General features: G+C 35.6%; 2 protein-coding genes and 2 pseudogenes across 2 annotated transcripts; all 4 read right to left on the bottom strand.

The window, feature by feature from the left end:
* Positions 1 to 9,308: 9,308 nt before the first annotated feature.
* On the bottom strand, positions 9,309 to 10,208 carry LOC135275308 (taste receptor type 2 member 50-like). Its single transcript, XM_064376778.1, has one exon. The coding sequence runs from the start codon at positions 10,206 to 10,208 to the stop codon at positions 9,309 to 9,311; it is 900 nt and encodes a 299-aa protein (XP_064232848.1).
* A 9,234-nt stretch (positions 10,209 to 19,442) lies between these two features.
* Positions 19,443 to 40,486, bottom strand: LOC110568071 (taste receptor type 2 member 20-like; annotated as a pseudogene).
* Positions 40,487 to 43,708: 3,222 nt separating this feature from the next.
* On the bottom strand, positions 43,709 to 44,143 carry LOC135275307 (profilin-1-like; annotated as a pseudogene).
* A 24,677-nt stretch (positions 44,144 to 68,820) lies between these two features.
* On the bottom strand, positions 68,821 to 70,287 carry LOC135275434 (taste receptor type 2 member 46-like). The gene has a single exon (XM_064377670.1). It carries the CDS (start codon positions 69,779 to 69,781, stop codon positions 68,849 to 68,851), a length of 933 nt encoding a protein of 310 aa, XP_064233740.1. The 5' UTR covers positions 69,782 to 70,287; the 3' UTR covers positions 68,821 to 68,848.
* Positions 70,288 to 72,089: the final 1,802 nt, after the last annotated feature.

The raw sequence follows: 72,089 nt of genomic DNA, 5'->3' as shown, positions 1-72,089 counted from the left end.
TAAATGTTGTGTGCACCTGATTTCTGAACCTGCAGTAACATTCTTTTTACTTTTAAATACTGTGACCAATGTCAAATAAGAAAGCAGCAGCTAATGCTAATGGATGAGTTTGTTTTTGTCTTTATGGAAAACATTCTTATTTTCAAAATAGCTTAAATTAACTCCTTCATTCAGTGTCCATTCTGGTGATGGGCTTGAATTATTCATAATGAAGTTGAAGTCAAACCTAAATGTTCATTTGCCAGCATGCAAATAAAGACATATTCTCTTTCAATGTTTTGCAATGTTTTCCTTGTTTAACCTATACATAATTTGTGTTCAGCAATTTCAGTTGTTAGATAGGTAAATTTTACCACCCAGTCCATAGTTCATACAGTAAATGTCTAAATTCTTTAAGATAACTTGGTTGTAACTAGGATCATCACCATAATTGCTTTACTATTTACGCTAGATTTAAACAGACAGAATCCAAACTTATAAATCAAAATCATCTTTTTCTAGGAACCAGAAGACCAATACACCTTAAAATCTGGTTGCTGCTAACCAATACTTTTGTACGAATTTATTGTTACTATGCTCATAAATAAATACACACATGTTAAAATTCACTTTGGGTGGCTAGAAAAATATTAAATATTAGGAAAAGTTATAAATTGTAACTCAAACCTTTTGGAAGGCCAAAAGTTTTCATTGGAACAGGCTGAAGGTAGCCACCTCATTTATATTAGCATAAGAAAGAAAGAGAAACAATAAAAGGCTTTCCCAGTTTAAGTCTGTTTATCCCACATTCCTTTTCTCTACTCTTAACTATTTACTCATGTAAATTTGGTGCTGGATGGTCCTCTCAGGGGGAAATCAAAGGGGAACTACTGGTTAATAGTGTTTAGGTCCCAAATCTAAAGGTTTTATCATTTGTAAAACCACTCTTTTAACCATGTTAATTATCCACAAGTGTGTTAACTAGAAACCTCTGTTGTAATATTTAATATTTTGCCAGCCACCCCAAGTGAATTTTAACACACACACACATACACAGATAGAGAGAGAGAGAGAGAGAGAGAGAGATAAAGACAGAGAGAGAAAGAGAGAGAAAGACAGAGAGAGAGAGAAAGAGAGAGAGAGAGAGAGAGAGATCCACTCTCACACCCCTAAGGGATAGAAGGAATTATTTTCTTATGCTTTCCAAAGTGGGATATGGGTTTCCTGGAGGGCATCCACATAAAACTAGTCCTATTTTCCACTGAGGGTTTTAGAACCCCACCAAAAAAAAAAAAAAGTATCAAACATCAAATATCTCTCTCATGCTTAAGAATTTGGTAAACTTCCTCTCAAGTCTAATTAATGTTTAAGTATTTATTATTTAATTAAATTGTTCAACAATTTTGTACATATTCCTGACTACCACACCCTTTGACATAATAATCTTGCAGTATCCTCCCACCACAAGCAGAGTGATTACCTATACCCTGGACTCATGGCTCACTCATAAACTTTCTCTGATGAACAGAAAATTAGGAGACTTCACACAGATATTAGAGATGGCTTCCACATTGGAGCTTCCTGCTCTTTTCCACTGACCATGAGATTATCACCTGGCTAGTATACTGTTCCCAGAATGAGAATGAAAAACTCATGAAGTCAGTTTGCCTTTGCCTGATCCAGCCTGGATTGGCCAAACTCTAGATGCAGAACTTGGCCCATCTCAAGTCACCAGAGCCATCCACCAAACTCAGCTTAGAAAAACTGAATACAAAGATATACGAGATAAAAATATCTAATGTAGTTTTGTAGGGATTTCTTTAGTAGAAAAATCTAACTGACATAGGTACTATGCTAAAGCAAGAGTGTGGGGAAATATGTTCGCCCATGTTTTGTCAGGAATTCAGGATGTATTATGATAATTAATTCATCTTTAGTTGATATATATTTGGGGGTTTTCTTTTTTAAACAGTTATGAATAATTCCAGTATGACCATTTTTTCACATATTATTTGATTCATTACCTTGGGATATATATCTAGGAAGAGAATTAGAGGTTCATCAAATATGACTTTCAAATTCTCTTCACAGACATCGAAAATTTTGAATATAACTTCACTGAATTTTCTTTTCTATACCTTTATTTAGAGTCTATATATAGCTATTTCTATATATCTTATTAATTATATATTTAACCCAATAAGACACCATCATTTTATACAGTCAAAATTTATTTAGCACTATATATATATATATATATATATATATATATATACCACTTCTATTATTTTTTATTCCTTCATGCATGTTCAGCTTTATATTTTTAGTAATTTTCCTTTTATCTAAAAAATATTCTTTTGAATTTCTATTTATTAAAGTCTGCTATGGTTTCGAAGCACACAGAAGACATGATTGCCTTAAATTTTAGCCTCGATTTTGTCTGTTATAAATCAGATTGTCATTTAGACCTTTATTCCTTTATTCATAATCTTTTTCCTGTACCTGCTTTGTAGATTTTCTATTGGTCTTTGATATCTTGTGACATATGTATCTTAATTGGTTTTAGTTATCTTGTTGGAGGTTTAATGGCTTTTAAAAATATATGGATGCTCAAAATAGACAAAGTTATCCTGAGCAAAAAGAACAAAACTGGAGGAATCATATTACCTGGCTTCAAATTATACTACAAAGCTATAGTAACCAAAACTGAATGGTACTGGCATAAAAAACAGAAACATAGAGCAGTGAAACAAAATAGAGACCCAACAAACAAATCCACACCTATAGTGAACTCATTTTTGACAAAGGTGCCAGGAATATACACTAGGGAAAGGACAGTCTGTTCACAAAATGGTGCTGGGAAAACAGGGTATCCACATGTAGAGAAAAGAAACTAGATGTCTATTTATCAACATATACAAAAATCAAATCAAGGAGGCCTCAATGATTCAGTGATGTTTGAGGAGTGGTGGTGTTTAGTGTTGATTTCTGAGAAAGAGCATTTCAAGAAGAAGGGATACAAGTATGAAGCCCCTGAGGCAATTCTTGGACTAGCATGGGATGAGCCAGGCATTTTAGAACAGACAGGTAAGCAAAATCAGATCACTCAAATGATTATAGGACTTTATGAGGCTTTTGGTCTTACTCTGAATGAGATGAGAAGTCACTGAAAAATCTGGAGCAGAAGAACCGCATGATCAAATTTGCATTTCAACAGGTTCTCTCTGGCTGCTACCTTGAGAATACATAGGGATACATGGAGAACTGGAAAAAATAATTAGGAGTTGATGGCAATTATCCTGGCAAGATAATGCAGTAGTTTAAACAAGTGTGGCAGAAGTGATGACAAGGGATTAGATTCTTTGTTTTTGAAGATAGAGTCTATAAAATTTGCTGAGATGAGATGTGAAAAGAGAGAAAGTATTGACTCCATGTTTTTTATCTAAGCATCTGAAAGTCTGAAGTGTTCATTAACAGAAAGAAAGATTGTAGGAAAAACAGATTTGGGGATGGAAAGGAAGATGAGTAATTTGGTTTGGACAAGTTAGTTCAAGTTCTTGTTAGACATTTAAATGAAGATGTCAAGTAGGCTATTTTAGAAAGGATTCTGGAGACCAGGGTTGGGTTCTGAGCTAAAGGATTAAATGTTGGCATCATCAGCATGCAGAAAGTAAGGCCATGACCAGATGAACTTACCTAAAAAGTAAGACTAAAAAGAGAAAGAAAAACATAAATTTAGACACTTATTTCACACCCTACACAAAAATTAACTCATAATTAATTGATCATAGAGCAAAAACTTAAGAACTATGAATACTGAGATACTGAGACACCAACTATACCAAATGCAAGAAACCAAAATGGGTTAATTAACCATTATTCTATCTATGTATTTCTTTACTTAGATCATTATGTCTATAATGATGATCACCTGCCTATCAATTTCTATATTGCCATTTTAAATGAAACTAAATTAAATACTGAGTCACTATCACTCTGAATAGGCAGAAACTCAACTGAAAACATTATTGATCCTCCCACCTTCTCTCTAGATTTTTGGTCATGTTATTTTTAAATATAACTGACATTTGAAGAAAAAAGGTTTACATAATTAGATATATGTAAACAGATGTACATAAATTATATATATGAACACATATGAATAATCAGCCTTATTTGTCTCTATTGAACCATTTGGCTACATTATCAGTAAGGAGACTACATAAGATCACCAGCAAAATCAGCATGATTGTTTAAAGATTGAAGATTTGAGACCTTGGACAGTGTGATATTTTCAGTTTAGAGACAAGAGGAAGAACTAACAAAGGAGACTGAGAAGTGGTGCCCAGTGGACAAGGATAAAATCAGGAGAGGGCAGCATCCAGGAATGCAAATGAACTATGGTCAATGCTGCTGATAGAGCATGCTACATGAAGACTAACCACTGGCAACACACACTCACCGGTGATCTTACGAATGTCAGGTTTAATGAAATGGTGACAACAGCCTTAGTGAAATGGTTTGATAGGCCAATAGTTGAAGAGGCTTCATACTTTGCTAAATAATTATAAACCAAGAGGGGGAAAAGAGTTGAATAAAGCTGATTCCTGAGGTCAGCTTTTGTTGTTGAAAATTAAATACCCTCAGTCAGTTCTATGGACTGAGCCAATTCAGAAAAGCAGAGTTCAATGCCTGAAGGGAATCTTAAGACTTTTTAATGAAAGAAATTGAAAATTCACTGCAAGAATTCTCAGGCTGTATCATATGTTGCTTTCTCAAAGACCTGTAGCTATTCCCCAGATATCAGTCCTCAGAGAAAAAGACACACATCCATAATATTTGAGACTTTTAAGTTTGGAGCCTGAAATAGTATTAATATCTGGGTACCCAAAAAGACACAGTGGTTCATGGGATAAAATAGGATGTTTTTACTTTACTTTTAGGTTGTTTTTGTTTTTTGTTTGTTTGTTTGAGTCAGAGTCTCGCTCTGTCACCCAGGCTGGAGTAGTTCAGTTATGTGATCTCTGCTCACTGCAACTTCCGCCTCCCGGGTACAGTGATTCTCATGCCTCAGCCTCCCGAGTAGCTGAAATTACAGATGCACAACACCACATCCGGCTAATTTTTGTATTTTTAATAGAGGCAGGTTTCACCATGTTGGCCAGGCTGATTTCAAACTCCTTACCTCAAGTGATCCGACCACCTTGGCCTCCCAAAGTTCTGGGATTACAGGCATGAGCCAGTGCACAGCCCTTTTTGGGGTTTTGTTTATTGTTTTTGTTTGTTTCTTTTTAAAGACAAGATCTTACTTAGCTGCTCAGGCTAAAGTGCAATGACACTGTCATAGCTCACTGCAAACTTGAATTCCTGTGCTAAAGCAATCCTCCTGCCTGAGCCTTCTGGGTAGCTGTAACTACAGGCACACACTACCACAAACAGCTAATTTGAGCCATCTCAACAGAACTGGAGTATGAGTTTTTGAAGGTCAGATGATACATAGAGCTTTGGCTCATGTCCACTCCAAAGGGGGATCTAATGGGTTTATCGTTATCTCTTCCTGAAAGTGATTGAAATCAAAAGGTTCAACCACTGGCAGGACTCTCACCCTGCTTCCTGGCCTGTATAACAAGGGACATTATTGTAAGCAGGACCAAGGGGAGGCTTCTGAAACTCTACTCTCCTGGCAATAACATGAATAAAACATAACTGTGTTCTCTAGGAAACAGAATTGGTCACTGTCACAACAAAAAATTCAAAAGTTACAGGGGATGGTGGTCCATTTTTTATCTTTATTCAGTTAACCTAACTGGCCCCTGTCAAAAGCAGATGGATTACAGGATGAATGCACATTAGCATAAACCTTAAGTCACACTTGCACATTTGCTCTAGGATGTGATATCTCACTGAGCAGAATGTGGTTTCTAGCACTTTGTACATGGCTTTTGATTTGTTGCTTTTTAATCTGCACCCATCGTGGGGGAAAATCAAAACAATTTGCTTTGGTGTGGTAAAAACAAGAACACTGCTTCATTGTTTTGTGTCAGGGCTATGTCACTTCTACTTTCAGTTTAATTGACATTTTGCAAAACATCATGTTAATTCAACATATTAATAATATTACATAAATTGGTACCCATAAGCAGGAAGTGGCAAGTTCCTTAAGTATAGTAAAACACTGTAACATTGAACAGAAGTAAAATACTGGAAGAAGAGAGAGAAACCTCAGCAGATTCAAAGACCTATAACATAGATGAGGTTTTCAGGGGTCCAATGCTTTTAGTTCTTTGGTCAAAACGTCCTTTTTAAAGTAAATGTCATGTTGCCCTCTATATATATCCTATCACTAAAAGGGAAACACAGTGTTTTGGGGACCTACGGGGGTTTTGGAGTCAACATATTCCACATTTGAGGATATTTCTCCGACTTACTCAAGGAGTTTGCAAAGGCTACTTGTCTCAAGTGGAACCCAGAACAAAAAAGGAGTCTACAGCAGATACAGGGTCTGACCCAAGCTGATAGTGCCAGATGATGCAGTAGAATTCAAAGCTGCTACAGGCATGCATAGCAGACAGTATAGGAATCTCTGCATGTCTCTCACAAGCCCATCCTTCTGTCTGAAAAACAAAACAGCAAGTGCAGAAGACTAATCCAAGCATAAAGCCCCTCTAGGCATAAGCACTTCTAAGCACAAGACCCTGTGCAACTGTGAAAGTCAAATGCCCACAAAGCCAGCTATGATTCAAGGGCATAAGCAAATCTGAGTGGCTCAAAGGGTGGGCGGTATTGCACACAAACATGTGCTTCCTCAGATTATTTTAACTGTCTTCTCTAATCTTGGTCAGCATCTTACTTGATGCACATCATCCTTCCATTTGGGACTCGAATGAACCAAACTGTGGGACTGAGCTCTGACTTTCATAACCACCACCAAGGGACTGGATGATGCAAAGTAAAACAGTAGAGATGGTAGTTCTGCCTCAGGTAAACCCTGGCCATTGGGAAATCAACGACAGAAGACTGCTGAGCAGATACATTCTCCCTCCCCTCTTTCTTCCATGGACTAATGCTGGCTCTGTTTCCCCTTGTAGCCCTTCTGGAAAAGTACTGGAAGCAAATGCATCTGATGACCACCATGCTGTCTCTCTCACCTCACTGTGAAGTGGTCATCAGCAGGGTCATATCACACATCACAACACATGGTTTCACATCCGCTCTTGCCTCAATTTCCACATGTCTCAGCCGTTGCTACCCTGGGCTTACCTTCCAAATAAATGTCATCACTTCAATATTAGACATTAGCTCTAGTTCTAGACTCCTAAGGCTATGATGTTCATTGGTTGTATAATTATTATTTATGCATTTTTCTGTGGATTTATAATATGGTAATTTAGATATGCATTTAGAAAGGGTATTAAAATATTATATAAAAATCACATTTTAATAAGGTAGTTGGTAACTAACTCAGTTTTTTAATGAAATGCCATTTTTGTTTACATAATAACCAGCTAGAAATATCACAATAGAATATATTACTCACAATTGAAAAATTATATGCAAATATATAAAAATCTTTTATATTTATATACTTTTAAAAATGTATCACAATAGGTACCATCTGATTGATGTTCCATCTTATCTTCACATCACACATCTAATATGGCTTCATCAGGGCTATATTACAGTGGTATTTCCCTTAGACAATCATAGAATAGCCACACTTTTACTCTGAGAAATGCTTCTTCTTAGATAATGCTGTAATCTTAGGTTAAAACTAGAAAAGAAAAATTCATGCTACTTTAGATTTTGTGATGAAGTTTCATTTTCATTGGTTTACCACTCCCATATAGTTAGTTGACTCCTATTCACCAATTTATTTGTTCATCAAAATATTTTTGAATATCTATTTTATGTGGTGTCTTTTAGGTCCTGGGAGCCAACAGTAAGCAAGATCTGTAGGATCTCTGCTTTTATGGTGCTTACATTGTACCAGAAAGATATACGACAAACAATGAAATAACTAAGTCAGATGTAGAGATGATTTATCCCAAGGTTTAGATAACATTGTAAAAATTTCATAACCCCAAGAATTTGTAATATAGTCTGTAGAATTTATTTGTTTAATGATGGTATACATTTTCTTCCTATAAAAGAACTTGCTAATACTGTTGTCAACACAATTTCTGTCATTGGATATTTGCAGCTGGATTATAATAAAACATATATTTAAGATGTTTTCTATCATTAATATATAGATTTCATAGATGCCATTTTAACATTTGCAAAAAAATTAAATCAAATAATTTTTATGATTTCTATACTATTTTTACATAGAGTATTTTTTTAAGGTAGGGAAGATTCAAGTTCTTTTATGTGAAGTTTAAAACTAATTTCAAGAATGGAAGACAGAGGAGATAATTGGAAATTCAGGGGCTCTGAGATGGTTTAGAAAAGAAACCCCTGAAATATTCAACATCAGATTTCAACTTCAAAAAAGGTTTTAACTCAGAAACTTTAATAAATGACTTTTCTAACTCTATGTTGAGACTTATGACAGCACTGAAGAGGTCATCATCGCATTTCTTCCTTCATCCCTGTTATAGAAATGACTTTTTTCTCAACTGCTCACATACTTGTGTTAAATTTAATATTCCTCAGTATTGTTTATGGTAGACAAATACAAAATGTATTCTAAATATATTTGTCACTCTTCAGTATTATTCTGTCCGTCTTTTTAAATAATAATTGTTGGCTTAAACGAAACATAAAATTAGACTTCATGATGGAATAAAAACTACCCCAAAGATAAAACCTTATTATTGACTTAGAATTGAGTGTCCTTATTATCAAAAAGATTACATGTTTAAGCACACTGAGGTACATATGTGTGGTACAAATTATAGTGGAAAAGAGCAATGATTTTCTGAGATAAGGTGTCACTTCTTAACAATTATGAAGATAATTTTTTTTCAAGTAAAACATGATGTGAAATGTATATGTGAAATACACATGGCTTCATGGTTTTGAGAAATTTCTTACTATATTTTTCATAATTTGGCAGCTTGTGAAAATATGATTAAGATTGTATTATTGTCAATGTCTTTTAAGTGTTTCATATACCCATACACACACATATATAGATGCTTTTTCTAGACTAACAATGTAAAAGACTTTTCTAGGTATGCTTTCAGAAATTACTCAAACACATACACTACAGAAAATCCAGTAGAAAGTATAAAATGTTCCAGAAACCATCAGTTTGTTTTCTCCCAGAAGACACACATGATGTCCTACTTGTGAATCTAGAGAGTTTAGAGTTTTAGGTCTTTCACTCAGCATCTAATCTGACATAAAATGAAAAGAAATATGTCTTTTAGCTTCTTGCTTCTCCAAATTAGGATGAATGAGTCAAATGAAAGATATATGTTTCCAACAACGTGGCAAACCATGACAACTGGTGCATTCTCCAGCCTCTTAGGACTCCAAAATGAAATGATTAGGAATAGAAAGAAAATGGCCCATAACAAGAGGAAGGAGATCACAGTTTGCAAAGCCTTTATGTGGACCTTGATGCTGGGATCTTGAGATCCTTTGCCATGGAGCTGCATCCTCTTGAGATGTTTACACAGAGAACAGATGAGCATCAGAAAAGATATCAGGGACAGAGCAAAGGGTATGAAGATACATAGGGTGGTTACAGTCATATATGAAAGATGTATTACATTCCTCAATTTGATCTTCCCAGTCATGTTTCCTTCATATTCTTCCGTCCACATACTCTCATCCATGTTTACCAAAAGAAGATGACAAACCAAAAATAACAAAGGCCCCAAAAGTATCACCAGAATGACACTGTTAAGTCTCCTTTTCAGGTGAAGAAAAATAAGGTTGGAGAAACTGGCAATCTTGAGCAAATAAAATATGCTGAGGCTAGTAGCAAGCCAGATGCTGAAATGGTTGGTTACTGCCCAGGCATTATAAGAAGCAATTCTTAATTCCACAGTATAAAAAGCTGGAATCAACACTTTTAAATACCAGTCCAGTGATAAAACCCAGAGCAAACCAACTCTAGAGACTGCCAGAGCAGTGAGAATTTTGTCAGCTGAGGAAATCTTTTTCTTCTTGACCCAGTCAACCAAATTTACCAGTGCTATAAAGCCATTGGCAAAATTTCCAAGAACAAATAAAATCAATATTAAAATTGAAAAAAGTATGGGTAGAAAAATTATCATGTCTGAACCAATAAAAAGAAAAAATGTAAGTTTAATATCACTGGTTGTGATTTCTTTAATACCCTGACCTTAAATTTTATGTGCACCTGATTTCTGAATGTGCAGTAACATTCTTTTTACTTTTAAATACTGTGACCAATGTCAAACAAGAAAGTACCAGCTTATGCTAATGGATGAGTTTGATGTCATCTTTATGGAAAACATTCTTATTTTCAAAACAGCTCAAATTAACTCATCCATTCAATGTCTGTTCTGATGATAGACTTGAATTATTCATAATGAAGTTGAAGTGAAACCTAAATGTTCATTTGCTGGCATGCAAATAAAGACATATTCTCTTTCAATGTTTTGCAAAGTTTTCCTTGTCTAACCTATACATAATTTGTGTTCAGCAACTTCAGTTGTTAGATAGGAAAATTTTACCACCCAGTCCATAGTTCATAGAGTAAATGTCTTAAGTTCTTTAAGATAACTTAGTGATAACTAGGATCATCATCATAATGGCTTTACTATTTATGCTAGATTTAAACAGACAGAATCCAAACTTACAAATCAAAATCATCCTAGGTTTTTTGGGACCCATAAGAAAACCAATATACTTTATAATCTGATTGCTGCTTTGTATGAATTTATTGTTACCATGCTCATAAATAAATACACACACACAAGCACACACACAGATAGAGAGAGAGAAAGAAACACACACCCACTCTCACACCCCTAAGGGATGGGAGGAATTATATTCTTATACTTTCCAAAATGGGAAATAAGTTTCTTGGAGGTCATCCACATACAATTAGTGCTATTTTCCTACTGAGGGTTTTCAGACCCTAAGAAAATGTATCAAACATCAAACATACCTCTCATGCTTAAGCATTTGGTAAACTTACTCTCAGTTCTACTTACTGTTTAAGTATTTATTATTTAATTAAATTGTTCAACAATTTTGTAAATATTTCTGGGTACCTCCATGGAAAAGAGCAATGACTTTCTGAGATAAGATGTCAGTTCTTAACAATTATTAATAAAGATAATAAATTTTCAAGTGAAATATGATAATGTGAAATACATATGGCTTCATGGTTTTGATGAATTTCCTACTATATTTTCTATAATTTGGCTTTTTTCTTTTCGCCCCAAATTCCTAACAAAATATGGGTGAACATATTTCCCCACACTCTTGCTTTAGCATAGTACTTATGTCAGTTAGGTTTTTCTACTAAAGAAATCCCTACAAAATTATGTCAGATATTTTTTAATCTCATATATCTTTGGATGCAGTTTTTCTAAACTGAGTTTGGTGGATGGCTCTGGTGACTTGAGATGGGCCAAGTTCTGCATCTTGGAGCGAGTTAGAGTTTGGCCAGTTTAGGCTGGATCAGGCAGAGGCAAACTGACTCCACTAGTTTTCATTCTCATTCTGGGAACAGTGTACTAGCCAGGTGATAATCTCATAGTCAATGGAAAAGAGCAAGAAACTCCAATGTAGAAAGAATCTCAAATCTCTGTGTGAAGTCTACCAATTTTCTGTTCATCACAGAAAGTTACGTGAGGGAGCTCTGAGTCCAGGGGATAGGTAACCATCCGGCTTGTGGTGGGAAGATACTGCAAAATTATATGTCATATATAGGCATAGTCCTGTATGTTCCTGTTCATGGCTCCTTGGACTCAATTTTATGTTTCTGAAATTTAGTTACATAGCTGTATGTTTATGTGATTCATTTCTTTTCACTTCTCTATATTATTCCATTGTATAAATGTATTGTAAGCTGAGCGCAGTGGCTTACCCCTGTAATCCCAGCACTTTGGGAGGTCGAGGCAGTGGATCACCTGAGGTCAGGAGTTCAAGACCAGCCTGGACAACTTGGTGAAACCCTGTCTCTACTAAAAAAAAAAAAAAAAAAAAAAATTAGTGGGGTATGGTGGCGGGCACCTATAATCTCAGCTACTTGGGAGGCTGTATGGCAGAACAATTGCTTAAACCTGGGATGCACAGGTTGCAACGAGCCGAGATCGTGCCCCTGCATTCCAACCATGGTGAAAGAGCAGGACTCCTTCTCAAAAAAAAACAATGTGTTGTAATGATTCATTCATCCTTAGTTGATATATATTTGGGGGGTTTCCTTTTTGAACGGTTATGAATAATTCAAGCATGACCATTCTTTCACATATCATTTGATTCATATCCTTTGGATATATACCTAGGAAGAGAATTACAGGGGCATAAAATATGTCTTTAAAATTTTCAGAGACAGAAAAGTCCACATATAAATTAAATAATTTTTCTTTTTTATACCTTTACTTACAGTCTATATATAGCTATTTCTATATATCTTATTAATTTCATACTTAAACCAATAAGACGTCATTATTTTGTACAGTCAAAATTTATTTAGAATTATGTACATGTTTACCATTTCCATTATTTTTTATTCCTTCATACATGTTCAGCTTTATATTTTTAGTAATTTTCATTTTATCTAAAAAATATTCTTTTGAATTTCTGTTTATTAAAGCTCACTATGGTTTTGAAACACACTGAAGAGATTATTCCATTTAATTCAAGCTTTGATTTTGTCTGCTGAAAATCATATTGTCATTTAAACATGCTCCTTCATACATAATCTTTTTCCTCTACCTACTTTGAAGATTTTCTATTGGTCTTTGATATCCTGTGCCATTTCAATCTTAATTGTTTTAGTAATTTTGTTTGAGGTTTAATGGCTTCTAAAAATATATGGATGGCTCAGAATAGCCAAGGTTATTCTGAGCAAAAAGAACAAAACTGGAGGAATCACATTATCTGACCTCAAATTACACTACAGAGTTGTAGTAACCAAAACAGCATGATACTGACATATAAACAGACACATACAACAGTGAAATGTGATAGAGAACCAAGAAACAAATTCACACTTAGAGTAAATCATTTTTGGCAAAGGTGCCAAGAACATATACTGGGGAAAAGACAATGTCTTCACTAAATGATGCTGGGAAAACTGAATATCCATATGGAAAAAAATGAAACTAGAGGCTAATTTATGACCATATACAAAATCAAATAAAGGAAGCCTCAATGATTCAGTGGTGTTTGAGGAGTGGTAGTGTTTACAGTTGATTTCTGAGAAAGAGCATTACAAGAAGAAGGGACATGAGTATGAAGTTCCCAAGGCAATGTTTGGCATGTACAAGAAATTCTACAAAGGTCAGTGTTGCTAGTATGGGATGAGCCAGGTATTTTAGAACAGACAGACAAATAATAAAAGATCATTAAAATAATTCTACGACTTGGTAAGGATTTTGGCCTTACTCTGAAGGAGATGAGAAGCCACTGAAATATCTGGAGCAGAAAAACCTCATGATCAAATTTGCATTTCAACAGGCTCTCTCTGGTTCCTACCTTGAGAATACATCAGGGGAATGTGCAAAACTAGAAAAAATAATTAGGAGTTGATGGCAGTTATACTGGCAAGATAATGCAGAAGTTTAAACAAGTGTGGCAGAAATGATGACAAGGGATTACATTCTTTGTTTTTGAAGATAGAGTCTATAAAATTTGCTGAGATGAGATGTGAAAAGAGAGAAAATATTGACTCCATGTTTTTCGTCTAAGCATCTGAAAGTCTAAAGTGTTAATTAACAGAAGGAAAGATTGTAGGAAAAGCAGATTTGGGGATGGAAAGGAAAATGAGTAATTTGGTTTGGACAAGTTAGTTCAAGTTCTTGTTAGACATTCAAATGAAGATGTCAGGTAGGCTATTATAGAAAGGATTCTGGAGACCAGGGTTGGGTTCTGAGCTAAAGGATTAAATGTTGGCATCATCAGCATGCATAAAGTAAGGCCATGACCAGATGAACTTACCTAAAAAGTAAGACTAAAATGAGAAAGAAAAACATAAATTTAGACCCCTATTTCATACCATACACAAAAATTAACTAATAATTAATTTGTCATAGAGCAAAAACTTAAGAACAATGATTACAGAGATACTGACACACTAACTGTACCAAATGCAAGAAACCAAAATGGGTTAATCAACCATTATTCTATCTATATATTTCTTACTTAGATCATTATGTCTATATTGATAATCCCCTGCCTATTGATCTATCAATTTCTACATTGCTATTTTAAATAAAACTAAATTAGATACTGAGTCACTATCACTCTGAATAGACAGAAAGTCAAGTGAAAATATTATTGATCCTCCCACCTTCTCTCTAGATTTTTGGTCATGTTATTATTAAATGTAAGTAACATTTGAAGAAAAAAAGGTTTACATAATTAGATATATATAAACAGATGTACATAAAAATAATATATATGAACACATATGAATAATCAGCCTTATTTCTCTCTGTTGAACTATTTGGCTACATTATCAGTAAGGAAACTTCATGAAATCACCAAAAAAAAAAAAAAGCACGATTGATTTTTTTTTTTTTTTTTTTTTTGAGATCCTGGACAGTGTTTTATTTTCAGTTTAAAGACAAGAGGAAGAACTAGGAAAGGAGACTGCAAGTGGTGCCCAGTGAACAAGGATAAAACCAGGAGAGAGCAGCATCCTGAAATGCAAATGAACTACATTCAATGCTGCTGATAAAGCATGCAACATGAAGACTAACCACTGGCAACACACACTCACTGGTGATCTATCTTACAAATGTCAGATTCAATGAAGTGGTGACACCACCCTTGCGGCCCTTCTGGAAAGTACTGGGAGCCAAGTGCATGCATCTGATGACCACCATGCTGTCTCTCTCACATCACTGTGAAGTCGTCATCAGCAGAATCATATCACACATCACAACACATAGTTTCACATCTGCTCTTGCCTCAGTTTCCACGTGTCCTGGCCATTGTTGCCCTGGACTTACCTTCCAAATAAATGTCATCACTTAGATATCAGACATTGGCTCTAGTTCTAGGTTCCTAAAACTATGATGTTCATTAGTTGTATAAAAATTACTTATGCATTTTTTTGTTTATAATATGACAATTTAAATATTCATTTACAAAGGGAATTAAAATATTATATAAAAATCACATTTTAGTAAGGTAGTTGGTAACTCAGTTTTTAAATGAAATGTCATTTTGTTTATATAGTAACCAGCTAGAAATATCAAAAAACAATATTTCACTCACAATTGAAAAATTATATGCAAATATACAAAAATCTTTTATATTTGTATGCTTTTTAAAATGTGTCACAGATGAGATACCATCTCGGCCTTTCTAAACTATCTGCCAGAGGAGAGAGATCCAAGATGGCTGACCACTAGCAGCTCGGGCTTGTAGTTCCCAGTGAAAGTGCAGAGAACGAGAGGACGCCACACTTTCAGATGAATATTTGTTGCTCACGGATCAGGAGATTCCCAGCAGAGGAGCCCCACAGGTTGCCAGGGCGACTTTTGTGGCCGGCGCGGTGGTTTTGCTGGTGCCTTAGCGCGCCAGTTTTTGGTGCAGAGTCCGGAGATTCCCGGGCAGAAAAGCACCATCGATCTTAACACCGCTATTTTGGCCGGCGCAGTGGACTGCTCAGATTTTGGCGCTGGGAATCAACAAGTTGGACGTCTGCTCAGAGACCTAGTTAGAAAGTCGGTAATTATAAAGACAACAGACGGATAAATATATAATGAAGGGAAGAAATCAGCGTAAAAAGGCAGAGAATACTCAAAATCAGAATGCCTCTCCCTCTACAGGGGATCGCAATTCCTCATCAGTAACGGAACAAGGCTTAATAGATTACGAGTGTGTTCCAATAACAGAAGCAGGTTTCAAAACGTGGGTGATAAGAAACTTCTGTGAATTAAAAGAACTTGTTCTAACCCAATGCAAAGAAACTAAGAACCTTGAAAAAAGGTTTGATGAAATGTTAATGAGAATGGACAATTTAGAGAGGAATATAAGTGAATTGATGGAGCTGAAAAACACAACACGAGAACTTCGTGAAGCATGCACAAGTTTAAACAGTCAAATTGATCAAGTAGAAGAAAGGATATCAGAAGTCGAGAACCAGCTCAGTGAAATGAAAGGAGAAGACAAGATTGGAGAAAAAAGGATGAAAAGGAATGAGCAAAGTCTCCAGGAAATATGGGACTATGTGAAAAGACCTAATTTACATTTGATAGGTGTACCTGAATGTGATGAAGAGAATGAATCCAAGTTGGAAAACACTCTTCAGGATATCATTCAGGAAAACTTTCCCAACCTGGCAAGGCAGGGTAATATTCAACTCCAGGTAATACAGAGAACACCACAAAGATATTCTTCAAGAAGACTGACCCCAAGGCACATAATTGCCAGATTTATTAGGGTTGAAATGAAGGAGAAAATACTAAGGGCAGCCAGAGAGAAAGGTCAGGTTACCCATAAAGGGAAACCTATCAGACTTACAGCAGATCTCTCAGCAGAAACCCTACAAGCCAGAAAAGAGTGGGGACCAATATTTAACGTCCTTAAAGAAAAGAACTTTCAACCCAGAATTTCCTATCCAGCCAAACTAAGCTTTATAATCGAAGGAAAAATTAAATCCTTTGCAAACAAACAAGTACTTAGAGACTTCATCACCACCAGGCCTGCTTTACAAGAGCTTCTGAAAGAAGCACTATACATATAAAGGAACAACCAATATCAGCCTTTCCAAAAATATATCAAAAAGAAAAGAACATTAACACAACAAAAAATTTACACTAACTAATGGGCAAAACAGCCAGCTAGCATCAAATGCCAGTATTAAAATTATATATATTCTAATCGGATAAAAAGTCAAAACCCATTGGTATGCTGCATCCAGACCCATCTCACATGCAACGATACACAAAGACTCAAAACAAAGAGAAGGAAGAAGATTTATCAACCAATCAGAGAGTAAAAATAAACAAATAAATAAAAAGCAGGAGATGCAACTCTCGCCTCTGATAAAGTAGACTTTAAAGCAACAAAGAGCATAAGAGGCAAAGAAGGACATTACATAATGGCAAAAGGATCAATGTAACAAGAAGAGCTAACGATTTTATAGATCAACGAGACAGAAAATTAACAAGGACATCCAGGACCTGAACTCAGACCCAGAACAAGTAAACTTAATAAACATTTATAGAACTCTCCACTTCAAATACACAAAACATACATTACCACCTCACACCTATTCCATAAGTGACTACATAATTGGAAGTAAATCACTCCTCAGTAATCGCATAGCATTTCATAGGTTTAAATGAAATATTGGTTGGCTGCTCATTTGTTATTTTCTTCCCTTATTCCTTCCTGTTTACATCAAGTATAATTATTGGTATAAAAGAGGTTTTCAATACCCATTACTAAAATGCATTCAAGCCTGGGCAAGAAAGCAATACTCCCATTCTCTCTCTCTCTTTCTCTTCCTTTTTCCTCCTCTTCTTTATTCTTTTTCTTTCTTTCTTTCTTAAAAAAAAAATGTATCACAATAGGTACCATATGATTGATGTTCCACCTTATCTTCCCATCACACATCTAATATGGCTTCCTCAGGGCTATATTACAGTGGTATTTCCCTTACGATCATAGAATAGCCACACTTTTGCTCTCCTAGAATTGCATCTTCTTAGATAATCCTGTAACCTCAAGTTGAAACCAGAAAAGAAAAATTCATGTAACTTTATATTTTGTGATGAAGTTTCATTTTCATTAGTTTACCACTCCAGTATAGTTAGCTTACTTCTCTATTTGCCAATTTATTTGTTCATCAAAATATTTTTGAATACCTATTTTATGTGGTGTCTTTTAGGTCCTGGGAGCCAACAGTAAGCAAGATCTGTAGGATCTCTGCTTTTATGGTGCTTACATTGTACCAGGAAAGATATACGATAAACAATGAAATAACTAAGTCAGATGTAGAGATGTTTTATCTCAAGCTTTAGATAACATTATTAAAATTTCATAACCCCAAGAATTAATATAGTCTGTAGAATTTAGTTGTTTAATGATGTTATACATTTTTTTCCTATAATAGAACTTGCTGTTACTGAGTATATCAACGCACTTTCTCTCATTGCATTATTTGCAACTAGATTATAATAAAACATATATTGAAGACATTTTCTATCATTAATACCTAGATTTCATAGATGCCATTTTAACATTTGCAAAAAGTTAAATTCAAATGATTTTCATAATTTCTATACTATTTTTACATAGAGTATTTTTTTTAAAGTAGGGAAGATCCAAGTTCTTTTATGTGAAGTTTAAAAAGAATTTCAAGTGTGGATGATAGGGAAGATAATTGGCAATTCAGGGACCCTGAGGTGGTTTAGAAAAGAAAACCCTGAAATATTTGACATTAGATCTCAACTTCAAAAAAGGTTTTCTTTAATTCAAAAACTGGAAGAAATAACTTTTCTAAATGCATGTTGAGACTTATGACAGCACTGAAGTGGTCATCATCATGTTTCTTCCTTCATCCCTTTAATAAAAATGACTGTTTTCTCAACTGTTCACATAGTTGTGTTAAATCTGATATTCCTCAGTACTGTTTGTGGTAGAGATACACAAAATATGTTCTAAATATATTTGTCACTATTCTGTGAATCTTTTTCTAACAATAATTATGTTGGCTTTAAACTAAACATAAAATTAGGATTCATGATGAAATAAAAACTACACCAAAGATAAAACTTCATTATTGATTTAGAATTGAGTGCCCTGACTGTCAAAAAACTTAGATATTCAAGCACACTGTGGTACATATGTGTGGTACAAATTACAGTGGAAAAGAGCAACGATTTTCTGAGATAAGGTGTCAGTTCTTAACAATTATAAATAAAGAAATTTTCAAGTGAAATATGAAAATATGAAATGTATATGTGAAATACACATGGCTTCCTGGTTTTGAGGAATTTCCTACTATATTTTTTATAATTTGGCAGCTTGTGAATATATGATTAAGATTATGTTATTGTCAATGTCATTTAAATGTCTCATATAAACACACACACACACATACAATACATTTTTAGACTAACTTTAGGTAAAAGACTTTTCTAGGTATGCTTTCAGAAATTACTCAAATACATTCACTACAGAAAATCCAGTAGAAAGTATAAAATGTTTCCGACACTATCAGTTTGTTTTCTCCTAGAAGACACAAATGATATCCCACTTGTGAATCTAGAGAGTTGAGAGTTTTAGGTCTTTCACTCAGCATCTAATCTGACAAAAATCAAAAGAAAGGTGTGTTTTAACTTCTTGCACCTTCAAATTAGAATGAATGAATCAAATGAAGGATATATGTTTCCAACAGCCTGGCAAACCATGACAACTGGTTTATTCTCCAGCTTCATAGGACTCCAAACTGAAATGATTAGGAATAGAAAGGAAATGACCCATAACAGTAGGAAGGAGATCACAGTTTGCAGAGCTTTTATGTGGACCTTGATGCTGGGATCTTGAGATCCTTTGTCATGGAGCTGCATCTTCTTGAGATGTTTACACAGAGAACAGATTAGCAGCAGAAAAGATATCAGGGTCAGAGTGAAGGGTATCACGTTTGCAAGCGTGGCTACATTCAAGTTGGAAAGGCGCATTACATTACTCAATTTGATCTTCCAAGTTACATTTCCTTCATATTCTTTTGTCCACACATTCATATCCATGTTTTTCATCACAAGATGACAAATCAAAAATAACAAAGCTCCCAACACTATCACCAGAACTACACCTTTAGCCTTCCTTTTTAAGTGATAAAAAATAAGTCTGGAGAAATTGGCAATCTTGAGCAAATAAAATATGCTGAGGCTAGCAGCAAGCCAGAGGCTGAAATGGTTGGTTACTGCCCAGGCATTAGAAATAAAAATTCTTACTTTTAAACTAGATGAAGTTGAATTATTAAATTCTGTGAACGATGTCAACAGGAAAGTACCAGCTTAAACCAATGGACGAGTTCAATGCTGCCTTTATGGAAAATATGGTTAGTCCCAAAACAGCTCAAAGTAATCCTTATTCATAGAGCCTCTGTTCTTGCTATAAGCTGAAATTTTTCATACTGATGTTGAAGAGAAAGCTGAATTTTCATTGGCTAGCATGCAAATAAAGACATATCTTCTTTCATTGCTTTGCAATGAAAAGCAAAGAGTAACTAATGGAGTCACATCACCCCTGCCTGATCCAGCCTTAAATAGGCCAAACTCTAACTAGATCCAAGATGCAAAACTTGGACCATCTCAAATCACCAGAGCCAGCCACCAAACCATAGCTTAAGAAAACAGAATCCAAAAACGTGAGATATAAATATCTAACATGGTTTTGGAGAAGTTTCTTTTGCAGAAAAACTGATATAGGTACTCTGCTAAACCAAGAGTGAGAGAAATATGTGTGTCCTTGTTGTGTCAGAAATTCAGGAACCAAAGGAAAAACAGATTAGAAATATCAAAGTTTTTGTAATATGAGGTGAATATTTAAGACTAGAAGAAAACTTTTGGAAAGATCTGGGGGCTATAGGTAACAGTATCTCAAATTTCTACATTTCACAACTAAAATAAGAATCCACTTTAACTCTCTTGAGTTGTATAAGAATGTATGTAAATGGTGGATTTTTACCCTAGGTATATAATGAGCAGAGAAATTAATAATTTTTACATAACAGTTCTCCTAATTTGTATTTTTTTAAATAAAATTATAATGCACACTTAGAAATGGGCCAAAACAAAAATAGGAAAGAGCAATGTATCACAAACACTTGTGTAACCATCATGCAAGGTAAGACATGGAACACTACCAACAGTCTAGGTCCTCTTCCATTCCACTTTCCAAGCCCCTAAACCTTTCTTCACATCTCCTGAGATAAATAATATTGGTAATTTATGATGATCATTTTCTTGATTTTTCTTTATACTTTACCAACTAGGTTTGCAACCCTAAACTCCATAGCTTAGTGTATCCTGCTTTGAATTGTGTATAGGTGCAATTCTGTTTGTTCTTCTTGTTCATGGCTTCTTGCACTTGACATCATGTTTCTGAAATTTAGTTGTATAATTGCATGTACATGTGATTCATTTTTTTCACCTATGTTGTTCTGCTGTATGAATTTGGTGCAATCATTCATATAATTCCATCATCCTTAGTTAATATATATTCAGCGAGTCTATTTCTGAGCTATTACGAATAACTCTGCTATAAGCATTATTTCATATATCATTTGATGCAATTCCTATTGTAGGGTCGTTAAATAAGATGTTAAAATTCTCACAGACATAGAAAAGTGCAAAAAACAATTTAACTAAATGTATTCCTGTCACATTTACCTCCGGTCTCTTTTGTACTATTTGCATATATCTTATCAATTATATGTTTAACTCAATAAGATGCTATTATTTTATTCAGTCAGCATTCATTTATAATTATGCACATATTTATAATTTCTGTTAATTTTTATTTCTTCTTGCATGTTTAACCTTGTATTTTCAATAATTTTTACTCTATCTGACAAATATCATTTGGATTTTTGTTTAAGAAGGTCCACTATTTTTTTGAAACACACTGAAAACATGAGTTCTTTAAATTCTACCTTCCATTTTTCTGTTGAAAATCAGGTTGTTATTTAGAAAGTTGTTCCTTTTAAAATAACCTGTCTTTTCCTCTGGCTACTTTTCAGATTTTCTATTGGTCTTTGATATCCTGTGTCATTTTATGTTAATTTGTTTTTAGTTATCTTGTCTAACCTTTGATTGTTACTAAAAATATATGAATTGATACAGTTTATCACTTTTGGAAAAATCTCCATAACATTGCTTCTGCCCTATCTTATCCCTTTTTATCTTCCAGAAATCCAGAAGTATGTCAGATGCTCTGACTGTAGCATCAATGCCTCTTATCCTCTTAGCCTTGTATTTTCCATCTTGTGGTCTCATTAGGCTTCATTCTTTGTAGTTGTCTTCCAATTCACTAGTTCCCTCTTCTCCTTTATCTAACTGGTTGTTAACTCTGTCTATTGGATTCTCAATATTGTTTATTCATTTTTTCCTCTTATTGTTTTAGTAGTAGAAACAATCTTTTATTCTTCTTCTATAAATCACTTTCTATGGAGAAACAGAACAAAGTACTCTTACCACCAAGTTTTTAAAGAAAATGGGGTTCTTTGGTTGGTTGGTTGGTTGGTGTTTTTTGTTTTGTTTTTTTGTAGTATGCATGACATAAAAATGGTAAAAATTTTCTTCTTTTCCCAAGACTTTGGTCACAAAATAGAATAAAAGCTTGCTCTACACATTCTCCTGCAAGTTAGAAGAACCTGGAAATTGATGTGATGTGAGTGGCTTTTTTTTGGATAGCAGTTTGTCTGTTAATGAATCTTTGCCACACACTCTCCCCACAGAGAAATTCCGTGAGCTGTGCTGAATCTCAAAATGCCATTCCAATAAATAAATTATAGCACCTCAGTCCTAGCTAAACCATTCTATTTCATAAATTAATTTTTACTCTTTTATTAGCAGAAATAGGGCTCTGTGCCTTCAAACTTCTTCATTATCAGGTGAGATATAGAGGATGTGAGGGCTTACTTCTATTTTATTTATTTAGTAATGAAATTCTCACTTTAGGTGTGCCAGCAACCTGTGAAGGCTGATGACCTGGGGCAGGATGGGAGAATGCCAGAGGATAGATGGGCAAAGGACTGGACCCTCATTGCCTTCTCCCATCCTCCTCAAAGCTTCAGCACAATTCTGAAGCAAAGCATGCTTGTGGGAGAACCCAGAGTTGCCTAAGATTTAATTCATGCCATCAGGTTAATGGAGCACTTAGGATAATCAAGCTGAGTTTTTAAAATATCCAGAAAGTTGGGCCGGGCGCGGTGGCTCACGCCTGCAATCCCAGCACTTTGGGAGGCCGAGGCGGGTGGATCACGAGGTCAAGAGATCGAGACCATCCTGGTCAACATGGTGAAACCCCGTCTCTACTAAATATACAAAAAAATTAGCTGGGCATGGTGGCGCGTGCCTGTAATCCCAGCTACTCAGGAGGCTGAGGCAGGAGAATTGCCTGAACCCAGGAGGCGGAGGTTGCGGTGAGCCGAGATCGCGCCATTGCACTCCAGCCTGGGTAACAAGAGCAAAACTCCGTCTCAAAAAAAAAAAAAAAAATCCAGAAAGTTAAATTTGTTATACATATAAGTTTCTGAACTGAGATTAGTATTTGCTTTACCTGGCATTAGGCAGTGCTATAAATCAATTATTTAAATATTTATGTAAAATGTAAAAAGGAGTAGATGTACACATATCAAATTTCCATAAACTTTGCAATATAAACATAATTTATACTATTAATCTTTTTTCAACAAAAATGTGAAAACATTAAAAAAATAAAATCTTCACTTTAGAAGTAAGAGCTTGATTATGAAATGGCTTATTTAGCTTTCCAATTAAAGAATTTTATTAACAACACAACTAAATCTTATAGTGCTCCTAACATTAGTTTAAGGTTTTCTATAATGATTTGCTGAAGCAATGTATTTTAATCTAAACCATACTTAATTTCTAAATCTAAATGTCTTCAGCTCAACTTGAAATTTTCTGTTTACTAATATAACTTTCCCACAATGATAGTCTTTTAAAAATTTATTAGACATTATCCAACTATGTATTTCAAAAATAAATTACTTAATGAGATAGATGTAGATGATGATTGACGATGATGATGATTTCAGCTAAAAGGGGCCAAACTCTTCTATAAATGTGACTTCATTCATGTTTTCTAAGTGCTACAGTTCAGGGTGATGCACTCAAGAACTTATGTTTCTTATATTATTCTCAGCATCAGGCAAAGACAAACATCCTCAGACAGTATTTCATTAAGAATAAGTTAAAACCAACATATTTTCAATGATTTACTGGCTATTTTTTCTACCATATTCTGAAAATTATGACAAAAGTGCCCAACAACAAAGAATATTCTCTTTTTGGCTGTTGAATTTTCATTGCACTTGCATATGAACTTATACAAATCCTCTATAGAACTACATAGTACATAAACTGTATTTCATCTCCTAATAGTGTCATTAGCAGGCAAAATTCTCTCAACTGCTTATTTACAATCTCAGCTACTGTCACTAAATCTGGGTTATTTTATTATAGCAGTCAAAGTAACACTACATACACACAAACACACTCAAAGATTATACTAAATATGTTTTATGCCTTAACAAAGTCATCTTTCTATGTTTTCTTCTCTAATAGAGAGTCAAAAAATTTATAGTAACAAAATATTTTCCCCAACACAAATGCCTTGTGCATGCATAGTACTGTAATCTTTGAATGATAACAATATAATTATTTCACTTAGGGATAAATGTAGCAAAAATTATCCTATATACTTAATATCTATAGTCCTATATACCTCAATATCTGTGACTTTATTAAAAATTCCCCAATTTCTGCCAATTTAAAATGTAAATCATGAATAATTAAATTGGAAACAAGAAAAAGTCGTTGCAATATAGTTGTTCAAAATCTGGTGTTTCAAATTAAGATTAGCATTAAGGATGTGGATGTACACTTCCTGCTTATATCTTTCTTTTTTAAATTAATTTTTTTAAGTGTAAGATTTTATCCTTATTTCTTTCTACCATAATGCTGTATTCTTTATGCAGCAAAACTCTAATTACAATGGTACGTGTAAGAATATATTGTTTCAGTCTAATTTTATATTCATTCATTTACTTAACATATCTTAACATTTAAAATAGTTTCATTATTGTGGAACATAACATACATAGAGAAAGCAATAAAACCTAAATGCACAGTAAGAGAAAAAAAAAGTCACATCAACACTCATATTCCACACCTTCATCAAAAAATAGAATTTGCCAGCAATCCAGACACTCCTCATATATTCTTTCTTGTTGATATCATTTCCCTTTTGTTTCCTCCCCAGTATCTCAGTTGTTATGATAATCACTTACATGTTTCACTTTAGTTTTGGCACCAATATAATAAATTATAAAAATTTATTTCAAATTATAAGAATTATAAGAACTTGAAATAATTTATAATTTGTTTTATAAGAAATTATAAGAATTTATAATGTCCTTTGTAAGGAATTATAAGAATTTATTTGCAAAAATGTAAAAAATATTTTTGCAAATTTTATATTAATGTGATTATACTGAATGTTGTTTGATGTTAATAATTACTCATATCTGTATATACTGCTATCTATGTAAATCAAATTTTTTCATTTTTCTTTTTGTATATATTCATTGTAAACATGTTTTTCTAGTTCATTCATTTTGATTGCTGTATAGCATTCTATAAGTGTGCCATAATTTATTTGTTCATTGTATTATTGATGGTTATTTGGGAGACTTCTAAACTTTAGCTATTAAAACTTGGTGACACATACAGAATACATATACTGTATATGTATTCTGATATGAGTGCAAATCCTGAGTCTTGGGATGTGATCCTTCATCTTAATCAAATAATGTCATACTCAAAGTCATTGTACTGATTTTTAATCCTAGGAGCAGTGTTTGAAAACTCCTACTGCTTCATATGCTTTCCAAAATTCATTGAATAATTCTTGCACTTTCATATTTATATAAAATATAATTAAACTTGGCTGGGCGCGGTGGCTCACACTTGTAATCCCTGCACTTTGGGAGGCCAAGACGAGTGGATAACCTCAGGTAAAAAGTTCAAGACCACCCTGACCAACATGGTGAAAAACCATCTCTACTAAAAATACAAAAATTAGCCAGGCATGGTGACGCACGTCTGTAATCCCAGCTACTGAGAAGGCTGAGGCAGGAGAATCACTTGAACCTGGAGGTGGAGGTTGCAGTGAGCGGAGATAGCACCATTGCACTTCAACCTGAGGACAAAGCAAGACTGTCTCAAAAAATAAATAGAATAAAATATTATTAAACTTAACATTTTACAAAACTTTTTCTGTTATAATTCAGAATGTATCTTTAGTTCAAAAATTACATCAATCTTTTAATTCTATGACTATGATTTCATGTACATTTATTAAGGATTAATTATATATTTCATATATTTATTTGTTTATATTTTATTATTGATTTTCTGCTTTTTTCTTGAAGTTTCAAATAATTTTTTGTTATAAGCAAGTGTAATTATACTAGAGATATTTCCTTTAATCAATCATTATGCCAAATGACTTTGAGAAAATATGAGTGGTTAATGGCATATTGTAGGGGAAATTTCAGGATTGTTTAACAAGTCCTAAAAGGACACAGAGAAAAAAATATTAAAATATAAAAATAATGTATAAGTTTAATATAGCTGTCCATGGGAAATACAAATTCTACCATTACTAGTATGGAAAACATGATTGGTAGTTAAACATGCCATGTCTGAATTTTTTTTAAGGCAGGCCTAATATCACTGGACAAGACTCTCTTTAAGGTCCTGGCCTTAAATTTTATGTGCACCTGTTTTCTGAATGTGCAGTAACAGTCTTGTTCTTTTTAAATTCTCTGACCAATGCCAAACAGGAAAGTACCAGGGCATGCTAATGAATGAATTCAACGCTGTCTTCATGGAAAACATGATAATTTCTGAAACAGCTCAAATTAACTTCTATTCAAACACTATGTCCTGACTATAAGATGAAATTTTTTATATTGATGTTGAAGTGAAAGCTGAATTCTCATTTGCTGGCATGCAAATAAAGACATACTCTCTTTCATTGTTTTGCAGTAATTTTCCTTGTTTAACCTCTTCCTAATTTCTGTTCAGCAATGTCAGTTGTCAGGGAATTTTTAAAAACCAACACATAGATACTACATTTGATACCTAAATTGTTAAAAGGAGCTTTGTGGTAACTAGAATCATGACCACCGTGGATTTATTTTTTTAATGTCAGATTTATGTAGACAGAATCCAAAGTTTTCTTATCAAAAGAATCCAAGGTTTTCTTGGGAAGCACAAGAAGGCCAATACTCTTTAAAATCTGCTTGCTAGTAATTTTATGTATAAGTCTGTTGTCAACAAGCTCATTAACAAAAACACAGACACGCATACATGCATACATACTCCTCATGGATGAGAGGAATTACCAACCTATAATTTCCAAATGGAAAATGAATTTCAGGCAAGTCATCCAGGTTGAAATAGCCCTATTTTCCTGCTCACACTTTTTAGTCCATTTTCAATATTTATAAACTTATCTCTCATGCTTAAGCTTTTGAATAAGTCATTCTTTCAAGTCTAGTTAATATTTAAATATGAATTGTTAAATTAAAATATTCAGCAATTTTAAAATATTCTATAGGCACTTAAAAAATGTATTTTCTATTGAAGACTCTAGACTTCCCTCAGTATGAATATTCACTTTCATTTTTCTCTGTTTAATTTACTTTTGATTATGCTATTAAGAAGAATAGATATTAATATTAGTCTTCAATCTTGTCAGGTTTTATAGTATGTAGAGAGCCAGAGTAGCCCACCCCCTCAAGGAGGATCAGCAGCAAGGCTGCTGTGAACTTGGGGTGAACTCCAAGAGAAGAGAAACAATAATAGGAGAATGTGTATGTCTCAGAGAAGAGCAGTAGGACCTAGCAAAAGATAACCAGCTTTCACTGACCTTGCTGCAAGAGAGTTGTCAGCTGAGGTATGTTAACTGAAGTGTCAGAATTATAACCACAAGCTGTTCTGGGTAACTGCACCCTCCCTCTGCTATGTGCTTTGTGAACACATAAAATAAAGTACTCTGAGGCAGGACAGGGCCGGAGAAACTGATACTTTCACTTTCCCGGACCGCCTGGCCCTGCTTTTCTATGTTTGTCTTTGTGTTTTTCTTCATCCCCCACCATTCCCTCTTAGGTCTTCGCAGGATGAAGCGCACACCAGAACAGTTATAGTTGTTTCTAAGAGATCTTGGAGTCAGACTGCCAAGATGGGAAACCAGTTTTTCTGTTTCATATAGCGATAATTCTTAGACTCCATTTTACAACTACTCTCTACCTCAGTATGATCACCCAAAAATGCAGATAATAATAATACTCTCTTTGGGTAGTCCGTGTGAGGAGTTAGTATGTACAGCATTTGTATAACTGCTTTCAATTTTACCTGTCTGGGACAGGAAAAACCAAAGACCTTTTAGTTACTGATTTGATCCTGTGTTACTAGATATTTAGAAGATGCCAGTGAAAATTTCCATTTTTCTTCTTCTTCTCCTTCTTCTTCTTCTGCTTCTTCTTTTTCCTCTTCCTCTTCTTCTTCTTCCTTTTTTTTTTCTGAGAAAGGCTCTTGTTCTGTCACCCAAGCTGGAATGCAGTGTAACAATCATACCTCACTGTAGTTTTGAACTATTGGACATAAGTGATACTCCTGCCTTCCTGCCTCAGCTTGCCAAGTAACTGAGACCATAGGTGTGCACCACCAGGCCTGCTAATTTTTAAATTTTTTGTGGAGTCAGGGTTTCCTTATGTTGCCTATTCTAGTCTCGAACTCCCGGGCTCACGTGATTCTTCAACCTTGTCCTCTCAATCCCTGTGCTGGGATTACAGGCATGAGCAACAGTGCCTGCCCAAGAACTTCAATTTTTGAGTAGAATATAGCAAGTTCACAAGAAGGGAAGACGTCCTTCTGCAACAACAACAATAAGAGAGATAAAAGACCAAAGATATTTTTTTAATTCATCAGAGAGTTGTACAAGCAATGAGGACCAGCTGAACTGAAATTCAGCATGAGAGCTTTTGTAGATGAAGAGTCAATTTATATGTTCAGTGCAATCCCTATCAAATACCAGCAGGTATTTTTTGTTTTGCATAAAGTGAAATAGGTGTCCTAAAATATATCTGGAAATACCAAGTTACCAGATCACAAAAAGAAATTTAAAAAAATAACAAAGTTGCAGAATTACATTTTCTGATTTCAAAGCTTATTACAAAGCTGCACTTATCATGATGTACTGGCATTACAGTAGTCAAAAAGAACATGAAACACAATGGAGAGTCCAGAAATTAACACTGACATTCATGGCCATTTGTATCCAAAAAAATATCATTGCTGTTAAATAGGAATTAATACTTTTTCAACAAATGATACTGAGAAAATTTAGTATCCACATGCATAAAGATGAATTTATATCCTTATTTCATACCATCCCAAGAAAAACTTCATAATTAATCATAGAGCTACATGTAAAAACTGTGTTTAGTAACTGAGATACAAACACCTACTAATTGTATCAAATACAAGCAATAAATGTTATGGATGCTCCCTAGAATTTGTATTTTTTTTTTGAGACATAATCTCACTCTGTGGCCCAGGCTGGAGTGGAGTGGTACAAACTTGGCTCACAGCAGCCTCCATCTCTGGGCTCAAGCAACCACCCATCTTAGCCTCCTGACTAACTGGGACTACAGGCTACTAGCGCACACCACCATACCCAACAAATTTTTGTATTTTTGGTAGAAACAGAGTTTGGCCATGTCACCCAAGCTGGTCTTGAACTTCTGGGTTTAAGTGATCCACCTGCCTTGGTCTCCCAAAGTGCTCCATTTAAGGCTGACCCACCATGCCCACCCTGATACTATTACTTCTAAATTTAACTTTAACATTTGAAAGAAAAATGTTATATGTGAATAAATAAATAACATATACGAATAATCACCCTTATTCCTCTCTATTAAATCATTTGCCTACATTGTCAGTAAGGACCAACAAAACAAGCATAATTGATCAGAGACTGAAGAATTAAGACTTTGGGCAGTCTGACAGTTTTAGTTTAGAGACAAGAGGAGGAACTAGTAAAGGAGACTGAGAAGTAGTGCCCAGTGAACAAGGATAAAATCAGAAGAGGGCAGCATCCAGGAATGCAAATAAGCTATGTTCGATGCTGCTGATAGGTCATGTAACATGAAGATTAAGCATTGGCAATATAGGCTTGTTGGTGATCTTACAAATATCAGAATCAATGAAATGATGACAGCAGTAGCCTCATTGGAAAGAGTTTGTGAGCCAATAGTCAAAGAGGCTTCCTACTTTGGTAAAATACTTATCAACCAATAAGAAAATGCAGCTAAAAAGCTGATTCCTGAAGTCAGCTTTTGATGTGGAAAATCAAAGACCCTTAGCCATTTCTAAGGACTGAACCAACTCAGAGAAGAAGATTTCAATGACTGGAGGGAAGCTTAAATCCTGCTGATGAGGGATGTTGAAAATTCACAAGAATATTCAGGAGGTATTCATATGCTGCTTTCTCAAAGACCTATAGCCATTAACTAGATATCAGTACCCAGAGGAAAGGACACATATCCACACTATCCAAGATGTATCGGTATGGGGACTTAACTAACACTAATGGCTGGGTACCCAAAAAGACACTGTGGCCCACTGGATGGAGTGAAAGATTATTTAAAATTTTTTGTTATTTGTTTTATTTTGTTTTGATTTGGGTTTGTTTAGAGGCACAGTCTCGCTCTACTACCCAGGCTGTAGCATAGTGGCAGGATCATAGCTCACTGCAGCCTTGAATTCCTGGATTTGTAACAGAGTGCCCCCATGTTTTCTAAGAAAAAGAGAATGAATTACTATTTTTTAAATCGATTTATTTATTTATTTTAATACTGAGTTATGTACCACCATGCCAAACTAAATTTGTTTTATTTTAGATTTTTTCTTTTCTTTCTTTCTTTTTTTTTTTTTTAACTAGAAACAGGATCTTGCTAATGTTGCCCAGGGTGATCTCAAACTCCTGGACTCAAGGGATCCTCCCACTTTGGCCTCCCAAAGTGCCAGGACTACAGACAAGAGCCACCACACCTAGGCTGAAGTGAAAGTTTGTGAAGGTCAGATACTATCTAGAGCTTTGGCTCATATCCATCCCAAGGTGGATTTAATGACTTTGTCATTATTACACTCCCCTTCCTGCATGTGTAACTGAAATGGACTCACATGGCAGCTGCCAGAGCTCTCACATTCTTCCTGACCTGTAGGGTAAGAAACATTATTATAGCAGGGCCAAGGGGAACCCTCTGAAATTCTCCCCTACTGGCAACAATAAATAAAAAGTATTAACTGCATTCTCCAAGGAACAGAATTGGCCATTGCCATGAAAAAAACATTTGACAGTTACAGGAGAGAGTAGTCCTTTTTATATACCTATTCAGTTAACCTGTCTGGCCTCTACCAAAACCAAATGGATTAAAAAATGAGTGCAGATTATCATAAACTTAAATCACCATTTACAAATGCTCTCCAGGATGTGGTGTCTCCACTGAGAATAGCATAGCTTCTGGCACTTGTATATGGCTCTTGATTTGGTGAACATTTCGTATTTGACATGCATTTGGGAGGAAAATGAAAACAAGTTGTCTTTGTGTGGTAAGAGGAAGAGTTCTGCTTCACTGCTTTATGTCAGGGCTATGTGACTGCTGCTCTCAATTTAATTGACGTTTTGCAAAACATCATGCTAATTCAATATATTAATAATGTTACATAACTTGATACATATAAGCAGGAAGTGGAAAGTTCCTCAAATGCAGTATAACACTTAAACATTAAAAAGAAGTGAAATCCCAGAAGAAGAGAGATAAATCTGAGCAGATTCGGGGACCTACAAAATAGATGTTGTTTTTAGGGGTCCAAAGCTCCTGGTCCACAAGTTGAAACATACTTTTTAAAGTAAATGGCATGTTGCCCAAGATATATTTCCTATCATTAAAAAAGAAGCCCAGTGTCTGCCGGCTCTCTTGGGATGTAGGAGCCAACATATTCTACATTTGTGGATAGTGCTCTGACTCATTAATGGAGTTTTCCTAAAGACTATTAGTTTCCAGTAAAACCCAGATCAAAAGATATCTCTACAGCAGACGTAGATTTTGGTCCAAGGTGCTCTGGCCATTGTGCCAGATAATCCAGCAGAATTCAGAGCTGCTACATGCAAGAACAGTGGGCATTATGGAACTCTGTGAATGTCTCCATCAAGCCCATAGGAGAGGGGAGAGCAAACCGCAAGGGAATTAGTGCTAGACCATTTCTTCTCCAGCACATGAGTACCATCTGTCTGAAAAATAAAATAGGAAGTGCAGAACATTAATCCAAGCATACAGCCCCTTGAAGCATAAGGCCCTGTGTAACTGCACAAGTCATATGCTCATAAAACCAGTAACAATTGGAGGGCATATGCACATCTGAGTGCCCCGAGAAGTGGACTGTATTGGGCACAAGCATGTGCTTCCTCAGATTCCCTTGACTGTCTCCTATTGTCTTGGTGAGCACATTGCCTGATCCAGATCATCCTTCTATCTGGGACTTGAATGGATCACCACACTGAGCATGAGGCTTATGACCAAAAAGCAGGTTTGTTGCCCACCACATGTAGACTCTAATTAAAAAGAGTGAGTTTGAAACGAACAAACAAAAAACCGAATTTATCCCAAAGCGAGCTTAGGGGAAGGAACACAAAGCATCATAACTTTAAATGAGCTGCTTCAAATTTGGAGCAGAAACCAGGCATTTTTATATAGTTTGGGAGAAAATCAGCAAGGGCAGGAAAACCCCTGCTACTAGGAAGTTGAATTGATGGCTTCCTGTGCAGAAGTACATTGTAAAAGTGGCCAAGTAGGCATGCTTCCAATATATTCTCCTAGTGGATGGAGTTACAAGGTGACCCATTGGAAGTGAAAGTTCCGTGGGGACATGCTTTTGTCAAAGGTGTTCAAACTCAAGCGACTCCATCTTGAATAGGGGCTGAGTAAAATGAGGCTGAGACTTGCTGTGCTACATTCCCAGGAGGTTAGGCATTCTTCATCACAGAATGAATTAGGAAGTCGGCACAAGATAGGGGTCACAAAGACCCTAGTAATAAAACAGGATGCAATAAAGAAGCCAGCCAAAACCAAGATGGCAACAAAAGTGACCTCTGGTTGTCCTCACTGCTCATTATACACTAATCATAATGCTTTAACATGCTCAAAGAGACTCCCACCAGCCATGACAGTTTACAAATGCCATAACAACATCTGGAAGCTACTCTGTATGGTCTATAAAGGAAGAGAAACCTTTCATTCTGTGAATTCATAATTAATGCACCCCTTGTTTAGTATATGATCAAGAAATAACCATAAAAATAGCCAACCAGCAGCTCTAGGGGCTGCTCTGCCTCTGCCATTCTTTCATTCCTTTGCTTTCTTAATAAACTTGTTTTCACTTATGGACTCACGCCGAATTTTTTCTTGCTCAAAATCCAAGAACTCCCTCTTGGGGTCTGGATCCAGATGACTTTTTGGTAACATTTTGGTCTGCAAATCGACTGTCAACTCTCAAGGGAGAGATCCCTCTTGGAGCAAATAGATGAACTTGCCCCGTAGGGAATGTCTGGTGAGAGGGAGGTGAACAGCGATATTTGCAGTCCTAAAGGTTTAAGTTGAAAACAAGGAACACAGGGAAAGAACAGAGGAGAAAACAGAAGAATAAAACATAATTAATTATATTTTAGAAAAATGAGTGTATTTGTGTTCCCAGACCAAACCAAAGGTTGGGCTGCTTATTCTCGTGGTCCAATAACAAGATGCAGATAAACTGGGAGAGAAGGGAGTTTTTATTTCTGTAACCAGTTACAGAGAGAAGGCCTGGAGATTGTCGCCAAACCAACTCAGAATTACAAAGTTTTTCCAGAGGTTATATACCTTTTAAGCTATACGTCTGTGTGTAACTGTGCATTCATGTAAAGACATAGTGATTAACTTTTTTGATCTATAACTAAGATCTGAGTCTTGAAGATCTTCCTCTGGAGCCTCAGTAAATTTACTTTATCTAAATGGGTCTACGTACTGGGGTGATTTCCCTTATCTTGTCTCCTGCTAAATCATGGAGGTTTGGGAATTCCTTCAGACCCCCAATAAAGTTGTTTGTGGAGGCCTGGGGAGTTTCTTTAGATCCCAAAATAAGTTGTTTAATCCCAAATGAGTCCTGTTAAGAATTCCTTTGTTATCTTGTCATGCTCCAAGGCCCAGCAAAGGCCAAGGCAAAACTCTTGGTGGGCTTTTGTTACATCCCAGCCTTCGTATGAGGGCACTGGCTCTATCAGCTTTTAATATTTAACTTAACCACTTAGTGAGTGCTGAAATGGTTGTTATAGAGGCCTGCATTAGTGAGACTGGGCTTGCCACACTTGGTTACAGTCTGTCTTTCTCAGCAGCCACCAAGAGGTTGGAAATGTAAGAAAGAAAAGCAGAGAAGGTGGTTCTCCCTCAGGAAAACCATGACCAAAAGGAAAGGGAAAACAAGTGACAGCTGAGCAGACACAGTCTCCCTTCTCTCTCACTTTCATGGACTAAAGCTGACTGTGTTTTCCCCTCATAGCTTTTTGGAAAAGTTGGGAAGCCAAGTGCATGTATCTGATGACCACCATGCTGTCTCTCTCACCTCGTCGTGAAGTGGCCGCCAGCAGAGTCAGATCATCATCACCACACATTGTTTCACATCTGCTCTTGCCTCAATCTCCACATGTCCCCCTCTGACTGCCCTGGACTTACATTCCAAATAAATGTCATCACTTTAATATCAGGCATTGGCTCTGATTTTAGATGCCTGTTGCTAAGATATTCATTCAGTTGTACAATTATTCATTCACTTTTCTGTGAGTGTATAATGTGGCAATTAAAATGTTTATTTAGAAAGGATACTAAACAAAATAATATACAAATAACATTTAAGTAAAGTGACTGGTTACTAACTCAATTTTTAAAAACCAAATGCCATTTTTGTTTATATAATCACCAGCTAGAAAATATCATAAAATAAAAATAAAATCATTCACAATAAAAAATGTATGCAAATATGCCAAAATCTTTTATGCGCTTTTCAAAAAGTATTTTAATAGGTAGCATCTAATTTTGATATTCCACCTTGTCTCCATTTCACACACCTAATATAGCTGCATCAAGGCTACATTATAGTAATATTTCCCTAGAATTGTGGAATAGTCAAACTTTTGCTCTGAGAAATGCTTCTTCTTGGATAAGCCTGCAAACTCAACCTGAAACCAGAACAAAGAAATGCATGCAACTCCAGATTTGTGATGAGTTTCATTTTCATGGGTTTACCACATCAATTTATTCATTTATCCACCAATTTATTTGTTCATTAACATATCATTTTTGACCAACTATTCTTTGTGCTGGCTTTTAGGTCCTGTGAGTTAAGAAAAAGCAAGACAGATAGTATCTCTTCTTTTACGGTGCTTACATTGTACTGGGAAAGATACATGATAAACAAATAACATATAAATTAGATGTGGAGATTATTTATCTTAAGGTTTAAATAACATTGTTATCATTTCATAATGCCAGGAATTAATACAGTCACATAGAATTTAGCTGTTCAACAGGCTGTACGTTTCCTTCTTATATAGAAGGTGCTATCAATTTATATGTCAACACACTTTCTGTCATTTCATCATTTACACCGATTATATTAAAATATTTCTTTAACACATTCCTAACATCAATATACAGATTTCATAGATGCCTTTTTAACATTTGCAGAAAGTTTCATTCAGTAATGATCCATAGTTTCTACGACCTCTTTACACTGAGCTTTTTCTTGAGATAGGAAAGATTTCAGTTCTTGTTAAGGAATTTTTGTTTGTTTGGTGGGTTTTTTTTGTTTTTGGTTTTTTGTGTTTTTTTTTTTTGAGACTGAGTTTCAGTCTTGTTACCCAGGCTGGAGTGCAATGGAGCAATCTCAGCTCGCTGCAAGTTCTGTCTCCCAGGTTCAAACGATTCTCCTTCCTCAGCCTCCCAAGTAGCTGAGAATACAGGCACATACCACCGTGTTCAGCTAATTTTTGTATTTTTAGTAGAGACAGGGTTTCACCCTGTTGGCCAGGCTGTTCTCTAACTCCTGACCCCAAGTGATCCACCCACCTTGGCCTCCCGAAAGTTCTGGGATTACAGGTGTGAGCCACTTCACCTGGCCTCCTTCATATTCTTCTGTCCACACACTCTCATCCATGGTTATCACAGCAAGCTTACAATCCAAAAATACCAAAGGCCTCAATAGTACCACCAGAACAACACGATTAATTCTATTCTTTAGGTGGAAAAGAATAAGGTTGGAGAAACTGGCAATCTTGAGTAAATAAAATATGCTGAGGCTCGTAGCAAGCCAGATGCTAAAATGTTTGGTTACTGCCCAGGCATTATAAGCAACAAGTCTTACTTCTAGACTATATAAAGCTGGATTAAATGCACTTGAAGACCAATGTAATAATGATACTCAGAGCAAACCAATTCTGAAGAGCAGCAGAGCAGTGAGAATTTAGTCAGCTGAGGCGATCTTTTGTGTCTTGACCCAGTCAATGAAATTTACCAGTGCTATGAAGTCACTGGCAAATTTCCAAGAAAAAATGCTAAGACTACCAGAAATGACAAAATTTTAAGTAGAAACCCTAACTTGTCTAAAGAGACAAAAAGAAAAAATGCAGGCCTAATAACACTGGTTGTGATTCCTTTAATATCTTAAGTTTGATATACACTTGATTCCTGAACATGCAATAATATTCTTTCTGCTTCTAAATTCTTTGACTAATGTCAACAGAAAAGCACCAGGATATGCTAATGGATGAGCTCAATGCTGCTTTTATGGAAATTATTCTTATTCCCAAAATAGCTGAAATGGAATCTGATTCATATACTGTTGTTCTTGCTATATGTTGAAATTTTTTATATTGACTTTGAAGTAAAAGGTGAATTCTCATTTGCTAGTATGCAAATAAAGAAATATTCTTTTTCATTGTTTTGCAATTATTTCCTTGTTTAACCTCTCCATAATTTGTATTTAGCATTTTCAGTTTTTACATAGGGAAATTTTAAAACCCAATATATATGTCATACAATAAATGTCTAAATTGTTAAAGGAACTTGGTCATACCAGGATCATATAAATAAGGATTTATTTTTTAATGCTAGATTTACATATATAGAATCCAAAGCTTTTATCAAAATCATCCAAGGTTTTTCTGGGAACCATAAGAAACCCAATATGCCTTAAAATCAGGTTCCTGCTAACCAATACTTTCCTATGACTTTATTGTTAACAAGTTTATAAATACAAAACACACATTTAAACCCCTTGGAGATGGAAGGAATTATTTTCTTTTAATTTACAAAATGAAAAATGAGTATCCAGGTAGAGGTCATCCAGGTAGAATTAGTCCTATTTTCCCACTCAGGGTTTTCAGACCAGAATAATAGTTATCAAACATATTTCTCATGCTTAGGCCTTTGTAAAGTTACTCTCAAGTCTATTTAATGTTTAAATATTAATTATTTAATTAAACTATTCAGCAATTTTGTAAATATTCTTGACTACCCCATCCTCTGACATATTATCTTGCAGTATTCTCCCCCAACAAGCAGGGTGACTACCTTAACCTTTGGATTGTGAGTTCACTCACGTAATTTGCTTTGGTAAACAGGAAATTAGTAAACTTTATATAGATCTTTGAGATGGCTTCCACATTGGAGTTTCTTGCTCTTCTCCATTTACCATGAGCAGATGCCCACACTAGTACACCGTTCCTAGAAGCAGAATAAGAATGAGATCGCCCCCTCCAGATCTAGCCTAAATTGGCCAAACTCTAACTTCAAGATGCAAAACATGGTCCATCTCAAATTACCAGAATGATCCACCCAAATCCAGCTTAGGAAAATGGAATCTAAAGATATGTGAGGTATCAATATCTAATGTCGTTTTGGAGAAGTTTCTTTTTCAAATAATGCTAACTGATAGAGATACTTTGCTAAACCAGGAGAATGGGAAATATATCCACCCTTGGTGCATCAGGAATCCAACAGCCAAGGGAAACATAGATGAGGAATATCAAAGTTTTGACATGTGAAGTGCATAATTAAAGCTGAAAGAAAAAAGCCTATGGAAAAATCTGGGGTTGGCAAGTGACATCATGCCAAATTTCCACAAGTTGTAACTAAAATAAGAGAGTTTCTATTTCAACTCTCTTAGAGTTGTGTAAGAATGAATATACATAGTTGATTTTCCCCCTCTGTACATAATGAGAAGAGTAATCATTTCTATGAGACATTTTTCCTAATTAAAAATTTTTATATTAAAATTGTAATGCACACATAGAAATGTGTCAAAATAAAACTAGGAAATACAGCAATGTATCATAAACAGTCAAGTAACCATCATGTAGGGCAAGACAAGGAACATTGCAAACAGCCTAGGTCCACCTCCATGACACTTTCCAAGCCCCCATACCTTTCTTCACAACTCCTGAGGTAAGTAATATCCAAAATTTGTGATCATTTCTTTGATTTTCTTTATACTTCACCAACTAGGTATGTGACCCTAAACTCAGTATCTTGGTTTGGTCTGCTTTGAACTGTGTATAGATAGGTACAATCCTATATGTTTTTATTCATGGCTTCCTAGACTCAACATTATGTATCTGAAATTTAATCAATAGTTGCATGTTCATGTGATTTATCTCTTTTCATTTCTCTACATTGTTTAATTTTATGAATTTACTGTAATTATTTATCTATCCTTAGTTGATATATATTTGGACAGTTTCTTTTCTGAACTACTATGAATAATGCTACTATGAACATTCTTTCACATACACTTGCTACAATTCCTTTGCATATATCTCTAGGTGTAGAATTACAGGGTCCTTGATTATGATGTCCAAATTATCCTCACAGACATAGAAAGTCCAAAAAATAATTTATCTAAATCTATTTCTGTAACCTTAACTCCAGTCTCTTTATTGCTATTTGCATATATCTTATTAATTATACATTTAGTCCAACAAGACACTATTATTTTAGATAGTGAACATTCATTTAGAATTATGCACATATTTATAATTTCATTAATTTTTATTTCTTCTTACATGTTTAATTTTGTATTTTTGGTAATTTTTATTTTATCTGAAAAAATATTTTTAATTTCTGTCTATGAAAGGCTGCTATTCTTTGGAAACACACTGAAGACATCATTTCATTGAATTCCTGCTTTCATATTTCCTGTTGAAAATCAGGTTGTTATTTAGAATGAGACTCTTTTTAACATAATCTCTTTTACCTCTAGCTACTTTTCAGATTTTCTATTGATCTTTGATGTCCTGCGTCATTTTATGTTAAATTTTTTTAGTTATTTTGTCCAAAAGTCAATGGCTCCTTAAAATTTATGGAAGGACACATTTCATCATTTTTGGCAAAATTTCCCCAACATTGCTTTTGCCCCATTTCTCTTCTCTAATCTTTCAGAACTCAAGAAGTATGTTAGATATTCTAACTTTAACATCAATGTCTCTTACCCTCCAGCCTTGTATTTTTCTGGAGTTTGTTAGTACGCTAAGCCATAAAAACAGTAACAATTTTCTTCTATTCCCAACTCTTTGGCCAGAGAATAGAATAAAAGCTTGGTCTAGCCATGTTCCTGCAAGTTGAAAGAAACCGGAAATTAATCTGAATTGAGTAGCTTTTTCTGGAATGTGGGTAACACCCACCATGCGCACTGAGGAAGGAGAACTGTCCAGACCCCAGGCACAATTAGTGCCTGAAGAATATCTTATAGTGTTATTACTCAGCTATTTCCTTTATATAATCCTTCATATATAATCATATATTAGTTGATAGAATTAGTGCCTGAAGTATAACTTACTGCTTACATATATCTAGCTTATATAATAATACTTAATACTTACATCTAACATACTTAGTTCTATATAATATTTCTATAGAATCATATAGGTATTGTAGTCAGAGCTGTACTAACACATTTAGTGCTGCTTTATATAATCCTTGCATATAATCACATAGTAGTATGTAGTAGGAGGAATGCCTAGAGCAGTCACAGAACAGAAGCAGTACATGGGAAAACAGCCAGACCAGGACAAGAACCAAAGACCCAGGTGGTGCCGTCCCTGCCTGAAAGGGCATATGCTATACGGCAGGCTTGGAGCAAAAGCCTCTCCTCCTGATAAAGGAGTTGTAGTACCTTGCATCCAGTTCCTGTGGAAAGTAGGCCAGTCACAGTGGCTGTACACCCTGTCAGTCTTTTCTCAATTCTGTGCTGGCTCAAATCATCTTCCCATAAAAATCTTAAGAGAAGAGCACAAGTTGGTCAGTTCCCACTGCATTAAGCTTACAGTATCCTTCTATTAGGAATCCTTTGAAGTCTCCAGCCCCCAGATAAGAAGTGCTGTGCACGACACCTGTTGCACACAGCCTACCTCCTTGCCTCAGTGACCTAATGGGGGTGGGCCCTTTTTTCTGTACACAGCCCTCTACTACTGCACACAGCATGGCCCCCTGCTGTGCACGGCCCACCTCTCTGCCTCGGTGACATAATAGGGTGGCCCCCTTGCTTGTGACTCATGTGATTATGTATGCCCTATTACTAAGCCTATAGATGATGACCTCACTCAGGACCCTGCCCCCTGCTTGTACCTAATAAATACAGATGCTCTTGGGCATTCGGGGGCCCGCTGATCTCCACTCACAGGTGGTGTGGCCCCTGAGGCCACACGCTCATCACCAGTTCTTCAGTGTCCTGTCTCTTTACTTCTTGGATCCTGCACCTCGTCACAGCATAAGGGACACCCCACGACGCTGTGGGGCCCAACAGCCCTACATTGGAAGGCAGCTTGTCTGTTGCGGAGTCCTCACCAAAACTCTCCTCATACAGAAATTGAATAAGCAACTCTGGATCTCAAAATACAATTCCAGTAAATAAAAAATAGTCCCTAAACCACAACTGCACCATTCTATTCTACGAATTAATTTTCATTTTGCTTATATAATAGAAATGGGGCTCTGTGACTTTGAACTCCATCATTACCCAAGTAAAATAGAGATGTGAAGGCTTACTTCTATTTGATTTATTTAATCTAAAATCCTCTCTTTAAGAATAAGAGCTTGATAGTGAAACAGTTTAATTATCTTGCTAATTAAGGAATTCTATTTACGCTAAAATCGAAATCTTTCTTATAGCCTTCCATGGATTAGTTTAAGGTCATCTACAATTATTTGCTTAAGCAATGCCTTTGAAACTAAACTGCACTTAACTTCTAAATCGAAATATATTCAGATTGACTTGAACTTTGTTGTTTACTAATGCAAATTTCCCAAAATGATAATCTTTTAAAAATTTCTTAGACATTATCAAAATTATGTATAATAAAAAATAAATCATTTAATGAGATAAATGTAGATGATTGATGATGATGATGATGTCAGGTAAAAGGGACAATTCTATAAATGTGATTTCAATCATGTTTTCTAAGTGCTGGATTTCAGGGTGATGGGAGAACACTATTATTCTTCCTCATGGCCTTCTAATTCTTGTATTATTCTCAGTATCAGGCCTAGACAAACACCCTCAAGTAATACTTCATCAAGAATAGCTTAAAATCAACATATTCCCAATGATTCACTTGCTATTTTTTTTTTATTTGACCACATTCTAAAAATCATGACAAAAGTGACCTCCAACAAAGAGTACTCTCTTTTTGGTTGTTTAATTTTCTTTGTACTTTCCGATGAACTTATTCAAATTCTCTATGCAATACAGTACCTAAACTTTGTTTCATCTTTTAATAGCATCATCAAGAAGTAAAATTCTCCTAACTTTTCATTTATATTCTCACCTACTGTCAATAAATCTGGGTTATTTTATTATAGCAGTCAGAATAGCATTACATATACACAAACATACCCAAAGATTACACTAAATGTGCTTTATACCTTCACAAAATTGTCTTTCTATATTTTTTGTCTAATAGAGAGCCAAAAAACTTACAGTAACATTTTCCCCAATACATATATGTGCACCTGCATGCCATTGTGACCTTTGAATGGTAGCAATATGAATATAATTATTTCATTTAGGGATAAATTTAACAAAAATTGTCCTGTGTACTTAATACCTACAGTATTGTACTTTATTGGAAATTCACTAACTTCTGCCACTTCGAAATGTGTATGTATTATAAATAATTAAATTAGAAATAAGAAAAAAAGGTTGTCTAGCGAAATAAAGGTGTTCAAAATCAGATGTTTCAAATTCAGATTAGCATTAAGAATATGGATATACAGTTCTTGTCTATCTGCTGCTTTTAAAATTAATTTAACGATATATTTAAAAATTTAACTTGAATTTCTTACTACCATAATGCTCTATTCTTCTTTAATCAGCAAAAACTCTAATTAACATAGTAACTGTGAGAATATGTTGTTTCAGCTTCTTTTATATTCATTAATTTATTTTATTTTTCTACATTTTACATATTTTCATATTTGTAGAACATAATATATAGAGAAAGCAATAAAACCTAAATGTACAGTAAGAGAAAAAATTAACATTAGCATTGATGTTACCAAACCTTGGTCAAAAAATAGAATTTTCCAGCAATCCAGACACTCTCCATATATGGTTTCTAATTGATATCATTTCCCTTTTGTTTCCTCCCTTCTGAGTATCCCAGTTTTTATGTTAATCACTCATATGTTTTATTTTAGAATTTTGTCACCAATGTAGCAAATTATAAGGTATTAAAAATATGTTCTTGAAAACTTTATATAAATTTGATTATCCTGAATTTTTTTTATCTTAATAATTCCTTTCATATCTGTAAATATTGCTATCCATGTAGGTCAATTATACTCATTTTCCTTTTAATTTGTATTATTTGTAAACATGTCTCTCTAGTTTGCTCATTTTGATTGCTGCATAGAACTCTATTATATAAATATATCATAATTTATTTATTCATTTTGTCTCTGATAGACATTTCAGGGACTTCTTAACCTTAGTACTAAAATACAGTGATTTTTTTTGAGTCTATGTATCCTGCTCAGAGAGCAAATTCTGGGTCTTAGGATATGATACTTCATCTTAATCAGATAATTCCATGCTCACCCAAAGTAATTGTACTATTTGTAATCTTAAGACTAGTGTATGAAAATTTCTATTGTGTCAGGTCCTTTCCAAAATTAGTAACATCAGATTAATTTTTACACTTTCATATTTGTATAGAATATTATTAAAGTTAACATTTTAGAAACCTTTTTCTATTAAAATTTAGAATGTATCTTTAGTTCAAAAATTATGTTGCTCCTTTTTAATTTATGACTATGATTTCATGACATTTATTAAGAATGAATTATATATTCTACATATTTATTCATATTTCTTTATTTTTCTATTTTTTCTTGAAGTTTCAAATACTCTTGTTATGAGCACGTGTAATTAAACAAGATATATTTCTTTTTTTTTTGTTAGTAGAATCTTTTTTATTCAGAAAAAAGAAAAAACCCGAAAAACAAAAAAGTTTTCCAACCACACACAGGAGGGGTATGGGTAGGGAGAGGTGTCTGTCCATCCAGCCCTGGCCCCCAGCCCATGTGGTTTTGGCAGCAATAACGGGTGTGGGGTAATGGCCCAAAAAATAGAATGGTGTATGTGTGTATGGGGAGGAAAAGGGTGCAAAGCTATGGGGAGCAGTGAAGGGGAAGGGACAGACGAGGTCAGTACTGGGCACGCCGAAGGTGGGAGGCCATTTCATAACATTTCTTGTTGATCAAACCACCGTGGACACCTTCTTTGCCCATCAGCAGGACTAGCGTCTTGTCAGTCTTGGTGACAGTGACATTGAAGGTGAGGGCTCCACTGGTGCTCTTGGTACGAAGATCCATGCTAAATTCCGCATCCTGCAGCAGTGAGTCCCGGATAACCGAACATTACTGGCCCCCAAGTGTCAGCCCATTCACGTAAAAACTTGACCGGTCTTTGCCAACCAGGACACCAACCTCAGCTGGCTAATGTTGACGAAGGTTTTCCCAGGGACGGCGGCCCAGACGGAGGGCGAGTCCTTGTAGCCCATGATAGCCGCGTCCTGACAGGTCCCGTCCGCCATGAGGTTGTCGATGTAGGCGTTCCACCCGGCCATGGCGCTGCTACTGGGGCTGCTCTCGGCGCTGCTGCTGGGGCCGCGGGTTGGGTTCGAGCTGCCTCGGCTGGCGGGAGTGGGAGGCGGAGAGCTCGGGGAACACGCTGCCGTCCGGACAGCGGCTCTGCTCACTGTGCAGCAGCCCTCGCACCGCCACTTCGACATATTTCTTTAATCAATTATTATTTCAAATGAATTTGAGAAATTATGATTAGTTAGTAGCATATTGTAAGGGAAATTTCAGGATTGTTTAACAACTCCTGAAAGGATTAAAAAAAAAATGTGAAATAAAAAAATAGTCTGTAAGTTTAATGTAGGTGTCCATGAGAAAATATAAATTCTACCATTACTAGTATATAAAATGATTGATAATAAACATACAATGTCTGAATTTTTTTAAGGCAGGCCTAATATCACTGGATAAGATTCCCTTTAAGGTCCTGACCTTAATTTCTTTGTGCACCTGATTTCTGAATGTGCAGTAATGCTCTTGTTTCTTTTACATTCTCTGACCAATGTCAAACAGAAAAGCATCAGGGTGTGCAAAGGGATGAGTTTAATGCTGTCTTTATGGAAAACACAATAATTTCCAAACAGCTCAAATTAACTTCTATTCAAACACTATGTCCTGGCATAAGATGAATTTTTTCATACTGTCATTGAAGTGAAAGTTGAATTTTCATTTGCTAGCATGCAAATACAGACGTATTCTCTTTCATTGTTTTGCAATATTTTTCCTAGTTTAACTTCTTCATAATTTGTGTTCAGCAATGTCAGTTGTTAGAGAATTTTAAAACCCAACACATAGTTCATACATCGGATGTCTAAACTGTCATATGGAACTTGCTCATTACCAGAGTCATGACCACTGTGAATTTATTTTCTCAGTGTCAGATTTATGTAGACGGAATCCAAAGTTTTCTTATCAAAAGAATCTAAGGTTTTCTTGGGAAGCCCAGGAAGGCCAATATTCCTTAAAATTTGGTTGCTGCTAACTAATACTTTTATATAACTTTTTTGTTAACAAGGTCATTAACACAAAAACTCATGTCACACACATATACACGCCCCTCATGGATGAGAGGAATTATTGTCCTATAATTTCCAAAACAGAAAATGAATTTCAGGCAGGTCATCCAATTTGAAATAGCCTTAATTTCCCACTCATGTTTTCAGCCCATTTTTAATATGTATAAACTTATGTCTCATGCTCAGGCTTTTGAGCAAGTCATTCTCTTAATTTTAGCTAATATTTAAAATATGAATTGTTTAATTAAAATATTCAGCAATTTTGTAAATATTCCTTGGGCACTTAACATGTGTATTTGGCCAGGTGTGGTGGCTCACACCTGTAATCTCAGCACTTAGGGAGGCTGAGGCGAGTGGATCACCTGAGGTCAGGAGTTCGAGACCAGCCTGGCCAACATGGCAAACCCTCATATCTACTAAAAATACAAAAAAATTAGCTGGGCATGGTGGTGCACACCTGTAATCCCAGCTTTCAGGAGGCTAAGACAGGAGAATCACTTGAACCGACGAGGCAGAGATTGCAGTGAGCTGAGATCATGCCACTGCACTCCAGCCTGGGCCACAGAGCAAGACTCCGTCTCAAAAAAAAAAAAAAATGTGTATTCCATTAAAGAGTCTACACTTCTCTGTATATAAATTTTCACTTTTATTTTTCTCTATTTAATCTATTTTTGATTATTTAATGGTTTAAGATAAATAGATGTTAAAATCAGTCTCCGATATTAGATTTTATTTCTTTTCAGTTGTTATAGTATAACTGTTTCTAAGAGAGAATCTTGGAGTCAGACTGCCAGGACTGGAAGCCAGATTTTCTGTTATATACAGTTATGATCTGAGACTCCATTTTACAACTACTCTCTACCTCAGTATAATTACCTATAAAACGCAGATGATAATACTCTGGGTGGTCTTTATGAGGTGCTACTATACTATATGTATAACTGCTTTCAATTTTACCTGTTCAGTACAGGCAGGAACCAAGGATTATTAGTTATTCATTTAATTCTGTGTTATTTGATACTTAAAAGATGCCGGTGAAAACTTCCACTTTTTTTTTTTTTTGAGACACAATATTGCTCTGTCACATAGGCTGGGGTGCAGTGGTAGCTCACTACAGCTTTGTACTCCTGGGCTCAAGAGATCTTCCCACATCAGCTTCTAGAGTAGCTGTAACTACAAGTGTGCACCACAATAGCCAACTAATTTCTTAGTTTTTTGTAGAAATGGGTTCTCCCCATGTTGCGTCATCTGGTCTTGAAAACATGGGCTCAAGAGATCATCCCATCTTAGTCTCCCAAAGTGCTTGGATACAGGCATGAACTGCATCTAGCCAAGAACTTCCATTTTTGAGCAGAATGCAGAAGGTTCAGAAAGGCAAGATATCCTTCTGCAACAACTAGGATAAGAGAAATAAAAGGCCAAAATTATATTTTCAACTCATCACAGAGTTGTACAAGCAAGGAGCACCAGTTGACCTGAAATCCAGCACAAGGAGAGTCTTTGTAGATGAAGGAACAACTTATATACTCAGTGCAATCCCTAGGCCTTTTTTGCAAAAAGTGAAAAACCAGCCCCAAAATATATCTGAAAATACCCAGTGACCAGATCACCAAAAGATATTTTGATAAAATGACAGATTTGGAGGATTACACTTTCTGGTTTCAAAGCTTACTACAAAGCTGCACTAATCAGGATGCTGTGGTACTGGCACTACAGCAGACAAAAGAACAATGAAACACAACTGCGAGTCCAGAAATTAACACTGACATTGGTGGTAATTGATTTCAAAAATGGTACCATTGCAGTTCAACAGGAATTAATCATTTTTTCAATAAATGATACTGAGAAAATTGAATATCCACATGCATAAAGATAAATTTATATTCTTATTTCATAGCATACACAAAAATAACTCATATTTAATTGATTACAGAGCTAAATGTAAAAAGTGAGATTAGTAACTAAGATACTAAAACATACTAACCGTACAACTGCAAGTAATACAAATGGGTTAATCAACCATAATTCTATATGTATATTTCTCTACTTACATCATTATGTCTACAATAATAATCCCCTGCCTATCAATCTATCAATATTTATATTGCTATATTAAATAAAACTAAATTAGACGCTGGATCACCCTCACTCTAATTTAATGGAAATTCAAGCAAAAATATTATTGATGCTCCATCTTTCTCCCTCGATTTTTGGTACTGTTACTTCTTTCTATTTTTTTAGTTTTTGAGACAAGGTCTTACTCTGTAGCCCAAACTGGAATGCAGTGACTTGAGATTGGCTTACTGCAGTCTATGGTTCCCAGCCTCAAGCTATCCTCCTTCCTTAGCCTCCCAAGTAGCTAGGACTACAGGTGGACACCACCATACCTAGCTAATTCTTGTATTTTTACTAGAGTCTGGGATTCACCATGTTTCCCAGGTTGGTCTCCACTAATTGGGTTCAAGAAATCTGCCTGCCTAAGCCTTCCAAGGTGCTCAATTACAGGACTGAGCCACAGCACCACCCCCCGATACTATTACTTCTAAATGTAAATTTGACATTTGAAGGAAAGACATTTACATAATGTACTATATGCCAGTGTCTGTGGATAATATAATCAGCCTTATTACTGTCTGTTGAATGATTTGGCTACATTGTCAGTAAGGAGATTACATGAGTTCACCAACAAAACAGGCATCATTGGTTGAAGACTGAAGAATTTAAACCTTGGGCAATCTGATATTTTTTAGTTTAGAGACAAGGAAGAACTAGCAAAGGAGATGGAGAAGTGGTGCCCAGTGAACAAGGATAAAATCAGGAGAGGGTAGCATCCTGAAATGCAAATAAACTGTGCTCAACGCATGTAACATGAAGACTAACTTTGGCAATATAGACTCTGGTGATCTTACAATGTTAGAATCAATGAAATGATAACAGCAGCAGCTTCACTGGAATGAGTTCATAAGCCAATAGATGAAGAGGCTTCATACTTTGATAAATACTTATAAACCAAGAGAAAAACAGAGCTGAAAAGCTGATTCCTGAGGTCAGCCTTTGAAGTGGAAAATCAAAGAACCTCAACCAGTTGTCAGGACTGAGCCAATTCAGAGAGCAAGAATTCAATAACTGAAAGGAAGCTTAAGTCCCCTTGATAAAGGATGCTGAAAATTCACCACAAGAATATTCAGAATGTATTCATAAGGTGCTTTCTCAAAGCCCTGTAGCCATTTCCCAGATAACAGTACCGAGAGGAAAGGACACACATCCATACCATCTGAAACTTTTAGGTATATAGGTAGTTACTCAGGCATGAGTGGGGCAGAAGAGGGCTCCCGTCACCCATCAGGAATGTCAGGTGACCATCAGGTGATGGCCTGGCAGTTGTCACACTGCCTTTCTAAAAATGATAATGGGTCACAGGCACCGGGGAGAGCAATTTCACAATAAATAAAAACATTTAAAATTAGTAATCAGCAGCTCAGGGATTGGGGCAAGTGGGCCGAGGCATGCGTGTTAAGAGAGAAAATGGTGGAATATGGCCTTCTGGGGGCATTCCACCAGAAAAGGGAAGAATGCCTTGGGCAAGTATATGTACAACTCCAGTAAACACACTGTGCCTGATCAGCAATAAAGTGTTAGCAGGCCACCACGCATGTGGGCAGCCCACCCTAAGGGGCTGAATCATGGAAAAAGAAACACAAGATCTTAAGGGAAGAATCATGGGAAAAAGAACATAAGACCTCAGAAGTATACCAATATATAGAACCCCATGTCAAAAGGTCTATCACTGCACTTGACCTCCAAAGTGCCTGCTGTGGTCTCTTCCAAGGGTACTTTCCTTTCTTTCCTACTCTAACTCTTTTTAATAAACTTCCATTTCTGCTCAGAAACTTCCTTCAGTCTCTCCTTCTGCCTTATGCCCCTCAGTTGAATTCTTTCTTCTGAGGAGGAAAGACTTGAGATTGCTGCAGACTCATATGAAATTGCCACCAGTAAACCAGGTACTGGCCACCCCAACAGATCCTGAACTAACAGTAATATGTGGGTACCCAAAAGACACTGTGGTCCATGAGATGGAGTGGGAGATTTTTAAAAATTATCTTTTGTTTGTGTGTGTTATTTCCATTTGGGTTTTTTTTAGAGACAGTCTCATTCTGACACCCAGGCTGTATGTAGTACAGTGACATGATCATAACTCACTACAGCCTTGAATTCCTGGGTTTGTAACAGAGTGCCCCATTTTTTTCTAAGAAAAGGGAATGAGTTAGTATTTTATTATTATTATTTTCTCTTCTCTTCTCTCTCCGTTCCCTTTGTTCCCTGTTTTCTGCTTGGCCCTTCATAAATGCAAATATAATCTTTCACCCCCAGTCACTAGATATTCCCTGCAGGGCACATTCTTCTGACTAAGTGCTCTGAGATAGATCTCTCCTGAGAATTGATAGTCAATTTGCAGACCAAAGCACACCCATCACGGAATTTTTACCTCCAGGGAGTGGACTTGGAACTTCCAGGCTCTGCTCCACGCTGGGAATTGCCTCAGAACTTTCATCCAACAGGAGGGCATATCTAAAGCATACTCACTTGACAACTTTTACAACTTATTTCTGCACAGGAAGGCACCAATTCAACTGTCTGGTAGATAATGGACCAAGTTTGCAGGAGGACCCTCTCCCTTTGCTCAATATCCCCCTTTACCTTATAAAAGTGTTGGTTTTCTGCTCCAAAGGTGAAGTGGTAAACCTAAAGGCAGGACTCTTTGTGCCCCTTCTCCAAGCCAGGTTTGGAATAACTTTTTTTTCTTTTGTACCAGGCCTCACTCTTGTTAACTAGACTCTGCATGCGGCTAGCAACTGACTCGCATGTTGGTTATAGATTCAAGGGAGTCTCCTGCCTCAGCCTCCTGGGTAACTGGGACTAGAGGTGAGCACTACCATGCCAAACTAATTTGTTGTTTTTGTTTTTCTCTTTTTTCTCTTTTTTTAGTTTTTGTAGAGACAGGCTCTCACCATGTAGCCCAGGGTGGTCTGGAACTCCTGGCCTCAAGAGATATTCCCACCTCCACCTCCCCAAGTGTGGGGTTTGTGGGCATAAGCCATCATACTCAGACTGCAGTGGGAGTTCTTGAAGGTCAGATGCTACCTAGAGTTTTGACTCATGTTCATCCCAAGGTGGATCTAATCAGTTTGCTGTTATTACCTCTTCCTGAATGTGTAACTGAAATGGACACATGGCAGCTAGCACGACTCTCACATTCCTCCTGACCTGTAGAGTAAAGGACATTATTATAGCAGCACCAAGGGGAAGCCTATGAAATTCTCCTCGACTGGCAACAGTGATTAAAAAACAATAATCCCATTCTCCAAGGAATGGAATTAATCACTACCATGACAAAACACTTTAAAGTTACAGGGGATGGTAGTCTTTTTATATTCCTATTCACTTACCCTATCTGGCCTCTACCAAAACCAGATAGATTATAAAATGAATGCTGATTTCCATAAACTTAAATCACTACTTACAAATGCTCTCTAGGATGTGACATCTTCCCTGAGCAGAGCATAGCTTCTGGTACTTTGCATGTGGCTCTTGATTTAGTGACTGTTTCTTATTTTACACCCATGGGTGGGTCAGGAGCTTAAAACAAACAGGCCTTTGTGTAGTAAGAACAGGAGCACTGCTGCACTGTTTTGCATCAGGGTTATGTCACTTCTGCTCTCAGTTTAATTTACATTTTGCAAAACATAATGTTAATTTAATATATTAATAATGCTATGCACTTTGGGAGGCCGAGGCGGGTGGATCACGAGGTCAAGAGATCGAGACCATCCTGGTCAACATGGTGAAACCCCGTCTCTACTAATACAAAAAATTAGCTGGGCATGGTGGCGCGTGCCTGTAATCCCAGCTACTCAGGAGGCTGAGGTAGGAGAATTGCCTGAACCCAGGAGGCGGAGGTTGCAGTGAGCCGAGATCGCACCATTGCACTCCAGCCTGGGTAACAAGAGCGAAACTCCATCTCAAAAAATAATAATAATAATAATGTTATGGTAATTGGTACAATAAACAGGAATTGGAAAGTTCATTAAATATAGTAAAATATTTAAACATTAAACAGAATTAAAGCATCAGAAGAAAGAGATAAACCTGGTAATATTTAGAGACCTGCAACACAGATATTGTTTTTAGGGGTCACATACTTCTGGTCCACATGTCAAAAAAATGTTTATTTATTTATTTAACAGAGTCTCACTCTGTTGCCCGGGCTGGAGTGCAGTGGTGTGATCTCGGCTCACTGCAAACTTCACCTTCTGGGTTCAATCAATTCTCATCCTTCAGCCTCCTGAGTAGCTGGGTTTATAGGCGTGTGCCAGCATGCCCAGCTAATATTTTTTTGTTGTATTTTTTTTTCAAGTAGAGATGGGGTTCATTGTTTTCCAGGCTGATCTCAAACTCCTGGCCTCAAATGATCTGCCCACCTTGGCCTCCCAACGTGCTAGGGTTACAGGCATGAGCCACTACGCCCAGCAGAAACATCCTTTTTAAAGTAAATGGCACATTGCCCTATATATACTTCCTACCACTAAAAGAGAAGCACAGTGTTTATCAAGCCTCTTGGGCTTTTGGAGTCCACAAATACCACATTCAAGGATATTGCTCCAATGCGTTAATAAAGTTCTTTTTATATCCCTATTCAGTTAACCTATCTAGTCTCTGCCAAAACCAGATGGGCCATAGAATGAATGCAAAAACTACTGATTTCAAGTGGAATCCAGAACATAAGATGTCTCTACAGCAGATATAGGGTCTGGTCTAACCTGCTCTGCCCATTGTGTCAAATGATCCAGCAGAACTCAAAGCTGCTAGAGGCATGCATAGTGGGCATTATAGGACTCTGTGCATGTCTCCATCAAGCCCATAGGAGAGAAGAAAGCAAACCCCTAGGGAATTAGTGAAGAACCATTCCCTCTTCAGCAGAGAAGTATTCTCTGTCCGAAAAACAAAAAAGCAAGTGCAGAACATTAATCCAAGCATAAAGCCCCTCTAAGCACCAGACCCTATGCAACTATGCAAGTCATACGCTTATAAAACCAGCCACAACTGGAGCACATGAGCACATCTGAGTGGCACAAGGAGTGAACTGTATTGAACACAAACATGTGCTTCCTCAGATTTCCCTGACTGTCTCATGTTCCCCTGGTCAGTGCCTTGCCTGATCCAGATCATCCTTCCATCTGGGACTTGAATGTATCTGTGGACATGAAGTATTGTAACAGAAAAGTTTAGTTGTTCACCTCTTGTAAAGTCTAATTAGCAAGAGTAAGGACTGATACAAAAATAGAGAATTTATTTGGACGCTAGCTTGGGGAAAGAGGCACAAAGCATCTTGCTTTTCAATGTGACATTTCAACTCTGGAGCAGAAAGTGGACGTTTTTATAAAATAGGGAAGAAAATGAGCAGGACAGGGGTTGCCCTGCTACCAGGCAGTTATCTACCTGCCTTCCTGGGCAGAAGTAAGTTGTAAAAGTGGCCACGTGGTCATGCTTTCCACACGCCCTCCTAATGGATGTGAGGTCTGAGGTGACCCCCTGGAGGTGGGAGTTCCATAAGGGCATATTTTTGTCTGCAAATCAACTGTCAATTCTCAAGAAAAGATCCCTCTTGAAGCACATGGTTAGATGAACTTGCCCAGAAGAGACTGTCTGGTGAAGGGAAAGTTAATAGTAATATGTGCATTTCTTAAAAGTTAAGAAAAAAACATTGAATCTATAAATTACTTTGGGAAGTATGGCCATTTTCACAATATTGATTCTTCCTAACCATGAGCATGGAATGTTTCTCCATCTGTTTGTGTCCTCTCTTATTTCCTTGAGCAGTGGTTTGTAATTCTCCTTGAAGAGGTCCTTCACATCCTCTGTTAGTTGTATCCCTAGGTTTTTTATTCTCTTTGTAGCAATTGTGAATGGGAGTTCGCTCATGATTTGGCTCTCTGTCTGTTATTGGCGTATAGGAATGAATGTGATTTTTGCACATTGATTTTGTATCCTAAGACTTTGTTGAAGTTGCATATGAATTTAAGGAGATTTTGGGCTGAGACAATAGGGTCTTCTAAATATAAAATCATGTCATCTGCAAATAGAGACAATTTGACTTCCTCCTTTCCTAACTGAATACCCTTTATTTCTTTTTCTTGCCTAATTGTTCTGGCCAGAACTTCCAATACAATGTTGAAATATTAGTGGTGAGAGAGGGCATACTTGTCTTCTGCCAGTTTTCAAACGGAATGCTTCCAGTTTTTGTCCATTCAGTATGATATTGGCTGTGAGTTTGTCATAAATAGCTTTTATTATTTTGAGATACATTCCATTGATACCTAGTTTATTGAGAGTTTTTAGCACAAAGGGCTGTTGAATTTTGTCGAAGGCTTTCTCTGCATCTATTGAGATAATCATGTGGTTTTTGTCTTTGGTTCTGTTTATGTGATGGATTACATTTATAGATTTGTGTATGGTGAACCAATCTTTTATCCCTGGGATGACGCTGACTTAATGGTGATGGATAAGCTTTTTGATGTGCTGTTGGATTCAGTTTGCCAGTATTTTATTGAAGATTTTTGTATCAATGTTCATCATGGATATTGGCCTGAAATTTTCTTTTTTAGTTGTGTCTCTGCCAGGATTTGATATCAGGATGATGTTGGTCTCATAAAATGAGTTAGGGAGGATTCCCTCTTTTTGTATTGTTTGGAATAGTTTCAGAAGGAATGGTACCAGCTCCTCTTTGTATGTCTGGTAGAATTCAGCTGTGAACCAGTCTGGTCCTGGACTTTTTTTGGTTGTTAGGCTATTAATTGCTGCCTCAAATTCAGACCCTGTTATAGGTCTATTCAGGGATTCAACTTCTTCCTGTTTTACTCTTCGGAGGGTGTAAGTGTCCAGAAATTTATCCATTTCTTCCAATTATAGACTGGATAAAGAAAACTAGATTTACTGGTTATGTGCATAGATGTGTTTGAAATAATCTCGAATGGTAGTTTGTATTTCTGTGAAATTGGTGGTGATATTTCCTTTATTGTTTTTTATTGCATCTATTCAATTCTTTCCTCTTTTCCTTTTTATTAGTCTGGCTAGTGGTCTACTTATTTTGTTGATCTTTTCAAAAAACCAGTTCCAGGATGTACTGCTTTTTTGAAGGGTTTTTTTTTGTGTCTCTATCTCCTTCAGTTCTGCTTTGATCTTAGTTATTTCTTGTCTTCTGCTAGCTTTTGAATTTGTTTGATCTTGCTCCTCTAGTTCTTTTAATTGTGATGTTAGCATCAAGCAACCATTGACCTTCTTCACACAACAAGAAAAACCAACCTTAAACTTCATATGGAATCAAAAAAGAGCCCCCATAGCCAAGACAATCCTAATCAAAAAAAAAAAAAAAAAAAAAAAGTTGGAGGCATCACGCTACCTGACTTCAAGCTATACTACAAGGCCACAGTAATCAAAAGAGCATAGTACTGGTACCAAAACAGAGATATAAACCAATGGAACAGAACAGAGGCCTTGGAAGTAACACCATACATCTACAACCATCTGATCTTTGACGAACCTGAAAAAAACAGGCAATGGGAAAAGGATTCTCTGTTTAATAAATGGTGTTGAGAAAACCGGCTAGCCATATGCAGAAAACTGAAACTGGATCCCTTCCTTAAACCTTATACAATAAATAACTCCAGATGGATTAAAGATTTAAACATAAGAACTAATACCATAAAAACTCTAGAAGAAAACCTAGGCAACACCATTCAGGACATAGGCATAGGCAAGGACCTCATGACTAAAACACCAAAAGCAATGGGAACAAAAGCCAAAATAGACAAATGGGATCTAATTAACCTGACCAGCTTCTGCACAGCAAAGAAACTATCATTAGAGTGTACTGGCAACCAACAGAATGGGAAAAAATTTTGCAATCTACCCATCTGACAAAGGGCTAATAACCAGAATCTACAAAGAACTTGAACAAATTTACAAGAAAAAAAAAAACATCAAAAACTGGGCAAAGGATATGAACAGACACTTTTCAAAAAAAGATTTCATGCAGCCAACAAAGATATGAAAAAAGCTCATCATCACTGGTCATTAGAGAAATGAAAATCAAAACCACATTGAGATATCATTTCATGCCAGTTAGAACTGCAATCATTAAAAAATCTGGAGACAAAAGATGCTGGAGAGGATGTGGAGAAATAGGAACACTTTTACACTGTTGGTGGGAGTGTAAATTAGTTCAACCATTGTGGAAGACAGTGTGGCGATTCCTCAAGGATATAGAAATAGAAATATCATTTGACCCAGCAATCCCATTATTGGGTATATACCCAAAGGATTATAAATTTTTCTATTATAAAGACACATGAACATGTATGTTCACTGTGGCACTGTTTAGGATAGCAAAGATTTGGAATCAACCCAAATGTCCATCAATTATAGACTGGATAAAGAAAATGTGGCACATATACACCATGGAATACTATGCAGCCATTAAAAAGGATGGATTCATGTCCTTTGCAGGGTCATGGATGAAGCTGCAAACCATCATTCTCAGCAAACTAACACGAGAACAGAAAACCAAACACCACATGTTCTCACTCATAAGTGGTTGTTGAACAATGAGAACACATGGACACAGAGAGGGGAACATCACACCCTGGGGACCTTTGAGGAATGGGAGAGCTAGGGGAGGGGTAGCAGGGGGTGGGTGGATTGGGGAGGGATAACATTAGGAGAAATACCCAAATGTAGATGATGAGGGGATCAATGCAGCAAACCATCATGGCATGTATATGCCTATTTAACAGTCCTGCATAATCTGCTCATGTATCCCAGAACTTAAAGTATAATTTTAAAAAAGTAAAAAAGAAAACAGGGAACATAGGGAACAGGGACAGGAGAGGAGATAAGAAAACAATTTTTTTTAAAAATTGTCTCTTAGAAAAATGGGGGTATTGGTTCTTCTGACTTTCCAAACAGCCACCAAGGGGTTGGATAACGTAAGGAAGAAAAGCAAAGATGGTAGTTCAGCCTCAGAGAAACTTTGGACAAAGGGAAATAGAAGACAGAACACAGCTAAGATACATTCTCCCTTTTCTCTCTTCTATGGACTAATATTTGTTGTGGTTTTCCCTTGCAGCACTTCTGGAAAATATAGGGAGCCAAGTCCATGCATCTGATGACCACCATGCTGTCTCTCTCTCTTTATTGTGAAGTAGCCACCAGCAAAGTCATATCAACATCACGACACATAGTTTTACATTTTTTTTTTTGCCACATTTTCCACATGAACCCCTCATTGCTTCCCTGGACTTGCCTTCCCAAATAAATGTCATCACTTTAAAATCAGATATTGGCTCTAGTTCTAGACACCCAAAACTAAGATATTCATTCAGTTGCATCATTTGTTCATGAGTTTGTAACATGGCAATTAAAACATTCATTTAGAAAGGATACTAAACAAAATAATATACAAATAACATGTAAGTAAGGTGACGTTACTATCTCAATTTTTTAAAATGAAATGCCATTTTTGTTTATATAATAACTAGCTAGAAAATATCATAATACAAATATATCATTCACAATAGAAAGTGATTGGGTACATTTCCAACTAACTTAACCAGTTGCAAAGTTTGCTAGCTTTAGTTTTTATTTATTTTGAGTTCACTTCTTTTGTATCAGCAAAGCATTTAAGGTAGCATAAGTCAAACTGAAGAAGAGATGCTCCCCCACCAAAAAAAAGTGTGTTTGGCAGCTGCTAGGAAGTTCCCTAACATTCTTGTGACAGGGTTGGCTAGCCGCAAGCAGCTGGCACTCACAGCTGACCCTGAGCCTGTGCAAATATACCAAAATCTTTTATATGCTTTTCAAAAAGAATTATAATAAGTGCCAACTAATTTTGACATCCCGCCTTGTCTCTACTTCACACACCTGACATTGCTACGTCAAAGCTATATTACAGTTATATTTCCCCTAGAATTGTAGAGTAGCCAAACTTTTGCTCTGAAAAATGGTTCTTCTTGGATAAGCCTATAACCTCAACCTGAAACTAGAAAATTCAAGTAACTGCAGTTTTTGCGATGAGTTTCATTTTCATTGGTTTATCACATCAAATTATCCATCTATCCACCCACTTATGTGTTCATTAACATATCATTTTTGACCAACTATTTTCTGTGGTGGCTTTTAGGTCCTGTGAGTCAAGAGAAAGCAAGACAAATATGATCTCTCTATTTATGGTGCTTACATTGTACTAGGGAAGATGTATGATAAACAAAGTATGTATACAAATCAGATGTGGAGTTGACTTAAGATTTAGATAAATACATTAAAATTTCATAAATACAGTCACACAGAATTTAGCTGTTCAACATGACTGTACATTTCCTTCTCCTAATAGAACGTGTAGAGGATTGGAAAGTGGCATTGAGGTAAACCTGGGCTCTTAGCAATGTTCTATGTCTTGCCCTACATGTTGGTTACATGACATATTGCTATGTTTTCCATTTTTGTTTTGGCCCATTTCTAAGTGTGCAGTCTAGTTATAATATAAAAATTCTTAATTAGAAAAAATGTTCCATGAAATTATCACTCTGCTCATTATATATCAGAGGAAAAAATCCACTATTTGTATACATCCATGCATAACTCTAAGAGATTTTAAGTAGAAACTTTCTGATGTTACTTCCAACTTTCGGAAATTTGACATGATGTTACCTGCCAACCCCAGATTTTTCAACACATTTTTCTTCTAGGTTTGAAATCATCCATTAGCATATGCTGATGCTTTCCTGTTGACATTAGTCACAGAATTAAAAGGCACAAAATGTGATTGCACATTTAAAAATAAAGTGTTTATCGAAGTTAAGGTCTGGATATTAAAGGAATCACAACCAGGGTCATTAAGTCTGCATTTTGTCTTTCTTTTTGTCTGTCAAACATGATATGTTTCTGCTCATCATTTTATCAATTCTGGTAGTGTTTGCATTTGTTCTTGGAAATGTTGCCAACAGCTTCATAGCTCTAGTAAATGTCTCATTGCCCCTGAACCTTTCTTCACATCTCCTGAGGTAAGCAATATCCATAATTTGTGATGATCGTTTCCTTGATTTTCTTTATACTTTACCAACTAGGTATGTGACCCTAAACTAGCTTGGTTTGGCCTGCGTTGAACTGTGTATAGGTGCAATCCTATATGTTCTTATTCATGATTTCCTAGACTCAACGTTATGTATCTGAAATTTCATCACATGGTTGCATGTACATGTGATTCATTTCTTTTCACTTCCCTATAATATCCCATTTTGTGATTTTACTGTAATTATTTATCCATCATCATTTTATATATATTTGGGCAGCCTAATTTTGAGCTATTATGAATAATGCTACAATGAGCACTCTTTCATGTATCATTTGTTACAATTCTTTTGTATATATGTACCTGGATGTAGAATTACAGGATCCTTGATTATGATGTTCCAATTATCCTCACAGACATAGAAAAGCCCAAAACAGTTTGACTAAATTTATTCCTATCATCTTTATCTCCAGTCCCTTTATTGCTATTTGCATATATCTTATCAATTATACATTTAATCCAACAGTCAACATTTAGAATTACACACTTATTTTTTATTTTCATTAATGTTTATTGCTTCTTTGATGTTCAACTTTGCATTTTCAGTAATTTTTATTTTATCTGAAACATATCATTTTCAATTTCTGTTTATGAAGGTCTACTACTCTTTGGAAGTGCACTGAAGGCATGATTCCATTGAATTCCTACTTCCATATTTTCTCTTAAAATCAGGTTATATTTAGAAAGTGATTCTTTTTAACATACTCTATATTCTATCTCTAGCTATTTTTCAGATTGTCTATCGGTCCTTGGTGTCCTGTATTATTTTATGTTAATTTGGTTTTGGTTATCATGCCTGAAGTTTGAGATTACTGGATGGATACATTTTATCACTTTTGGAAAAATCCTTGCAACATTTCTCTTGCTCTATTTTCTCTCCTCTAATCTTACAGAGCTCCAGAAGCATATTAAATGTTCTGACTGTAGCATCGAGTGTTACCCTCTAGCCTCGTATTTCCAATCTCTTTCTCTCTACGCTTCATTCTGTGTAGCTATCTTACAATTCACTAAGTTTCTCTTCTACTGCATCTAACTGGTAAATTCTGTCTCCTGGATTCTCAGTATTGATCATTCCTTTTTTTAGTCTTATTGGTTTAGTGTTCAGAATAATCTTCTATTCTCTTTCCATAAATCATTTTCTATGGGGAAACTGAACAAACTACTCTTAAAACCATATGCTTTTTAAAAGTGTTTTTTATTTTGGGCTTTTTTTTGTTGTTTCATTTTAGTACGTTAGAAATGAAAATGGTAAGTTTTCTACGTTTCCCAACACTTTGGTCAGAGAATAGAATAAAATCTTTGTCTTGGAATTTACCTTCAATTTGAAAGAAACTGAAAATAAAGTTGATATGAGTAATTTTTTGTGGGATAGTAGCTTGTCTGTTGTTGGGTCTTTACCATAAACTCTTCTTGCAAGGAAACTCAATAAGCAGCACTGGATCTCAAAATATCATTGCAATAGATAAAATATAGTTCATCAAACACAGCTACATCATTGTAGTACACGAATTAATTTTCACTTTGCTTATGTTATAGAAATGGGACTTTTTGCCTGTGAACTTCATTATTATTCGAAGGAAATAGAGAAGACGTGGAAGAGGGCTTACTTCTGTTTGATTTAGTCCTAAAATCCTCTCTTTAGAAATAAGAGCTTGATCATGAAATGATTCATTTCTCTTAATAAGCAATTTTATTTATACTAAAATCAAAATCTTTTTTATAGTGTTCCTTGGATTAGTTTAATATTATCTATAATTGTTTTCTTAAGCAATGTATTTTAAACTACACTGCACGTAACTTCCTAAATCTAAATGTATTCAGCTTGTCTTGAACTTTGCTGTTTACTAATATAACTTTCCCACAATGATGTCTCTTAAAAATTACTTAGATGTTACCCAATTTATGTAAGTAAATATTTCAAAAATAAATCATTTAATAAGATAGATGTAAATGTAGATCATGATAATAATGACAATGATGTCAGCTAACAGGGAGAATGTTATTTAATAAATGTGATTTGGGTATTCTTTTCAAAGTACTAGAGTTAAGGGTGGTGGGAGAACCCTATTATTCTTCCTCATGGCTTTATGATTTTTTTTTTTTTTTTGAGACAGAGTTTCAGTCTTGACACCCAGGCTAGAGTGCAATGGTGCAATCTCAGCTCACTGCAACCTCCGCCTCCCACGTTCAATTTATTCTCCTGCCTCAGCCTCCCAAGTAGCTGGGATTACAGGTGCCCACAACCATGCTCAGCTAACTTTTGTATTTTTAGTTCAGACGGGGTTTCACTTGTTGGCCAGGCTTGTCTGGAACTCCTGACCTCAGGTGATCTACCAGCCTGGGCCTCCCAAAGTGCTGGGATTACAGGCATGCATGAGCCACCATGCCTGCCATGATTCTTACAGTTTCAGCATCAGGCCTAGACAAATACCCTCACACAGTAGTTCATCAAGAATAGTATAAAACCAACATATTTCCAATGATTTACTTTCTATTTTTTTTCTCTTACCACATTCTAAAAATCACAACAAAAGTAACCTCCAGCAAAGAATACTCTTTTTGGCTGTTTAATTTTTTCCACTTTCATATAAACTTGCACAAATATTCTGTGCAATTATAGAGTGTATAAGCTTAATTTCATCTTTTAATAGCATAATTAACAAGTGAAAACTTTTCTACTGCTTATCTACATACTCAGCTACTGTCACAAAATCTGGGTGATTTCATCAGAGCAGTCAAAGAAGTTACACTAAATATGTTTCATGCCTTAACAAAATTATCTTTCTACTAATTCTTCACTAATATTAAAAAAAAGTAGTATCAGAATATTTTTCCTCATGTATGTGTACACTTGTATAGTATTATAACCTTTGAATGGCAAAAATATGTGTATAATTATTTCATTGAGGGATAAATTTAGAAAAATTGTTCTGTATATTTAATATCTATATTACTTTAATTTATTGGAAATTCACTAATTTCTGCCACTTTGAAATGTTATCATAAATAATTAAATTGGAAAAAAGAAAAAAGGTGTCTAGTAAAATACAGATGTTCAAAAATCTGATGTTTCAAAGTAAGAATAACATTAAGAGTGTAGAAGTAGGCTTCCAGCTTATCTCTTCCTTTTTTAAATTAATTTAAAGAAAAGTATAAAATTTTATCTTGTATTTCTTACTATCATAATGCTCTATTCTTCTTTATTCAGCAAAAACTCTAATTACCATGTCTTTGAGAATGTTGTACAATTTTATAGTCATTCATTTATTTTATGTTTCTGCTTTTTAAATATTTTCATTATTGTGAAGCATAGAATATATATATATGTAAAGTAATAAAGCCTAAATGTACAGTAAAGAAAAAATTTATAGCATTAAGAGTCATGTTACCACATCTTGGTCATACAGTAGAATTTGCCAGCAATCCAGACACTCTCCATATATGCCTTCCTGTTGATATCATTTCCCTTTTGTTTCCTCCTTCCTTGCTATCTCAATTGTTATGATAATCACTCATATGTCTCACTTTAGAATTTCACCACCAATGTAATAAACTGCAATTTATTGAAAATGTACTTCTGTAAACTTTATATAGCTGGAGTTTTACTGAATCTTTTTTCAATCTTAATAATTTCTGTCATATGTATGTAGTTCAAATTTGTTCATTTTCCTTTTTATTTATATTATTTGTAAACATGTTTCTCTAGTTGGTTCATTTTGATTGCCATATAGTATTCTATTGTGCAAGTACACCATAATTTATTTATCCATTTTATCACTGATGGACATAGGAGAGACTTCTCAACTTTAGCTACTAAAACTCAGTGATATACGTGTGTGTATATTTATTCTGATAAGAGCACAAACACTGGATCTTCAGATGTGATCCATCATCTTAATCAGAGAATGCCATACTCAAAATAATTGCTCTGATTTACAATTCTAGGAGCAGTGTATGAAAATTCCCATTACTTCATATGCTTTCCAAAATAAGTAACATCGGACTAATTTTTACACTTTCATATTTATATAAAACATAATTAAACCTAATACTTTTAAGCCTTTTTCTATTATAAATAACAATGTATTCTGAATTCAAAAATTGTTACTTTTAAAATTCTATGACAATTTCACATTTAGTAATAATGAATTATATATTTCATATGTTTATTAATTCATATACCTTGATTAGTTTTTCTATTATTTTTTCTTAAAGTTTTAAATACTCTGTTATTAACAAGTATAATTATACTAGACATATTTCTTATAAGCAAACATTATGTCAAATGACTTTGAAAAATATGATTAGTTAACAGCATACTATAAGGCAAATTTCAGCATTGTTTAACAACTCCCGAAAAGGACTCAAAGGAAAAAAATGGTTGAAATATAAAAACAGTCTATAAGTGTAATGAAGGTGCCCATGGAAAAATACAAATTCTACTATTACTGTTATGGAAAAAAATGATTAGTAGTGAACATACCATGTCCAAATTTTTTTAAGGCAGGCCTAATATTAATGGACAAAATTCCCTTTAAGGTCTTGACCTTAATTTCTACGTTCACCTGATTTCTGATTGTGCAGTAACGTTCTTGTTCCTTTTAAATTTTGACTAATGTCAAACAGGAAAGCATGGGGGCATGCTGCTGAAAGAGTTCAAGGCTGTCTTAATGGAAAACATGCAAATTTCCAAAAGAGCTCAAATTAACTCCTATTCAAATACTATGTCCTTGTTTTAAGATAAAATTTGTCATACTGATGTTGAAATAAAAGCTGAATTATCATTTGCTAGCATGCAAATCAAGTCATATTCTTATTCACCATTTTGCAATTTTTTTTCTTGTATAACCTCTCCATAATTTGTGTTCAGTGATGTCAGTTGCTAGGGAAATTTTCCAATCTAATACATAAATCATACATTGGATGCCTGAACTGTTACATGTAGCTTGGTCAAAACTAGAATCATGACCACTGTTGATTAAGTTTTTCAGTGCCAGATTTAAGTAGAATGAATCCTAATTTTTCCTACCAAAAGCATCCAAGGTTTTCTTGGGAAGCCCAGGAATGCCACTATTCCTTAAATCTAGTTGTTTTTAACTAATAATTTTGTATAACTTATTGTTAACAAGCTTGTCAACATAAACACATTCACACACACACACACACACATACACAACCCTCATGGTTGGGAAAATTATTGCTCTATATTTTCTAAAATGAAAACTTAATTTTCTTACTTGGGCTTTTCAGCCCATTTTCAATGTTTATCAAACTTAATCTCTCATGCTTAGGCCTTTGACTAAGTTATTCTCTTGAGCCTTATACTTAAATATTAGTTATTTAATTAAAATACTCAGCAATTTTATAACTATTTCTCAGGAATTTATGTTTTCCAGTGAAGAGTCTACACTTCTCTGTATATGAATATTCAATTTTATTTTTCTCTATTTATTTTTCATTACTTAATGGTTTAAGAGGAATAGGTGTTAAAATCAGTCTCCAATCTTGGATTTTATTCTTTTCAGTTTTTATAGTATAATTGTTTCTAAGAGGGGATCTTGGAGTCAGACTGCCAAGACAAGAAACCAGATTCCCTGCTTCATATAACTATGATCTGAGACTCCATTTTACAACTCCCTGCCTCAGTATAATCTCCTATAAAAATCAGGTGATATGCCAGGCACGATAGCTCACACCTGTAATCCCAGCACTTCGGAAGGCCAAGGCAGGTCAATCACCTGAGATCAGGAGTTTGAGATCAGCATGGCCAACATAGTGAAACCCTGTCTCCACTAAAAATACAAAAATTAGCCAGGTGTTGTCGTGTGTGCCTATAATTCCAGCTACTTGAGTGGCTATGGCAGGAGAATCATTTGAACCCAGGAGGCAGAGTTGTAGTTAGTCAAGATCATGGCACTGCACTCCAGCCTGGGAGACAGACTGAGACTCCATCTCAAAAAGTACAACAACAAAAAAAAGGAAATGATAATAAAACTCTCTTTGGTTAATTTCGTTAGGAGTTAATATATTATTTGTATAACTACTTTCATTTTTACCTCACTATAGGCAGGGACCAAAGATTGTTAATTATTGATTTGATCCTGTTTTACTTGATATTTAAGATACCAGTGAGAACTTTCACTGCTTTATTTTCCCCCTTTCTGAAACAGAGTCTCCCTCTATGACCCAAGCTGGAGTACAGTCGCAGGACCATAACCCAGTGCAGCCTTGAATTCCTGGGCTCAAGCAATCCTCCTGCCACAGCTTCCCAAGTATTTGGGACTATAGGCATGCACCACCACACCAGCTAATTTTTAAATTTTTTTTGTAGAGATGGAGTCTCCATATGCTGCACAGGGAACTCCTGCTCTCAAGGGATTCTCCCAACTTGGCCTCCCAAAGTACTAGGACTACAGGCATCAGCCATCACATCTAGCCTGCAGTGGAACTTCTTGATGCTACCTAGAGCTTTGGCTCATGTCCATCCTAAAGTGGATCTAATCAGTTTGTAGTTATTTCCTCTTCCTGAATGTGTAATTGAAATGGATATATATGGCAGCTAGCAGAACTCTCACATTCTTCCTGACTTGTAGAGTAAGGTACATTATTATAGTAGGACCAAGGGGAAGCCTCTGAAATTCTCCTCTACTGACAACACAATGTATAAAAAATAATAACCACATTCCCTAAGGAATAAAATTGGTCACTACCACGACAAAACACTTGGAAGTTACAGGGAATGGTAGTCCTTTCTATAACCCAATTCACTTAACCTATCTGGCCTCTACCAAAACCAGATGGATTATAGAATGAATGCAGATTACCATAAACTTAAATCAACACTTACAAATGCTTTCCAGGACGTGCTATCTTCACCGAGCAGAGCATAGCTTCTGGTACTTTTAATGGGGCTCATGATTTGGTGAATGTTTCTTATCTACACCCATTATGAGGGAAAATCAAAACAATTTGCCTTGTATTGTAAGTATAATAGCACTGCTTCACTGTTTTATGTCAGGGATATGTCACTTCTGTTCTCAGCTTAATTTACATTTTTTAAAACATCGTGCTAATGTAATATATTAATAATACTACAGACCAGGCCCTGGAGGACGACTATAATCCTAGCACTGTAGGAGGCCAACACGGGCCGATTGCTTGAGCCCAGGAGCTTAAGATCAGCCTGGGTAACATGGTGAAATGCCAGCCCTACAAAAAATACAAAAATTAGCCAGGCATGGTGGTGTGCCCCAGCAGTCCCAGCTGCTAGAAATGCCAAGGCAGGAGAATCACTTGAGCCCAGAAGGTTGAGGCTGCAATGAGCTGTGATCCTGCCACTGCACTCCAGCCTCAGGGACAGAATGAGACCCTGTCTCAAAATAATAGCAATAATAATAATAAATTCATTGGTGCAATAATCAGGAAGTAGCAAGTTTCTTAAATATAGTAAAATACTATAACATTGAATGGAAGTAAAATACCAGAAGAAAGGAGATAAACCTGAGAAGATTCAGGGACCTACAACATAGGTGATATTTTAAGGCGTTCAGTGTCCCCAGTAAACACGTAGAAACAATCTTTTTTAAAGTAAATGGCATGTTGCTTTCTCTATATATTTCCTATCACTACAAAAGAGGCACAATTTTGGGGGGGCCTATTGAGATTTTGGAGCCAACATATTCCACATTTGAGAATATTGCTCTGACTCATTAACAAAATTTCTAAAGCCTGCTGGTCTCAAGTGGAACCCAGAACAAAAGAAGGCTCTACGGCAGATACAGGCTCTGGTTCAAGCTGCTCTGGCCACTGTGCCAGATGATCCAGCAGAATTCAAGCCTCCTAGAGGCATGCATAGTGGGCACTATAGGATTCTATACACGTCTCTGACAAGCCTGTAGGAGACAGGAGAGAAAATCCCTATGAAATTAGTGCAAGACCATTCCCTCTTCAGCAGAGGAGTATCTTCTGTCTGAAAAACAAAACAGCAAGTGCAGAACATTAATCCAAGCATAGAGTCCCTCTAAGCACAAGCCCCTCTAAGCACAAAAACCTGTGCAGCTGAGCAAGTCATATGCTCATAAAGCCAGCCATAATTGGAGGGCATGAGCACATCTGAGTGGCACAAGGAGTGGGCGGTATTGGGCAGAAACATGTGCTTTCTCAGATTCCCTTCACTAGCACCTTGCCTGATCCAGATCATCTTTCCATTTAGGACTTGAATGGATCACCACACTATAAGAATGAAGTCTGACTTTCATAACCTCCACCAAGGGACTGGATGATGTAAGACAAAACAGCAGAGATGGTAGTTCTGCCTCAGGAAAACCCTGGCCAATGGGAAATCAAAGACAGAAGACAGCTGAGCAGATAAATTCTCCCTCCTCTCTCACTCCCATGGACTAATGCTGGCTGTGGTTTCCCATTGCAGCCATTCTGGAAAAGTGCTGGGAGCCAAGTGCATGCATCTGATGACCACCATGCTGTCTCTCTCACCTCACTGTGAAGTGGCTGCCAGCAGAGTTAGACCATACATCACCACACATTGTTTCATTTTTTCTGATCTCAATTTCCACATGTCCCTGCTCTTTTTGTCTTAAACTTGACTTCAAATAAACTTCATCACTTTAATATCTGGTATTACATAAAAAACATTTTAGTAAAGTAACTGGTTACTAGCTCATTGTTTTGAAATAAACTGCCATTTTTGTTTATATAACAATCAATTAGAAAAATCATAATACAAATACGTACTTCACAATAAAACTATATATGCAAATAGACAAAAGTCTTTTATGTGCTTTTTAAAAATATTGTAATAGGTGCCTTCTAATTTTGATGTTCTACCTTGTCTCCAATTCAGACACCTGATGCAGCTGCATCAAGACTATATTATCGTGATATTTCCCCTAAAATTGTAGAATAGCCAAACCATTCCTCTGAGGAATGATCCTTCTTGGACAAGTGTGTAACCTCCACTGGAGACCAGAACAGGGGAATTCATGCAACTGTAGATTTTGTGATGAGTTTCCTTTTCGTTGGTTTACCACATCAACTTACCGATTTTATCCACCCATTTATTTGTTCGTTAAAATATCATTTTTGACCATCTATTCTTTGTGCTAGGTTCTAAGTCCTGGGAATCAACAGAAAGCAAGACAGACATGGTATCTTTTTTTTTACGGTGCTTACATTGTACTGAGGAAGATATATAATTTTAAAAATACATAAATCAGGTGTGAGGATGATTTATCTTAAGGTTTAAATAACATTGCTAAAATTTCATAACATCAAGAATTAATACAGTCATCTAGAATTTAGCTGTGAACAAGACTGTATATTTCCTTCTTATAGTAGAATTTCCTATTAATGAATATGTCAACATACTTTCATTTCATCATTGACAACAAAATTACAATGCTAAAGCACATCCTATAATTAATACATAGATTTTATAGATGCTATTTTAACATTTACAAAAAGTTCACTGAATTATTTCCCATAATTTCTATACTATTTTTACATTGACAGTTTTGTGGTTTTTTTTTTTTTTAAGAAAAGGGAAGATTTGAGTTGTCTTATCTAAAGTTTAGAAGGAATTTTATAAATGGAAGATAAGACTATAATTTGCAATTCAGGGGCTTAGAAGTGTTTTAGAAAAATACTAAAATAATTTACATCAGATCTCAACTTCAAAAAAAGCTTTTCTTTAGTTCAAAATCTGGAAGAAATGACTTTTCTTACTGCATGTGGAAACTGATAATAGCAATCAAGATCATGGTCATGATTTTTCATCCCTATTATAAAAGTGATTTTTTCCTAAGCCATTCACATACTTTGTTAAATCTGCTATTCCTCAGTAGTGTTTATGGTAGACAAAGACGAAATTTACTCTACATATGCCTGTCACCCGAACTTTATTGTGTGCATCGTTTTCTAACAATAATTCTGTTTGCTTTATACTAAACATAAAATAGGAACTCATAATGAAATAAAACCCCAAAGACACATTCTCATTATTGATTTAGAATTAAATGATCTTGCCATCCAAAAAGTTAGAGGTTCAAACAATGAATTCTAACCACACTGTGGTATATTTGTGTGGTTCAAATAACAAGAGAAAAGAGCAATATTTTTCCTGAGATAAGCTGTTAGTTCTTAACAATTATGAATAGACAACATAAATTCTTCAAATGAAATATGAAATATATGTATGAAATACGCATGGCTTCATAATTCTGAGGAATTTTTATCATATTTTGTATAATTTGGCAGTTTGTGTGAAAAAACAGACTATGTTATTGTTGATGTTCTTAAGTTTTCATACACACATAAACACACGCACACATATACACTTTTTTAGATTAACTTTAGGTAAAGGACTTTTATAGGTATACATTTGAAATTATTCATATATATACATTAAAAAAACCAGTAAGAAATATAAAATGTTTCATACACCACCAGTTTGTTTTCTGCTAGAAGACATACAATGCCCTTCTTGTGATTCTATGCAGATGAAGATTTCTGTCCTTTCACCCAGTACCTCACTTGCCACCAAACTGAAAGAAAAGTCTGCTTTAGCTTCTTGTTTCCCCAAATCAGGATGAATGGGTGGGTTGAAGGATAGCTGAATCTAATAGCTTGGCAGAACATAAAGACAGCTTTCTTTTCCATATTCTTCAAACTCCAAACTGATATTATTACAGACAGAAAGTAAGTGGCACATAACAAGAGGAAGGAGACCACGGTTTGCAAAGCTTTTATGTGGACTTTGGTGCTGGGATCTTGACATCTTTTGCCATGGAGCTGCATCTTCTTGAGATGTTTACACAGAGAACAGATTAATAGCAGAAAAGATATCAGGGTCAGAGTGAAGGGTACTAAGTTTGCTAGCAGGGTTATAGTCGTATTTGACAGGCGCATCGCATTCCTCAATTTGATCTTCCAAGTCATGTTTCCTTCATATTCTTTTGTCCGTACAATCTCATTCATGTTTACGACAAAAAGCTGACAAACCAAAAGTAGCAAAGGCGCCAACATTATCACCCGAATGACACTCGTAACTCTCCTCTTTAAGCGAAGAAAAATAAAGTTGGAGAAATTGACAATCTTGAGCAAATAAAATATGCTGAGGCTAGTAGCAAGCCAGTTGCTGAAATGGCTGGTTACTGCCCAGAAACTGTAAGCAGTAATTCTGACTTCTTCACTCTTATAAAAAGCTGGATTCAATACAGTTGAATACCAATGGAATAATAATATCCAGAGCAAACCAACTCTGGAGACTGCCAGAGCAGTGAGAATTTGGTCAGCAAAGGAGATCTTTTGTCTCTTGACCCACTCAATGGAATTTACCAATGCTATGAAGCCATTAGCAAAATTTCCAATAACAAATGTAACCACTACTAGAATGGAAAAAATGATGGCTAGAAAATTTATCATATCTGAACAGACAAAAAAGGAATTTTTTAAATGCTGGTGTAATATTACTGATTGTGATTGCTTGAATATCCTGGCCTTAAATTCTATATGTACCTGATTTGTGAATGTGCTGTGACATTCTTTTTACTTTTAATTGTTGTGACCAGTGTCAAGCCAGAAATCACCATGGCATGCTAATGCATGAGTTCAATCCTCTCTTTATGGAAAACATTCTTATTTTCAAAACAACTCAAATTAACTCATTCATTCACTGTCTGTTCTTGTTATAGGCTGGAATTATTCATACTGAAATTGACAGGAAACCTGAATTCTCATTTGCTAATATGCAAATAAGGATATATTCTCTTTCAGTGTTTGCAGTTTTTCCTTGTGTAACCTCTCCATCATTTGTCTTTAGTGACTTCAGTTGTTAGGGAAGTTTTATAACCCAATACATAGATCATATAGTAACCCAATATATAACCCAATACATAGATCATATAGTAAATGCCTAAATTGTTAAAGGGAGTTTGGTCACAACTAAGATCATCACCAATATGGACTTTTTTAAATTCCGGATTTAAATACAAAGAATCCAAACTTCTTGTATCAAAAACAGATATCTAAGATTGTCTTGAGAACTACAGGCAGGCCAATACTCCTTAAGATCTGGTTGCTGCTAATAATTTTGCATAACTTCATTGTTCACAAGCTTATAAATAAACACATGTACACACCACTTATGAATGGAACAAATTATTTTCTTATAATTTCCAAAATAAAAATGGGTTTCCAGGAGATTCTCCAGGTGAAATTTGTACTATTTTCCACTCAGGGTTTTCATCCCATGAATACTATTTAGTTATCAAACATATCTCTAATTCTTAGGCCTTTGGTGTAGCTTCTCTCAAGTCTAACATTTAAATATTTATTTAATTAAAATATTTAGCAATTTTATAAGTATTCCTGAGTACCAGACCCTTTGATATATAATCTTGCAGTATCCTCCCATCACAAGAAGACTGACTACCTTGCCCCTGAACTTAGGGTTCAATCATTTAACTTGTTTTGATAAACAGAATATTGCTACACTTTGTATAGAGATTTGAGATGGCTTCCATGTAAGGAATTCTTCCTCTTTCCATTTACCATGAGACTATCACCTGGCTAGTACACTGTTTCCAGGAAAATGAGAAACTAGTGAAGTCAGACTGCCCCCTTCCGACCCTGCAATCCAGACTAAATTGGCCAAACTCTACCTCCAAGATGCAGAATTTTGCCTATCTCAAATCACCAGAGCCATCCACCAAACTCAAATTAGAAAAACAAAATCCAAAGACATGTGAGGTATAAATATCTAACACAGTTTTGGAGGGTTTTCTCTTGTAGAAAAACATAACTAACAAAAGAACTCTGCTAAACCAAGAATGTCGGGAATATGTACAAGCTAGTTGTGTCAGGAATTCAGGAGCCAAAAGAGAAAATAGATGGGAAATGGCAACGGTTTGTTCCTGTGAGGCGGATAATTAAGGCTAGAAGAAATCCTTTGGAAAGATCTGAGGTTGGCAGATAACAACATCTCAAATTTCCTCAACTTGCAACTAAATAAGAAAGTTCCTACTTCGGTTCTCTTAGAGTTGTATAAGAATGTATACACATAGTTGATTTTTCCCCTCAGTATGTAATGTGATGAGTAATAATCATTTCTATGAGATATTTCTACTAATTAAAAATTTTATATTAAAATTATAATGCACACTTAGAAATGAACCGAAACAAAAATGGAAAATACGGCAATGTATCATAAACACTCAAGTAACCATCATACAGGGCAAGACAAGGAACACCAAAAACAGCCTATGTCCACCCCAATGCTACATTCCAAGCCCCTAAAATTTTCTTCACATCTCCTAAGATAAGCAATATCCAAATTTATGATGATGGTTTCCTTGATTTTCTTTATACTTTACCAACTAGTTATGCAACCCTAAACTACATAGCTTGGTCTGGCCTGCTTTGGACTGTGTAAGTGCAATCCTACACGTTCTTTTTGTATGTGGCTTCTTGGACTAAACATTATGTTTCTGAAATTTAATCACATAATTGTATGTACATGTGATTTTTTTCATGTCTCTATATTATTCCATCGTATGGATTTACTGTAATGATTCATCCATCCTTAATATATATTTGGCCAGCTTCTTTTTTGAACAGTTATGAATAATTCTACTAGAGCATTCTTTCAAATATCATTTGATACAATTCCTTTGTATATATACCTATGAGTAGAATTACAGGGTCTTTGTTCAAAATCTCATCATAGACACAG

Source organism: Aotus nancymaae, unplaced genomic scaffold (assembly GCF_030222135.1).
Source record: "Aotus nancymaae isolate 86718 unplaced genomic scaffold, 86718_ANA_hifiasm-v0.15.2.pri h1tg000016l, whole genome shotgun sequence".
In the NCBI taxonomy this organism is placed as follows: Eukaryota; Metazoa; Chordata; class Mammalia; order Primates; family Aotidae; genus Aotus; species Aotus nancymaae.
This window is presented reverse-complemented; position numbering and strand designations above follow the sequence as displayed.

Excerpts from the sequence above, each read along its gene's own strand:
- LOC135275308 (XM_064376778.1), bottom strand. The coding sequence starts at position 10,208 with ATGATAATTTTTCTACCCATACTTTTTTCAATTTTAATATTGATTTTA.
- LOC135275434 (XM_064377670.1), bottom strand. The coding sequence starts at position 69,781 with ATGATAAATTTTCTAGCCATCATTTTTTCCATTCTAGTAGTGGTTACA.